Consider the following 72089-nt stretch of genomic DNA (forward strand, 5'->3'; position numbering starts at 1 on the left):
ACTTCTAACATATGAATTTTAGGGGAAAACAAATATACAGTCCATAGCAGGTATGTACCTCTTCATCTTTAGTAAGTGATACCAGAATGTCTTCCAAGTGTACTTATTTACGCTCACTCGGAATGCATGAGAATTTTCATTTTGCAATATTCTCTTTTGCCTTCCTCCTTAATTTTAGTCATTTTATGGATATATGGTTGCTGGTCAACAGAAAAAAAATGTTCCTCTTTATCTCTTACAATGCTTTTTGCCTTAAAATCTGCTCAGTTTGACATTAAGATGGCTATCTTTTTCTTGTTTAATGTTTGCAAATTCTATCTTTTTCATCCTTTAATTCTTTGTCTACATCTCTCATATATAGCAATAGCATTAAAAAATTCAATCTAATAAGCCACCTTTTAATTGGAGCATTTAACATTTATCTTTAATATAATTTCTGATCAACTTGGATTTAAATCTACCATTTTATTATGTTCATTTCTATTTGTCCTAATAGCCCTGCATTTCTTTTCTCTTTCTTTTGGGTTAATACTTTTTAAAGTTTTCCCATTTTACATATTCTTTAGTGTTATCCTAGGGGTTGCAACATGTATCCTTAACTTATCAAAGTATAATATTAATTGTTACTTTTAACCTATTCCCAGAAAGTAAAATAATCTTAGAGCATTTTAATGCCATTTACCTTTCCAACTAAATGCTACTTGTGTTGTTAGTTTTAATTATTATTTTATATAGTCAATATTCAAATATATTTACTCACACATTTACCATTTTATTTGCTATTTCTTCTTCTAATTTTCTTTTTGTTTGTTTTTTACATTTCATCTGGTTTCATTTTTTTTCCACCTAAAGAATGCTCGTGGATATTTCTTTTAATATTGGTCTGTTGGTAATGAATTCTCTCAATTCTTATCTAAAAATGTTTCTATTTCACCTTCATTAGAATTATAAATTAGCACTTGTTTTCTTTCAGCACTGTAAATATATCATTATCTCTCGCTTTTATTGTGGGTTTTTTTTTTTTATTGTTTGTTTGTTTTGAGAAGTCAACACTCAGTGTAATTGTTGCTCCTTTTAAGGTAATTTGTGTTTTTTCTCTCCTGTTTTGTTCTTGACCATAATCAGTTTTACTAAGAAGTGCTTAAACATGTATTTCTTTTTATTTAAACTTCTTGAGTTTTTTGGGTTTCTTGAATCTGTGTCTTAGAATATTCAGTTTTGGACTATTTTCTACCATTGCTCAAATGTTACTTCTGACCCATATTCTCCTCCCCCCCCACCCCCCTTTATCTGGGACTATGATTTACACCCAGTTTAGACCTTCTCATTCTATTCTCCAGTCCTCTTAACCTCTCTTCTGTATTTTTTCCTCTTTTTCTTCTCTTTGTCCTTCTTTCTAAATTGTTTCTTCTGATTTATATATCACTTAACTAATTCTCTCTTCATTACTTCTAAGCTTGTGTTAAACCCATCCTTGGGTTCTTAATGTTGTTGACTGTATTTTTGATTTCTAGAATTTCTGTGTGTGTTTAAGAATGTACCATGTCCTTTTTTATGGTTTCCAGCTATATTGAAATTCTCAATTGTATCTTTATAGCCTTAATTATAGTAATCATAGTTATTTTAAAGTCTGTGTTTGATGACACCAACATCTGCAGCCCCTGTAGGCCTTTTAAATTGCCTGTTGTTTCTGCTGGTTCTCATTTATTTTATCTTGCACTGTCACATGTGTGAATGTATTTGATTTCAACACAGACATTGTACTTAAAAATTGTAGAAATTGAGACCTAGTATAGCGTCTTTCTCTAGAGATTATTTCTTTTCCTTCAACAGTGGCCTCTGGACACTAGCCATCTGGGATCACCTCCATTTAATTTCTGGGACTGACAGGATTGAAAGCTTGGCTAGAGTTTCAATGAAGGACCACTTTTGGTTCACTCTTACTCCTAAGGGACAACTCTTCAGAGTCCTAACCCAAAGTACGTGGAATAGATCAGCACCTCCCTGTACTCCCACGTAGGTCCTGGAGTCCAGCTGTTGTCCACCTATTCCTGGGATGTTGTCCAGAACACTGTTCAGCCTCTTGGTCCCTTAGCAGCCCCAGGGGAAAAGTGAGCCAAATCCTGACCTTGTATCTCTTGATTTCTCTCTTCTTCTGGATGATGGATTGGTAATTACTTACTATCTTGTTGAGTCTCCAGTGCCTTAAAGCGAATGCTTGTTTACATCTTGTACAAGGTTGTCTGAATTATGGACTCTCGTTACTACAAATGTCAGTCTGGAGCTCTTTTAGCATCTAACTCTGCATTACATACAATTGAAGAAGTATCTATCCTTGAAAAGCTCCCAGTATGTTTAGGAGTACAAAGTGTGTGATGTAGATTTAAAGGAAGAATACATATGGAAAATCTCTAAAGCTAAAGTGAAGGGAATTAAGGGTGGGCTGGAGTCACTAAGGACCTGATCCTGCTTTTTCGGTGTGACTGTGGTCTTCTCCTTTCATTCCACGTTCTATATTTGCCTGGTCTCATTCACTAGTCATGGCTTTAGCCTTATTGCTAAACATGCAGTCTGACCGCTTTACCTCTTTTGAGCTTAACAGGTACAACCCTCACTGTCTATGTATATATTACCACAAGATTTTCACAGGTACCTCACGTGCAATGTGTTTAAACCTATAGTCTTTCTAGATTTTTGCCACCCCATTTAATAGTAAGGTATTGTTTTTCTTATCTATATGAGAAACTTAATTTTCTTTATTAAGAAACTTTTAGTGTAAAAAACTTTATTAAAAAACTTCATAAATTTTATTAACTTCACTAGATTCTGATTACTTTGCACATTTTCTAAACCACTTTATATGATCATAGCTTTAAAGTACTGAACATTTCTGTCAACTGTTTTACCTGAAAACTGGATAAGAAATGTTTAATGATACTAACCTTACTTCATATTAAACGATTATTTGGGTTATAAGCATATACAAGTGCTTTGGATTAATTTTTGTATTATACAGTATTGTGGTAGACATTTAATAATTTTTTCTTTCATTTGGTGGCTTATAATTTATTAAAATATTTTATTAAATATTCTGGAAATAACCTTAATAATAAATGATTACATTTCTATTTTATGAAATACCTATTTGATGAACTGTAAGCAATTATGAAAAGTTATCCTTCTGAGGAATTTTAACAAAATAGGTAAATATCCTTTATTGTAATACTAAGTGAAAAAGGACAAAACTCTATATCACTATAATTGTATCCCTCTGTATGTATATGTGTGTGTGTATGCATGTGCACATTTATCTTTCTTAGAGAAACCTTTCACTCTTAAATTTACTTGAAAGTGAGGATATATTCTTCCCTTTTTTTTTTTTTTCGTCGCGGTACGCAGGCCTCTCACTGTTGCGGCCCCTCCCGTTGCGGAGCACAGGCTCCGGATGCGCAGGCTCAGCGGCCATGGCTCACGGGCCCAGCCGCTCCGCGGCATGTGGGATCTTCCCGGACCGGGGCATGAACCCGCGCCCTCTACATTGGCAGGCGGACTCTCAACCACTGCGCCACCAGGGAGGCCCTATTTTTCCCTTTAGCATTCAGAGATTAATTGAGAAAACTGTAAAATACTTGGCACAATTATTTCACTTGGGACATTTTTGTAAAGAAACAAAAAAGCTGAGTGGTAGGCCAGAAAAGCAAATAATTCTGTAATGAATTTCATTGACTGTACACTAATGGATTCCAGGGTACAATCTGAAAATTGGATGTAGAGCAAAATGGATTTAAACTGCAGGATGAGACCCATTATTAGATCAACTAATCAGTTTATGAAAATTAGCATTAAAAATAAAATAGCAAATATCAAAATACATCATATGTGTTAGGGTATGTATTATGTGTCAAACATTTGTTCAGTTATACTCACGCATGTGTAGTTTTATTACGTCATGGTAAAATGTACATCATGTGCTGACTATAAAAATTAAACCTTGTTCATCGTGTACGTGTGTGTGTGTTTGTAACCCATTGGAGTTCAACAGTAATCCAGTGGATGATGTAGCAGAACAGTAAAGACCTGGAGTGTGAATTAAGTGTACAGAAGGCTGGACTTGAAGATGAGACAGAATGAACTGAAATACATAGAGTGTATGTGAATTATACTTTATTGCATTTAGCTTAAAGTGTATAGCTCTCAATGAAGGCTACAAGATAACATCAATGAGTCTGTTTCTGTTTCATAAACAAGTTCATTTGTGTCATATTTTAGATTCCACATATAAGTGATATCATATGGTATTTGTCTTTCTGACTTACTTCACTTAATATGATAATCTCTAGGTCCATCGATGTTGCTGCAAATGGCATTATTTTGTTCTTTTTTATGGCTGAGTAGTATTTCATTGTATCTATGTACCACATCTTTATCCATTCACCTATTGATGGACATTTAGGTTACTTCCATGTCTTGGCTATTGTGAATAGTGCTGCTATGAATGTAGGGGTGCATGTATCTTTTGAATTATAGTTGTTTTTTTTTTTTTTGTAATTTTATTTATTTATTTATTTTTGGGTCTTCGTTTCTGCATGTGGGCTTTCTCTAGTTGCGGCGAGTGGGGGCCACTCTTCATCGCGGTGCGCGGGCCTCTCACTGTTACAGCCTCTCTTGTTGTGGAGCACAAGCTCCAGACACGCAGGCTCAGTTGTTGTGGTTCATGGGCCTAGTTGTTCTGCGGCATGTGGGATCTTCCCAGACCAGGGCTCGAACCCGTGTCCCCTGCATTGGCAGGCAGATTCTCAACCACTGTGCCACCAGGGAAGCCCCTGAATTATAGTTTTGTCTGGATACATGCCCGGCAGTGGGATTGCTGGATCATATCGCAACTCTATTTTTAGTTTTTTGAGGAACCTCCATATTGTTTTCCATAGTGGCTGCACCAACTTACTTTCCCACCAGTAATCATTACACTATCTTTGATATGCCATGTCAAAAGTCCTAGAAGCCTGGTAAGCTTGACCATGGCCCACCTCAGAGGATAAACCTTACATTGAACTGAAGCCTTCTACCTGTTGTCCTTGTATTATTCTATTCAGCATAGCTCAGACTTTGGAAATGTCTAGGATATTGTATTCTATGGATTGCCTAGGAAAGGAGAGAGATGGAGTCTAACACACATCTCCAGATAAGGAAGGATAGCATTTAAAATTGTACTTCAAATCTCTGAAGTACAAGAGTTGGGGCAAGTCCTTGCTGGCCTGGATTGAGGACAGTATTGCTCTAGCCCTGCCTTCATTAATCCCATTCTCAGTTGTAGGAAAGAGGTCTTTGCAACAGATATGTTGTATAACAATCTTAAAATAGCTTTGCCTAAAGCATGGAGCCATGGATATACAATGATCCAAAGCAAGGTGGGAAAATATGATACAAAATTATCGAAAGAGATACTTAAAAACTGGGTTTGTGATATTGAATTCCTTACCATATTAGAGGGTTACTGATGTGTCAGATTTGACCTGTTTGGACTGAATGCTTCTCTTCTCACCAAATTCATATATTGAAGCCCTAACCTCCCAATGTTATGGCATTTGAAGGTGGGGTCTTTGGGAGGTAATTAGGTTTAGATGAGATCATACGGGTGGAACCCCCATAACGGAATTAGTAGCTTTTTCAGAAGAGAAAGAGATCAGAGTGCAGTTTCTCTCTCTCTCTCTCTCTCTCTCTCTCTCTCTCTCCATCTCCCATGTGAGGATATAGCAAGAAATCAGCTATTTGCAAGTCAGAAAGAAGGCCCTCACCAACAACCAAATCTGCTGGCACCCTCTTAGACTTCCTAGCTTCCAGAAAAGTGAGAAATAAATGTCTGTTGTTGAAGTCACCCAGCCCATGGTATTTTGTTGTAGCAGTTCAAGCTGAGCTGCTTAGTATTCCATTGTATATATGTACCACATCTTTATCCATTCATCTGTTGATGGACATTTAGGTTACTTCCATGTCTTGGCTATTATGGATAGTGCTGCTATGAGCATAGGGATGCATGTATCTTTTGAATTATAGTTTTGTCTTATAAGAAGTAAGGAATGTTTTCTCTTCTCTGTCTGTTGGAGAGCTGGAGTATGAGCTGAACTAGCCTGAGTCTGACCTGAAATGGGAGGACACGGTACACTGTAATTGTTCCTGGCATTTGTTTAGCTAGTGCTCATTAAATTCTGCGGTTTCTCCAGCAGCTGTTACCATAGCTATTGGAACAGGGTTAGAGCAGAGTGACAGACACTGAGTAGTATCTATGAAGCTAATATTAAACATATTTAAAATAATCTCTGGGGACTTCTGGAATTTGTTAGGAGGAATTTTAAGAAATGCTCTACATTTTATAACAGTTGATAAAATAAATGCTATGATGCTGATGATAACAATGATGACCCTGATATAACCTGGGAAATTTGGCTTTTCTTGTTTATTCTTTTATATCTAGTCCTGAATTCCTACTTAGATGTCCTTTTTAAAATTTTATTTTTAATTTTAGCACAATTTACACATTTTTATTCTTGGGACCTGGAACATTCATTATATGTCTGATGGTGGTATTGGTGATGATCAAACCAGATAGCAGAGAGGTAGGCATCTTTTCAGGTAGGAAAAACAAATGGCCTGCCTTCTTTTAGAACTTTTCATGATGCTCAAAGCTGAAGTTTTCCCCTTGTATAGCTAATTATAAACTTCCTGTTACATGAGTTTCTAAGGGGTGGACCATCTTGACCTTTTAATTATTGTCTTTTCTCAAATTACAATTATATTCTTTTTTTTTTTTTTTTTTTTTTTTTGCGGTAGGCGGGCCTCTCACTGTTGTGGCCTCTCCCGTTGCGGAGCGCAGGCTCTGGACGCGCAGGCTCAGCGGCCATGGCTCACGGGCGCAGCCGCTCCGCGGCATGTGGGATCTTCCCGAACCAGGGCACGAACCCGTGTCCCCTGCATCGACAGGTGGACTCTCAACCACTGCGCCACCAGGGAAGCCCTAGAATTACATCCTTAATCCTCGTCCTGCTAACTGGCAAATTTCTGATAGACTGAGTTTTCATTATTCCTTATTTCATTAATTGCAACTTGTATAATAATAGAATCTTCAGAACAGCATTTTACCAACTGCAAAAGTTATCAAGTGCTAATGAGCCCTTTTAAATGGCTTGTTAATTCACTGCAAGGCTTTCTAAGGTTCCATATTTCCTTTATTATTTCCCTATTTTTCTACACATTCTTTTTTAACAAGTATTCTTTGAGATAATTTTAAATGTTCTTGGAAAAATTAATATATTAGATGGCCTTCAAGAGGGAGGGGATATGGGGACATATGGCTGCATATGGGTGATTCACTTTGTTGTACAACAGAGACTAACAGTACTGTGAAGCAGTTATACTCCAATAAAGATCTATTTAAAAAAAATATATATATATATATATATATTTGGTGACTGTCCAGGTCACCAAATATATATTTGATGGTCTTCTATATGTCAAGTATGCTCACATGGTCATCTTAGTTATTCTTTCAACAAGACCTGTGAGTAAGTGCTTCTTACTCCTCTCTAGCAAAGGGAAACGAGGACAAAAAATGCTAAGTGATGTGCTCAGCGTGGGGTAAGGATTTGAGTTCAAGTTTTCTGTCTTCAAATCTTGTGTTCTTCATTCTAGAGAACTCAAGGTGCTATGTTAAATGTTTACTGTAAAGACAAAATAAATGTGGAAAAAAGAAGTGGCCCCTAAATAAATAACAATGGAAGGACTTTCCCCCATCAGATGCCCTCATTGGCTTTCCTCATCTGACTTCACTTTTCTTCATTATTCTACTCATTTCTTGCCTTTAATCTGACATAACTTTTCTTTTTTTCATCTTTTTCTTTTCCAGTTTTCCAACTAATATCCTGGAGTTATGTAGGAATAATTCAATTACCCAGATAATTGATCCATGTCCATATTTACCTATTAGCATTCTATTTCCACTAGATTTCATAAAATTTGAATTTAAGATAATGAAAAATACCACTTTAGAATGGTTTTTGTGTAACTGGTATAAACCTGACCACCTACCTGGGGTACAAATATAATCATGCCTTATTTTTTTAATTAATTGCTCAAGACGCTGCTTCTGCCCTTCAGGAGAATATCTTATGCCTTTGTATTGAGACCTCCATTACACTCCTCCTTGAAATTGCCAAAGGATTCTGGGGTTTCCTGAATTCTTAGGGATTGTGTCTATAAATGGAAGGCAGAATGAGAACTAAAGTCTAATCTGGCAACTAAAGGCCACAGCATTTGCCTCTGTCTCAGTTGTTGTAAACTGTTTCCACAAATGAGGTGGACTTTTGTCCACTGCTATGGACTGGTGCTGCTCACCCAGATCTTGGATCTTCTACATTTAGATTACAGTCCTTTCAGTGCACTTTCTCATGCTTGACTGTTGCTACTTAAGTGGACCATTCATGTAAGAGGGGTTGGGTGGGGATGAGCTTGCAGCCTCAGTTGTCTATTCTGTTAGAATCTGCTTTCTGTATAAGTCTCCAGATGAGAAACTGTCCAGGTCACCAACTAGACCTTCCCTTCTCACCTCTGATGCCTTTGGTGATCTTTTCTGCCATTGAGATTAATAGGAGAGTTTCTATGAATAAATGTGGTTTAAAACCTTAGAATATTATTTTTCATGATTTTTTATTAGAAAGGCTAGTTGTTTCACATTGTTAAGAATTTTATAGAGTACTTTTTGAAATAGGTTTTTAATTCCTTGGTTCACTCTTTGGAGCAAGATTGTGGATTTGCCCATAATTAGAATCCATCATCCAGAAAACAGGTATAATTTAGGGTCATAAACGTTTCCTCTAGTTTAGCTGTGATACCTTGGTCATGTCTTACAGCCTGTTTATGTGTAGGACCCTCATTCGTGAAATGAAGGGATTGGATTAAAATAGAATCTACCTTAGATATCCATTTTTTGGCTCATAAACTCCTTCTATAGTAATGTATGATCTCACTAACTTCGTTAGGTTTTTAAAAATCATTTCATCATCTTTTGTGTTATATGATAAATAAATAAATATAAATTTTAAAATTAATATATTATTACAGATTATAAGCTTAGCATTATTACTTGAAGTCCTGGTTTCTTCAGGATAGCCCTAGATTTTTTTTTTTTTTTTTTGCGGTACGCGGGCCTCTCACTCTGTGGCCTCTCCCGTTGCGGAGCACAGGCTCCAGATGCGCAGGTTCAGCGGCCATGGCTCACGGGCCCAGCCGTTCCACAGCATGTGGGATCTTCCCGGACTGGGGCACGAACCTGTGTCCCCTGCATCAGCAGGCGGACTCTCAACCACTGCGCCACCAGGGAAGCCCCTAGCCCTAGATTTTATATATTATCCTGGTGATTATTAGTAGCACTTACCATTCTCAAACTTTTCCAATTTGTATGACAAACTCTTTGGTTGTTTAAATGCAATCTTAATAATAGTTATAAAAAAATACATTTAAGCTTTTTCTAATTTAACAAGTAATACCAGCTATTCAATTTTTAAAAGTTAATTATGTGGGTTTCCCTGGTGGCGCAGTGGTTGAGAGTCCGCCTGCCGATGCAGGGGACATGGGTTCGTGCCCCGGTCTGGGAAGATCCCACATGCCGCGGAGCGGCTGGGCCCGTGAGCCATGGCCGCTGAGCCTGCGCGTCCGGAGCCTGTGCTCCGCAACAGGAGAGGCCACAACAGTGAGAGGCCCACGTACCTCAAAAAAAAAAAAAAAAAAAAAAAAAAAAATTAATTATGTAACTGAACACATTATTAAGGGGCCAGAAATGTTCAATGATATCTATCATGTTTAGTTGGGAACCAATTGTTCATTAAAATGAAGATATAAATTTAACTCTACGCGGCAACATCAACAAAACTGCTTATTTTATAAGATTGAACTTCTTGTATTTTGCTCTTAAAATTGTGAAGTGTTTTATTTACAAAATTATATTTTGCTCCTAATAGATGAATTGAGAGAAAGGATCTGTGTTGCTATTTGCCAGCCTTTGTTCTCAAATGAGACATTTTGTTATGGATAATCTTTAACTGCAATAAAAAAAAAAAAACAGCTCCGTATTATTGGTAAACTGTTTTCTTTTTTAACAGTTTTGTGTGTGTGTGTGTGTGTGTGTGTGTGTGTGTAACTAGAGACACCTTGATGTGCTGTATAAATATTTTGGTCAGTTAACAACCTGTGGATTTGGTAAAGAGAATCTTAAGGAAACGTATAGAATATCATTATTTCATTTTATTTTTTTAACATCTTTCTTGGAGTATAATGGCTTTACAATGTTGTACTAGTTTCTGCTGTATAACAAAGTGAATCAGCTATACGTATACTTATATCCCCGTATCTCTTCCCTCTTGCGTCTCCCTCCCACCCTCCCTATCCCACCCCTCTAGGTGGTCACAGAGCGCCGAGCTGATCTCCCTGTGCTATGCGGCTGCTTCCCACTAGCTAGCTATTTTACGTTTGGTAGTGTATATATGTCCATGCCACTCTCTCACTTCATCCCAGCTTACCCTTCCCACTCCCCGTGTCCTCAAGTCCATTCTGTAGTAGGTCTGTGTCTTTATTCCCGTCTTGCCCCTAGGTTCTTCAGAACCACTTTTTTTTTTTCTTGTGGAACTAGAGACACCTTGATGTGCTGTATAAATATTTTAGTCAGTTAACAACCCGTGGATTTGGTAAAGAAAATCTGAAGGAAACATATGGAATATCTCTTTTTTTTTTTTTTTTTTTTTTTGCAGTATGCGGGCCTCTCACTGTTGTGGCCTTTCCTGTTGCAGAGCACAGGCTCCGGACGCGCAGGCTCAGTGGCCATGGCTCACGGGCCGAGCCGCTCCGTGGCATGTGGGTTCTTCCCGGACCGGGGCACGAACCTGTATCCCCTGCATTGGCAGGCAGACTCTCAACCACTGTGCCACCAGGGAAGCCCTGGAATATCTTTTTAATATTCCTTGTGAATTTGTATTTCAACATCGGTCTTCTTTAGCTGTCTGTCTTTAACTGATGATACAACATAGATACAAATTAAACAATGAATATGAACAAAAACTATTGAGAACTGCATAATGGTCAAAACTGCCTGTGGATGGTATTCTGAGGGTGATACACTGGGTGAGGTCTGGCTTGTGAACCATTACACGTGCTCACTTAACATTCTCAACAAGGCATCCAGCTTGTTCGTGCCGCTGGTGGAGCAGGGGCCCTCTGCAGGCCCTCGTGGCAGGGCAACCACAGTCACGGCTCACATGCCGGTTGCTCTGGAATCTACAGCTGGTCTTTGCTGCTGCACTACCTCTGTGAGAGCATCACTCTGTGGGCATAGCTTTCTTCCACCGTGATTACTACTGCCATTGCCATTGGTCTTGGGAAAAGCTTGACTACTCTATTGGACCAGCGCACTCCAAGTGTGAGTGCTATTCTTTGTCTTAATTTCCCTTAGTAAAACGTAGGCCAGGAAGTACATTTCATCATTTTAAGATTTTTGAGCATTTTTTTAAAAATTAACTTATTTTATTTATTTATCTTTGGTTGCATTGGGTCTTTGTTGCTGTGCACGGGCTTTCTCTAGTTGCAGCGAGCAGGGGCTACTCTTTGTTGCAGTGCGTGGGCTTCTCGTTGCGGTGGCCTCTCTTGTTGTGGAGCACGGGCTCTAGGCGTGCGGGCTCAGTAGTTGTGGCACACAGGCTCAGTAGTTGTGGCTCATGGCCTTAGTTGCTCCATGGCATGTGGGATCTTCCCGGACCAGGACTCGAATCCGTGTCCCCTGCCTTGGCAGGTGGATTCTTAGCCACTGAGCCACCAGGGAAGCCCGGATTTTGAGCATTTTAAGGATTTAGTTTGAGGATAAAGAAAGGGAAGTACAGCCTATATAGAACATTTTGAAGTTACTGCCTCTCTTGTTCTTGGAGTTTCTTATGTGAGCAGGTTCTTGTTTCATTCCTGGTAGCCAGGAACAGCTCAGCCCCTACCCAGTCACTAGAATTGTTGTTAATGTATTTAGGCTTCGGTGTTTGCTAAGGTGAGTCCCAAATCTAAAAAATGGAAAGGTTTCCTGTGTTCTTGGGGACTGTGATATTATGTCCCAAGCCCTCCTTTCTTGTTTTAGGATTGACTTCTTTGTGGAATGATTGACAGTGGGCACATCAATTGTCTTTTTCCCCCAGGGAAACGTCACTGTCACCCATTGCAGTGTATTAAGACCCTGAGACTGTGTTCAGCACATGCATTTCCCAATGTCAGAGTAATGTCATAAATAACACCATTTGGGGATGCTAAAAGTTCAGTCCAGGTGGGACTTGTTCAGACTTAGTTTTTTTTCAGTTTCTCTTCATCAAAGAGTCAAGGTGTATTGGGATCTAGTTTTAACCACAAAACCTTTAACAATACCCAGAACATGAGTTAATCAGCCCCAAACACTGCAGTTTTTTTCCATTGTTATATTGCTAAAAATCATTCTGATTATCAAAAGTAAAAAGCTATTTTCATATCCTTTATGGTAGAATGTGAATTTGGTTAAAATCAGGCAAATTTCCATTCATAATCTTCAAAGTAGGATGACTTTTACTGTGGAATGTGTGGTCTGATGGATTTTTAGGAAACAACGCTCCAGTGGAGAGCACAGGATCTTAGAGCTCATCCACTTCATTTTCCTTCTGACACTTAACTTCCTTCTAGAATATTCCTGCCAACATGAGCTCTGAGACCAGCTGTGCTGCTCAAGGCTGTTGCTATGTGGATACAGAGCAAGAGACTCTCCAGGGGGCACAGAGGGTACCTGTGAGTCCAAGAGAAGAGAATAAACTTGCAGACCTAAGTTCAAGGAGCAATTTTAAATATATTGCACCAAAAAGCTCGTGATCAGTAACTCCTTTGTTAATGAAGAGAATGCACGTCTCTGTCAAGCTTCCTTTTCAGAAAGCAGAGGTCAAAATAATGAGTCCAGTGGAAAAGGGCCCTATGTCAAGAAATGGGCAGAAAACAGGGCTGAAAGTGAAGAAAACTCCCCCAGCACATCATCTTCAGGCTAATGGCATTCAAGGGAGTGGGCTTCTGCCCCTTAAACACCTCTGCATTTGCTTGATTATGTCTTAAATTTTTCAACAGGGAGTAAATCCTCCACAACAGGAGATAAATAATGTAAAATCAAAGTGTGGAATTGAAGCTACTGAGTTCTGAGCTACTAGTCAAACTGTTTGTACAGCTATTTTTAGGGCATGGTTATCTCTCACCTGGGTTACAGTAACAACCTCCTAACTGTCCCCTAACTGGCCTGAGTGATTTTTTTCTGAAACTCATATCTATTCACGTCTTCCCTAATTAAACCCTTTCATTGTCCTCCAGTTGCCTTTAAGCCTTTGACACTCAGAGAGCCTCCCAATCTAATCCCATCTGTTGTTACTATTTCCCCTGCTCCTCTTTCACCATCTTCTTTCAGTTCTTTTAACAGGAAACCCTTTGTTCCCACCCCTTTATACCTCTTGCCCCTTCAAACAAGCTTTCCCCTCATTCCCCACCCTGCTTGATTTTAGGTTTCAGCTTAGAGTAATTTTCTCCAGGGGCTTTTTTGCTGACCTCCCCAATAGGGGTTAGAGACAGCCTAGGCCTGCTGGGTTCTCATCACAGCCCTTAGTGCCCTGTATTGTACAAGCTGTTTTGTTGTCTATGTCTTCCACTGGGTTGGAGTTTCTGGGCATGTCTTGTTGTCCATGGTATCCCCCACCCCTCCCATAGTACTAGCTTGGAATAGATGCTCAATAAACAGCTGTGAATGGATGATCAGATGGACAGATGAATGAATGAATGAAACCTTTCCTTTTCTAATAAGAGAAAATGATGAAGAGAATAGTTGGAAAAAAGTGTGCTGGCTGAAGATGAAGGGAGCAATCTTTTCCTTACTTGAATCACTGTACTTTCCTTAAAATAGTCAGGACAGGGCTTCCCTGGTGGCGCAGTGGTTGAGAGTCCACCTGCCGATGCAGGGGACATGGGTTCGTGCCCCGGTCCGGGAAGATCCCACATGCCGCGGAGCGGCTGGGCCCGTGAGCCATGGCCGCTGAGCCTGCGCGTCCGGAGCCTGTGCTCCGCAACAGGAGAGGCCACAACAGTGAGAGGCCCACGTACCGCAAAAAAAAAAAAAAAAAAAAAAAAAAAAAACAGTCAGGACAAAAAAAATTAAGTTGTTGGTTGGTTGGTTTTAAATCTTGCTACCTGTGAAATCTTGCTGCTGTGCGCCTCTGTCTTGTTTTCTATCATGGCCTTCTTTACAAGGAATTTGTTATAAAAGAACATTATTCCAAGGTATCACTGTACAGAATTCAGTGTCACAAATATTTGTACTTGGTAATGTTCAGTGGGCACAGTCATTTAATCTCCAGTGTAGCACTCACATGAATGTTATAAGTATTTCTGTCTACCTGGGACATCTGAACTGGTAGGAAGAATATAGGACCGGAAAGCTGGAGGCTTGGGGTTCGTTCTTATTTGAATCATCACCTATGTGTCTAATATTAGGACACTAAACTTTCTATAACTAATTGCATTTAAGTAAATGCATCATCTTTGAAATGCACTGGTGCTTTTTCTGACATCTTACCTTGTGTGAAGATATAATGAAATAGCATATATGACAGTACTGTAAGCTACTCTACAAAATATGCATGCTGGGCTTCCCTGGTGGCGCAGTGGTTGAGAATCTGCCTGCCAATGCAGGGGACACGGGTTCAAGCCCTGGTCTGGGAAGATCCCACATGCCGCGGAGCAACTGGGCCCGTGACCCACAACTACTGCGCCTGCGCGTCTGGAGCCTGTGCTCCGCAACAAGAGAGGCCGCGACAGTGAGAGGCTCGTGCACTGCGATGAAGAGTGGCCCCCGCTTGCCACAACTAGAGAAAGCCCTTGCACAGAAACGAAGACCCAACACAACCAAAAATAAATATACATACATAAATAAATTTATATTAAAAAATATATGCATGCTAAGAAATATGATAGGAAGGGTAATAGCCAAGGAGTTTGGAGACCTGTAGCTAGCCTTATTTGTACTATTCATTATCCACTGTTTCTCTACTGCTCTCTTATCAAACAAAATAAAGCATAAAATAGGAAAGTTAGGCAGAGTGTTCTTTTGAGATTCCTTTTAGCACTTATGTTCAATCTAAGAAACTTGAGTATCTTTTACTCATTAAATTTCTTGAAGATTCCCATTGCTCTTTAATCCTTTCTTCAGTTTCATGGGTTGCTGTAGTTCAGTGGCTGTCACAGGCAGTGTTGTCTTTTCTTTTTGTTCCATTGCAGTTATTTTCTGAATGTTCCAGATGTGCACCTTCTACTTTGATATATCTACACATTTCCTTAGAATGGAATGTTTAAAATCTACCCAGGAACCAGTATTTGCTAAAAGCTCTTTGCGTTTCCCTCCACAGCTATCCAAGATGACTTCAGTAATTGTATTCTGTAGAGCCCGGCAGGGATTATGTTACCCGAAATATTTTTCTTGCTTCTTGGCTTTTAAATTGATGTTCAGAACACCTATTCCCCAGTGTTCAGCCTGAAGGAAAGACAGTTCTCTGTTTCCCTGCTAAACCAAAAAGGCCAATTCCAATTAAACAGTCTAGGAGATTCTAGTTGAATGGTGAATATTAGCATCTTTCAAAGCTAGACCACCTGCCTTTAGGTGGTTTGTGGCTTTCTATTCTTGTGCAATACAAGGGACAGATGCCTCACAAGTCAAAAAAGAATGTGGAAAATAGAGATGAAGCATGATTGATTTTCAGGGGAAAAATCACTTCATTCTAGTACCTGCTTAGTTTTGCTGTTACAAATGAGTAGCAGCTTATTCTCAATTGTACTCTCCATTATTAATTTAAGTGGGCTCTTCGTGCGTGTGTGCAATTTTCATTCAGACCCCTTAATCACTATGTGGAATATTTGTACTTGGTTTCTTACAAATTGATAAGCATAGCTACAGGGAAATCTGTGTGGAAATTCTATTTTCCAACCGTTTGGTGGTTTCTTCTTAATTAGGTCTTGGGGTATCTCGGGCTTCACTAATTTGTGTTTAATTGGATGGGAAAAATTCTGGCAGCAGCAGGAACCTTCCTCTGCCCCATAAATTAGAGAATGCCATCATTCAGGCACTCAGGTAAATCTTTTTGAAAAACCTGCAATAACCTGTAAATCTTTTTTAAAAACCTGAAAAATTCTGGTGGCAGCAGGAACCTTCCCCTGCCCCATAAATTAGAGAACGCCATCATTCAGGCACTCAGGTAAATCTTTTTTAAAAACCTGCAATAAGACTTTTACAGAGATGGTTATGAGAACCATACAGTATTATCCAAACATAGGAACAAAAGTTGTTCTTAATGGGATATTAGTTGCTATCTGTGGATTTGTTCTTACTTGCTGCTTTGCAGCTGCTATTGTAGGCAAGAACAAGGGAAGAAATGATGCTCTGAGCTGATGAAAACAGATGCTAGAAGCAATTATTACCAAGTTGTGGTTAGAGAAACAATCTGAGAAACAATTTTACAAAGTTCCCAGAAGGGTTTGTGGAAGCTACACACAACCAGGCACAATGTAACACACTAGAGGAGGATTCAGTGATAAAAGTGACACTCTTCAGACAGACTTTAGTATTGAGCTGCAGGGTTGAAAGGCTCTGAACCTTTGAGATGAACAATTTCCTATAAAGAGGTAGTACACCCTCAGGGTTAAGAAGCTGAACTCCAGAATCAGACAGACCTAGCTGATATCAGACCCTAGGCAAGTTACTTGACTCTTTGGGGCCGCAATTTTCTTGTTGGTATAAAGGGGGTAATGATAAGCTCTTTCTGTTGTTTTGGGAATGGAATTAGATAGTGCTTTCCAGGCACATAAGTATTTAATAGTATGTATCAATAAATGGTGTCTATTATTGCTGTTGTTACTAACAGGTTGTACCTTGGTGTGGACTTCATTGATCCAGAGTATTTGGTCACAGACTGAGCATATCCAAATACTGTGTAGTACATTATAGCCTAGGACTGACTCAGAAATTCCATTTTGCAAAGAATTTTAAAGACTGTAGGTTTCACATTCCAAATGGCTGCAACAATATTTCCCCAGCCCATTTGTTTGATAATATGACCTTGCCACTCCTCCCAAGAGATGGGGTCTATGTTTTCTTCCCTTGCTTTTGAATGGACTTGTGAGTGTTTTAACCAATAGAGTATGGAGGGAGGGACACCACGTGTCTTCAGAAACTAGATCAGAAGCAGCAATACAGCTTTCATGTGGTTGGCTGGTCACGCTGGGAGCCTGACTCCCCTGAGGCTGCCATGCTGTGAAGAAGCCAAATCACGTGGAGAAGACATAGATAGGTACTCTGGTTGGCAGGCTTAATCTCTGAGTCATTCTCACCCAGTCACCAGACGTGTAATTGAGGCTTCAAATGATTCCAGCCCCCAGTCATTGAATTATCCCCAGCCTTAGGGTCTTCCCAGCTGAGACCTCAGACATCATGGAACACAGAGAAGCCAGCCCCACTGTGCTCTTTCCAAATTCCTGACCAATAGAAATTTTGAGTGTAATAAAATGGTTGTTTAAGCCACTGAGTTTTGGGGTAATTTGTTACATAGCAAAGATAACTGTGATAGAAATGTATCCTAGTTTGGCCAGTTCTGCCGTCTGTGGATTTTTCCAACTTTTCTCAATCAATTAGTCATCATTTACCATGTCCCTTTTTATACAAGACACTGTGCTGGAACAGGAATAAGCCAACACATTCAAATAGAAAGTAAACACAGAATAAAGAGTGTTATAGGAATCATATAATTAGAGCTGCATAGCATAGAGTAATTCAGACATGGCCATAGTATAAATTCAAAAGAATAAGACTTTACCTTGGACTGAGGCAATCTTGGAAGGCTTCATGTAAAGAAAAGGCTTATATAGGGCCTTGAACTATAGGTGGGAATTGAATAAATAGAAAAGGGAGAAGAGAGAATTTCTGACAAAAATGTGAAGAAAAATTAAGATTTTGGAAGAAATGAGATGTGTGCACTGTATCTTAAAATTAATCTGCCAGAGCAGTATTTATTGTATTTACAAAATAATATTTACAAGGAGGAGTGCTTTTAGTTATGTTCCTAATTCTAAGAGAATTACTTAGCATTTTATATAGACTGAATTAACTAGAAATATATTGATATTAGTGATATCTTAGTTGGGCTAATTTCCGCAAGATTGATAAGCAAACTCTACCTCCTATAAAAATATAATTTACGAGTTACTAGAACACACTGAATTTTCTACAAACTGCAACAAATGTGTTATAACTGATGTAAAATCTCAAAGTTACATATCAATAGTCCTTAGAACTGTTAAATCAAATCATGTAATCTAACAGAACAGTGCTTTGCTCTTTTGGGGACACGTATTTAAATAGAACCTAAAATTTTGATGACAAGACATAGAATAGATATGGATATAACTTAAATTTTATGGTAACTAATATATAAGTATTCCCTAAACATCCTCATTTTTTTAAACAAAAAGGAATGGCTAACCCAGGCCTTTGCATTCTCAAGGCCCCTGTGACAACTTCTCATTAAGTTGTTTTGAGAGGTATGGACTCTACGTGAACTGTAATTTCAAATTTTGGAATTAAAAAGTTCCCAGAATCTGCTTCAACGTAATTAGTGGCTGGAGTGCATCACTTTGTAAATAGCAGATTCTCCTGCTGAACAGCTGAGCTTCCTGCTTTTGCTGATATTGGGGCCACCTGATCTCTCCTTAAATTCTTCTGTGTGACCTTAGTTCTACCCTGTGGAATAGAGCAGAGTGACATGAGGCCTCCTCCTACATGACAAGCATTCAATTGCTTGAGGGCGGCACCCATACAAGCTCGGCATCTTCTCTTTTCTTGCCTAATAACCCCATGTTCTCTCATATGACCAACTTTCCAGACCCTTCTTCATCCTGTTGTCCTCAGAATCGTTTTCACAATGTCTTTCTTAAAATGTTGCCCAGAATGATTATAATGTTCTAGCTGTTGGGAGAAATGCCTTGATTTTCAGACAGTAAATGTTTACATTGATCTGAGTCTAACCACTGGGAAGTGAGGGTTTATTTTTTCAATGCTGAGGAAAGTATTTTATGACAATCAATTTGGTGGTGTAAAAACATTCTTCAGCTTGAACATCCCCAAAGTTATAGAAACTTTTTAATCCAAAGGAACTTTTGAAGCTTCAGCATTATCTCAGACTTTAGGTAGATTTCATTGGGAGATTTTCTGGCTCAAATGAGTCACCTAGCTCTTCCTTGATCTAGAGCTTTCTCCTTCAGGTAACCTAGAGTCTCCATTATGGCCCATGATACATAGTATACCTGGCTCTGCCAATGACAGACAGGTCAAGATATGCCTGCAGTATTAATTTTGACCATTCCAATGTTGTGCCACTAGCCACATATGTCCATTTAAAATTGAAGTTATGTAATTAAAAACAAGGGCTTCCCTGGTGGCGCAGTGGTTGAGAGTCCACCTGCCGATGCAGGGGACGCAGGTTCGTGCGCCGGTCCAGGAGGATCCCACATGCCGCGGAGCAGCTGGGCCCATGAGCCATGACCGCTGAGCCTGCGCGTCCGGAGCCCCGCAACAGGAGAGGCCACAACAGTGAGGGGCCCGCGTACCGCAAAAAAATAAAAAACAAACAAACAAAAAAAACCCAAATTAAATTAAAAATTCTGTTCCTCAATTGCACTTAAGTCACACTTAAGTGCTTGACAGTCACGTGTGGCTGGTGACTACTGTATGGGACAGCACAGCTACAGAGCGTTTCTTTCATTGCAGAAAATTCTTTTGGACAGTGCTGCCTTTTAACTTCACTCATGCCACTTAGATAAAAACATGGAATATGTGAGAATTTTTTAATATATAAATGGAAAATAATATGATAAAATGGATCTGGGCATAGACATTTCTGACATTAACTATTTTGTTATATAATATCTAGTCCAGTGTTTTACCAGAGATGCCTAGTAATTAAGAATTTGGGCTTTGGAGACAAGCCGTCTGAGTTCAGGTCCCGCCTTCACCATTTTCTAGCTGTGTGATCTTGGGCAAGTTATTTAACTAAGGCCCTAGTTTCCTTAACTGTAAAACAGACTGAATGAGTTTCTTTCTTTTTTTTAATTTATTTATTTATTTTATATTTATTTTTGGCTGTGTTGGGTCTGCGTTTCTGTGCGAGGGCTTTCCCCAGCTGCAGCGAGCGGGGGCCACTCTTCATCGCGGTGCGCGGGCCTCTCACTGTCGCGGCCTCTCCCGTTGCAGAGCACAGGCTCCAGACGCGCAGGCTCAGTAGTTGTGGCTTACGGGCCTAGACGCTCCGCGGCATGTGGGATCTTCCTGGACCGGGGCACAAACCCGTGTCCCCTGCATCGGCAGGCGGATTCTTAACCACTGCGCCACCAGGGAAGCCCTGAATGAGTTTCTTAATGTGATTGCTAAGATCAAAGGAGATAAGGCTTGTAAAAATACTTGTATATTTTTATAGCACAATGTCTAACACTTATAAGCTATCAACATAAACATAAGGCATCATTGTTATTATTATTTATAGAAATGTAATTTTTAGCCCAAAGTACTCATCACAGAATGTGTGCATAAACAAGATGTAGCACTTTATTAAATGAATTGGATTTGATAGGAAGCAAGCGGAAAGCAAATGCATTCTTTCCCATTCCTGTCCCTTTAATCCCATTCTGCTGAATTGTTCTTCCCTTCCCTTGGGTGAAATTGAGGCTGATTCCATAGCTTTTCATGTGATGTAAGTATCATTCCCAGGGAATTAAACAGTCTCCTTCAGTTCAATACATAAGCTTTAATTTCTCATCTCATTCAGCTCATCTCAGTTCCGGCTAAAACTCTGAAATGGAAAGGTGGGTTTGGGTGCTCTCTTTCCCCCTTCTTCCCCGTTCTGGCACTCCTTCCTCATTTACTAGGCTGCTTCGGGATTCTCTGGAGTTGGGAAGGGATGGGTGGGAAAAATATGCGCACTGGAAAGGTCTTCCCGAGCTCTCTCGGCTCTCCACTATCTCTGCTGTGGCAGACATGCCAATACCGGCTCATGGTGAGGTTTTATGAGTAACTAGGAGTGCCCCACAGCTGTGGCTTGTCCATCTGCAGGTCCCTGACACAGTGGTGTCTCCAACAGTCAGTCATTTACAGTTTCCTCCCCAACCTCTGACTTCCAGAGGCTCCTCGGATTCTCCCTGGGGGTGTCACGGCACCCTTGCAGGCAAGCTTTATATTCAGGGTTCATATAAAGAGGATTAAAGCTCAGCTCTCTTCGACAGAATCCATATTTGGTCTTCAGAATACATACACTTTTGTCCCACCATTGAGGAGAGAACAGTTAACTCCATTATAGTCTTCTTTCCTCACGCTGCCCTCAGGGGAATCAAGAGTTCATGTTTAAATTTTTTCCAGTGTGAGTCAGATACAACAGCCCATGTCACCTAACTTTCAGGAGACACCGGGATAGCTCTCCTGGTGTGACTCTGAAGCCTCCTCATTTAGTCTGGTTGGTGGGGAGTAGAAGCACTTCCTTCCTCTACACCTTTGTGTGTTGGGCCAAAGGGATGCATAACCTGCTGACAAGCCCTTTTGAGGAAATCTTCACCACCCACATTCTTTAAGTAGAGGTGGTGAGCCAGACTCCACCACCACGTGTGTCGGGAGCTCACACACCAAGTTTTACAGTGTCTTAGCCTTGAGTTAATAGGAAAATTGATTGAACATTCTGTTCTAATTGTGCTCATGGAGGCTGTAAGATCGATACTTAGGCAAAGTAGAAAGCAGTCGGTTTTCAGGGATTCAGAAGTCGTCACTTAGTGCTCAGGATATAGCTGCTGATTAGTACTTCAGTGTATTTAGACAAGGAACCAGGGCAAAAACGATTTCAAGAGGGTCATACACATTGCATGGTGATCAATGGAAGGCTACAGGGTTTCTTGGTAAAGACCTTTTCTTCTTTATAACTTTTTTCTTTTTCTTTTTTTTTGTGGTACGCGGGCCTCTCACTGTTGTGGCCTCTCCTGTTGCAGAGCACAGGCTCCAGACGCGCAGGCTCAGCGGCCATGGCTCACGGGCCCAGCCGCTCCGTGGCATGTGGGATCTTCCCGGACCGGGGACGAACCCGTGTCCCCTGCATCAGCAGGCAGACTCTCAACCACTGCACCACCAGGGAAGCCCTATAACTTTTTTTCTTTACTGTGGCAATCTGTCTTTTAAAGAAGCTGCCCCTGAACTCTGGCTTTTCATTGTTAGATTGGTCTGGGCATTCATCTCTTTCACTGATCACACTGGATGGTAAAAGAAATGTTGATCTAGTGACAAAGAAAAATGACCTGTTCTATTCCTTGGCCATAACGTAGCTTCTGAATGTAGTAGTTCTGTTAGACTTGACTCCTTCTCTGTCTATGACAGGGATACCATGCTCCACTGTCCTTTATTAACCATTTTCTTATTTCCCAGAGATACAGCCTGGGAGTTAGGTGACCCTCCCAATTAATGATCATCCTGGTCACATAAAAAGAACATAAAAATGGTGACATAGTATATCATATAATGTATAAGATAATATTTATAATATATAAATAATATTTAAAGTGCAAAGTGACAGTGTTAGTAGTGACAGTCATATTAAGCCAGAGATATTTTAATATATATAGAATGAGTAAACAATAATAGTAAATCTCCACTGATTTGGATAAAATGAATATAGTAACCAAATTAATAAAACCAGTGATACCTTCTACTTACAGTATAGTTATGTTACTTTTATGTAAATTATTCTATGGTATTTAGAAACAGTTTGCTCTTTTAAATAGGTAACCATTTGCTTTGCGACATTCCACTATTTTGTTTAAAATGCCAGCATTTTTTCATAAGAAAAAAGATACATTTCAACTAATTTTCAAATTGTTTTGTTAAATCTGTGAAGATTTTCTGTACTTGATACTCATCATGGGGTTAAAAAATGCATTTAGGGACTTCCCTGGTGGCGCAGTGGTTCAGAATCTGCCTGCCTATGCAGGGGACATGAGTTCAAGCCCTGGCCCGGGAAGATCCCACATGCCGTGGAGCAACTAAGCCCATGCGCCACAGCTACTGAGTCTGCGCTCTAGAGCCCGCGAGCCACAACTACTGAGCCCTGTGCCACAACTACTGAAGCCCGCGCGCCTAGAGCCCATGCTCCGCAATGAGAGAAGCCACTGCAATGAGAAGCCCGCGCACCACAATGAAGAGTAGCCCCCACTCGCTGCAACTAGAGAAAGCCCACGGGCAGCAAAGGAGACCCAACACAGCCAAAAATAAATAAATAAATAAACGCATTTAAAATCATCTCATTAACTCTTAAGAAAATGAAATTGGATTTTTATTTATCCATTCTTTTTGGGTGTGTGGGGCGGTTCAGCTAAGCTCCATGGTTGTGCACAATTACGGAGACTCTCATCAGGGCTCAGTAATGTACTCCCCAAGCTTCCACTCCCTATGGCTGAACTTCAGCAGGGGGCACTTATGCCCCATGAGATCCTGTGCCAGAGCCCTAGAATTTCATCATTGCAAAGACTTTCAAATCTGGAACTAAATCCACATGAAACCAGGCTACTGGAACAATAACTGGTTTTGTGTGTCTTCTCTGTAGGGATTCCTGCTGACTTTGTAGGTCGTCACCTTCGGGGGCTTTCCTTCCTGACCAAACATATCATTTGTACAGAGTAATGTCAAGGCTTAGAAGCCATGGATATTTGGAAGCAACTAACTGATACTAGACTCTTGACTAACAGTACATAATGGATCATTATGCAATCTTCAACCCAACCTAGGGTATGAAAGATAATTTGAGCTTTTAAAATAAAAATTAGCTATACAGGTTTTCTAGAGAGAAAACTTAAGACTTAATGGCAGAGATGAATATCAGAGATGAATCCAACCGTCTGGTGAGTGTGCCGATCTCCGTTGTGTTTCTTTGGCATTTTTCTCACGTGTTTCTTCTGACGCGCAAACCAAGCAGTAAAAGCATAATATTGATCTCAATCTTTTATACCCTTAGGAGAGGACCCTTCCATTCTTTTATTGTTTTTGCAAGCCTGTGATTACAAGGCTTTGACATTTGGGTAAAAGTAAATGCTACAGAAGAAATTGTATGTTAATGATTTTCCAAGATCTAAATATTTAATATTCTGGCTATGTTTTCCATGCTTGAATGAGATTGTGTGAGAATATTATATTACTTTTTTAAAAATCTTCATATAATGGTGTAAAATTCTTTTCTTCTTTTTCTAGGCTGTTAGTTAATTTCTCATATATTTAACAGAGCCACATTTTAAAAATGGGACTTTTTTTTTCTAAATTTATTTACTTATTTATTTTTGGCTGCGTTGGGTCTTCATTGCTGCGAGTGGACTTTCTCTAGTTGCGGTGAGCGGGGAGCTAATCTTTGTTGTGGTGCCCGGGCTTTGTTGTGGCTTCTCATTGAGATGGCTTCTCTTGTTGCAGAGGATGGGCTCTAGGCACGTGGGCTTCAGTAGTTGTGGCTCGCGGGCTCTAGAGCCCAAGCTCAGTAGTTGTGGCGCACAGGCTTAGTTGCTCCGTGGCATGTGGGATCCTCCCAGACGAGGGATTGAAAGAATGGGACTTTTCAATGCCTATCTTCTATTGCTAAGAGAGGCAGAATTGCATAGTATTTAAGAATGTAAACTCCAGAGTTCTCCACTTGCCTTTAGATCTTGGCTTTCCGACTTAGTAATGATGTGATCTCATCAGTAAAATGAGGAAAATGATAGTATTCACTTTCCAGAATTCATTCATTCTACAAATACTTGCTGAACGTCATCTATGTGCCAGAAAGTTTGCTAACCACCCAGAATACAAAAGTTAGCAACACCACAGGGTTATTGCCTTTCTGGAATTTACAATTTCGTATAGAAACGTTGTCTTCTGATGATCAGTCCACTTGGTTTTATTCTAAATTTAGTAATGAGTTTAGATTTGCTTAATTGTTTAGACTCTGGTTATTGATAACAGATTAAACTGTTTAGAGTGAATGGATATGAATACACTAACTCATTTAGCAATAGGTTGGGTGGAATAATATATAAAAACTTAAACTTTCAGCTGTAAAATAAGTCACAGGGATGTAATGTACACATAAGAAATATAGTCAATAATATTGTAGCGTTGTATGGTGACGGATGGTAACTGGACTTATTGTGGTGATTATTTCATAATGTATAAAAATATTGAATCACTGTGTTGTACACCTGAAACTAGTATAACATTGTATGTTAAGTATAACTTTATAAAAAAGATTACTGGGGCTTCCCTGGTGGCACAGTGGTTAAGAATCCACCTGCCAATGCAGGGGACACAGGTTCGAACCCTGGTCCAGGAAGATCCCACATGCCACGGAGCAGCTGAGACCCGTGTGCCACAACTACTGAGCCCATGCACCACAACTACTGAAGCCTGTGCACCTAGAGTCCGAGCTTCGCAACAAGAGAAGCCACCACAATGAGAAGCCCGCACACCACAATGAAGAGTAGCCCCCACTCGCTGCAACTAGAGAAAGCCCGCTCGCAGCAACAAAGACCCAACACAGCCAAAAATAGATAAATAAATAAATTTTAAAAAAGATTACTTACACCTACATCTGACACCTACTAGTTGACATCTAGTAGGATGTCAACTAAAGAGTAAATATGGGTGTATAATCTAAAACAAAACAAAAAAACCCCAGTATACTCCTGAGCCTTATTACACGTTTTGGTTTGAGCATTACCAGGTTGCAAACTGTTTTTTGGTGTGTGCACGATAAACGTTTACTAATCACTAAAACAAAACTGAAACCAAACCAATACCACCCCCCACCAGAAAAAAAAACAAGGAAAAAAAGGATAGAAAGTGAGTGTTACGGGTAGAAGAGTAAATAAGATATTAGGAGGAACTCATATGGATATTATGAGTGAATTTTCAATTTATTATACAGAGAAGTTATGAGGGAAGCATTCGAGAGATATGAGGTCTACATTGTCATGGCAAAAATGAAAACAAATATTCTTTTGATCTTCGCAGGCTGAAATTAAAAGAGAATTGCAGTAGTCAAGATCACAGAGTGTCTAGAAGAATATTTTTTATTTTAAGCAGTACATTTGGAAACAAAAAATAGAAATATGTGTAAAGAAGGAGAAGATAATAAAAAAAGTAGGCTTTTCATGAAATCAACTGCTCGATAAGTTGGAAAAAATTAAAGAATATTAGTGATTTCTTAAAAATTCATATAATTCTGAGTTATATTACATTTCACATTCAAAAACTTCTTTCTGGGGCTTCCCTGGTGGCGCAGTGGTTGAGAGTCCGCCTGCCGATGCAGGGGACGCGGGTTCGCGCCCCGGTCCGGGAGGATCCCATGTGCCGCGGAGCGGCTGGGCCCGTGGGCCATGGCCGCTGGGCCTGCGCGTCCGGAGCCTGTGCTCCGCAGTGGGAGAGGCCACAATAGTGAGAGGCCCGCGTATTGCAAAAAAAAAAAAAAAAAAAAAAAAACTTCTTTCTGCTTCTTTCCCAAGCCAGGTCTCCACCAAATAACTTAAATGATATAAAGCTATTCCCTGAACCATTCAGACATTGTATCATAATTATTAAGCATGTGCAAAATTTAAAATATAGGAGTATAAATCATAATTTTAAAAATCAAATTACACTCCTTAAAGTAACTTATTATTAAAAATAATTCCAATATATTTTAAAGTAATTTTAAGAGAATCAAGGAACTTACTATTTAAACATAAAACGAACCCTACTAGAGATTCAAAATAATTTTAAGTGAATAAATTTGTTTTATATACTCAATATTTAGAGGAGTAAACCACTAGTATTCTTTTGAACAGTAATTGGAGAATTGTAAACGTACTTGACTGCAAATACTGTGTTTGAAGAGCTTTTCTTTTCTAGAAGCGCTCTGCTTCTGTTGCTTCTATGGAACTATTTTGCTGGGGAAAGAGCCCTGCAATTCCAAGCTCCCTCCCCTCCCCTTCTTTTCCCTTCCCCTCCCCCTCCTCCCTTACACAAACAGGCAGCCCTGGCTAATTACACTGCCTCTCAAGAAGGAAAAGGCTACAGCCTCCCAGATATCAATTACAAACCCTGGTTAGGACCGTGGCCTCTGCTGAACCCCATTAATTCTCCAGACTGCTTAAACATCATCAATCCAAAAAAAAATCAAATTGTGACACTGAACAGTAAACTGTTCTTAGCTGGGAAAGTATAGGGATGGTAATATGGTCGTTGGACAGTTGCTGCTGTAGGATTATGTGTGCTACGATGCATAATTGAGAGACAGGGTCCGAATCACTATTTGTTGGTACTTTGAAAGCCTGGGGAATACTTGGTTATGTGTTGTTTGGGACATTTAAATATATATTGGCGTATGAATACAGAGGATTGCAAGAAACTTTTACTGTTGGGGGGCAAGGTGGTAAGTGTGTGCTATTTTCTAAAATAATATATGAAAGATTATAAAATGAGCCACATCCTGCCGTGTAAGAGGAAAGCTTTTGAAACACCTTGGGGACCTCTACAAAGAATTTTGCAGCTAGCAGAGATGATGTAGAGAGAGCCTCCAGTGAGGATTTAGGATGGGTTTTCTGGGATGGATTTTCGAAGTGATTACATGCTGGTGAATGTACAAGTAAAATTTGGCTGTTCAAGCACCATTTCAGCTACCTTCAATTAAATTACGAGCAAAAGCTGTGTATAAAGTAGACATAAATACATATTTTGCAACCATGTGGCCTGCCTCCAAACCCTGATGAATAAATGAGAATACTTAAAATAAGTGACATTGGAGGGAAAAAATAGTTGGAAGAGTTTTTTCTGTACTATAAACAAATAAAGACATTGACCAAAAACATTCATATATAGTAAAAATGCATACAACACTTTATAGATGATGATAATTTCTCAATTTCAATGATACTCAGGTCTTCAAATTGTATCATAAAATGCAGTGAGCCATTCATTTCAGAGAGACTCAATGGATAAAGAATCTTCAGTGAGATGGGACATGATAAAATACAAGGAAGTTTTTACTTTTGGCCCAATATTTAAAAGTATTAGCTGTGGAACGAGGAAGGTTTCATAAAGGATATTGGAACTGTATTGTTCTTGGCAATGGAGTTTGAACAAATGTTCCAAAAAAGGTACCAATTTTTAGCCCTTCACTCAGTGTTCAAGGAACTTCACAATATGGTCCTAGCCTGCTTCTCCAGTGCTGTTTACATGCATGTCCCTGTAGCCTAAATGTGTCCTATTCTGTGACCAAGAGGAATTGTTTATTGTCTGTTGTACATACCCCATAATCCTCACCTTGATGTATTTGCTTATATGCAGTCCATTGCCTTTCCCTGCATGCCCAACCTGCTATTTAAGATCCAGCTCAAATGTTCCTCCACCAGGAGTCCTTGATGGATCTCTCCAGCTATTCCTGGTGACTTAGCACTTTCCACATTGTTTTACAGTTATTTGTGAGCACACCTTACCTACCTGCACTAGACTTCTTGAGGGTAGGATCTCTCTCTGATTCATCTTTCTGGGCTTTATAGGAACTGTAACAGTAATTGCATAAAAAAGACTCCTCATAAATATGTATCCAGTGAATGCTTAAATTAAAAGATCTGTTACAAATAAGATTTGGGGGAAAATGCAGATGTTTTATTTGTCCTTCATGGAACTAGTTATTTGTTGCTGTATAACAAATTACCCCAAAATTTAGCAGCTTAAGGCAACACACATTTATTATTTCTCAGTTTCTGTGGATAAGGAACTCTGGCATGGCATAGCAGGGCTCTCTGAGTGAGGGAATTAAAGTGTCACTGAGGACTGAGACCTCATCTGAAGGCTTGACTGGGGAATGCTGTTGGATGAGACCCTCAGGTCCTTGCTGTCTGTTGGCTGGATGCTCCTGCAGTTTCCTGCCACATTGGCTCCTCCAGCATGAAAGCATTTTTTATGGAAGCATATAAGCTGAGAAGTCAAGAGAGAGAATCTACTAGTAAGGCAGAAGTCACAATCTCATGTAACCTAATTACAAAACTGACACCCACTCGCTTTTGCCATATTCTATTGGCTAGAAGTGAGTCATTGGTCCCATTCACATTCAAGTGGAGAGGATTACACAATGGCATAAATACCAGGAGGTAGGGGTTCCAGGGGTCATCTTAGAAGCTGCCTACCACATTTACTGAAATGTGTACTATGCACTTTAAGAGTTCTTTGCCCTTCCTTATACTATAACTTGCCTTACAGTAAGTAAACTCAGACTTCTGAGTTTACAAAGCTTGTCAATTCTTTGAGGTCCAGATCAAATACTACCTTCTTACTAATGTCTTCTTGGATTCCTCCTTTCGTTATAAACCCATAATAGTTTGTGTCCTTTCTCATGGCTCACATTTAATTCTGAATTCACCAGGTTAAGTATGGTCAGTCCACCTTTGCCTGCCATGATTATTTTCCTATCGACAAGGGGAAAAGCATAAAACATCAAGATCAGAAGACTTATTTTCTAAAGGCTATGTCTCTTGCAGGAAAATAGTACTATACCTGAGTGAAAAGATAATAGATAATGGGAGATAAGTTTTGGAGGACCTATTAGAGCTGAGTGAATATTGTCATGTGTCTTACAAAATTTAGGATTAAAAGTAATAACCCAGAAGAGACATCTAACACAGTGCTTGGCATAGAAAGGGAGTTCAATCAATGGTTGGTGCCTTCCTTTTTTCTTTTCCCCCTTCCCAATATTCCCCCTCCCAACACATACACTATTTGAAAATGCTGCTTGAATTATAATATCAGGATGTGTTAAGTCATTTATTGAATCATTCAAGAAGTTTTCAAACAATTATTGAGCATCTCCTAGTACCAGGCAGTACTCTAGACATTAGGGATACATAAGTGAGCAAATGGAAAAAAAAATCTTTTCTTGCAGTGGAGCTCGCGTTTTAGTAAAGGGAGCCAGGCATTAACCAATTGTGGCAGATGGTGACAAGTCCTATAAAGAAAAATAAAGTGAGGAAGGAGATAGAATGATGAGGTGGATACTATTTTATACAGGATGATGCAGTGATTTTTAAGTATAAACCCTAAGGAAGTGAGGGGATTAAACCATGTGAATATTTGGTGGAAGACAGTTCCAGGAGGAGGGAAGAGCAATTACAAAAACCTTACAGTAGGAGCATGATTGCTGCTGGTGGAACAGGAAGGAAGCCAGCAGAGCTAGAATAGAATAAACCAGGGGAAACGATAAGAGATAAGGTTAGATAGGTAGCTTGGGGGTAAAGAGTTAGGTAATGTAGCAGGTCACATATGATCCTGTACCTCATAGCAAGACTAGGGCTTTTAGCCTCAGTAAGATAGGGAATCATTGGAGGGTTCTCAGTGGAATATTATGGTCTGACGAATATTTCTAAAGGATCTCTCTAGCTGTCATATAATGAGTACAATTTAGGAGGCGGGGATGGAAAGAGAGAGACCAGTAAGCAAGTAGGCTATTGCAACACCCCAGCGAAAGGTGATGAAAGTTTGAAGTAGAACCAACAGGATTTTCTGATTGATTTGATATGAGCTATAAGAGAACAGGAGTAGTAAAAGATGACCCTGAGATTTTTGGCCTAGATGACTAGAAGAATGGTGTCACCACTGTCTGAGACGGAGAAGACTTTGGGAGGATCTGGTTCAGCAGCAGGAAGAATCAGTAGTTTAATGTTGGACATGCTAAGGTTGAGGTGTCTACTGAACATTTAAAATGAGATTTCAAATGGGAGTTTAGCTTTACGGAGTTCAGGAGAGAAGTTGTGTTCTAAAGATGTAGATTTGGGAGTCATCAGCATGTAGATGGTATTTAAGAGGTCAAGCAGGGACTAGATGTAGACAGAGAGGAGAAGAGGTCGTAGGGCTCAGTCCTGGAGCTATCCAGTGCCAAGAAGGCCTCGTGTATCCAGAATGGTGTGTCCTGTTTCATCGATTCCTTGGCAGAGCTTCAAGCTTTTGGTTCTCCAGAGGAAAAGGGATCACTGCCCACTCAGTCTGCGGACGGGAGGTCCTTTCTCATGGGAGAGTGGAATCAGAGTATGGTGAGAAAGAGCCGGAGGTAAAACCCTCAGCCGAGGGAACCAGTAAAGGGGAATTATGCTGGGTCACTGTAAGATTTGTGTAAAGATCAGCTTCAGGGGCTGAAGTGAAAACAAATACCCATCAGCCTCTTAGGGAGAAAGGGCCATCTTCCCAACTGAACCCCTACACCTACATTTTATTCTGGCAGTATTCCAGAGAACTAAAAGTTGTAGACAATAAAAAGGTTAAAAATTAGTAATAAAACAGAAAAAAAAATAAGATTGGGCAGTTCAGTAAAGACTAAATGATATTGGAAACTAGGTTAAATAATTGACCCCTTTTCTGCAGACCACCTTCCCCCACCCCCGCCCACCAAAGAACATAAGATAAAAGAAAGGGGAAGGCAGGGAGCAAACCATGAGGTAAGAACAATTAAGATAAAATAAAATTTAAAACTAAGAGTCAGAGAGAATAAAAGAATAGCCCAAACAAGCTAAAGTGATAAAAAAAGAAAGTAAACAATGATTTCAAAGCCCAAGAGGTTAGCCAAGTTCAGCTAACCAGCTGAATTCACTAAGCAGTAACACAAGTTCCAAAGATCAACCCGATTTCCTTAAGCTACAGCCGAAAAGCCTGTAACACATTTCTTCTTTAATGGCCTGGCCTCCACAGGCAGCTGCCCGCTGGGCAGAAGAGGGGCCCTGACTTTTTTCCTCATACCTCTTCTCTCTAATTCCTGGCAATTTTTTTCTTTGATTCTGTAGCTCCTTGTCTCCCTGCTCTTCCACAGGAATGTGTATCGGGTAGCCATCTCTCTCTATTGTGACTCTACCCTCTGGCTCTAACTGGTGGAGTAGAGGTAAGCACCTGACCCAAGTTGGATCATTCAGAGTCTCTTTCCTAGAAATCTGGATTTGTGACTGAGACCCACTCAGTCAGGGCTGGCTTCTTTAATAATAATAATAATGACAGTAGTAATAAATAATATTTATTGAAGATATATATGCTAGACATTGATCTTTAAATATGGTTTCTTGGTTAAATTTCTTAATAACCTTATGAGGTAAGTGCTATTTTTGAAGAAACTGAGATCAGAGAGGTTGACTTTTCCGATGTCACACAGCCTAAATGTCAGAATTAGGATTTAGACTCACATCTGTCTGACCCTGGAGCTCATGATCTTAACTTTCATGCAGTACGGTCTCTTTTAAACAGAGAAGATAGAAACTTGGGAACCACGGGATGGCTGTGTTTTGCCCGCGTGAGCAGAGAGCAAAGAATGAACTGATGCTTAAGTGCACATAGGAGCCAACATGAGAGAGGGAGATCCCTGAGCTTCTCTTTTGAGTCTAGGCTCTATTCTATGACCACGTGTCACAAACCACCCCTGCTTCCCCATAATAAATGTTTCTTTTGGGGGCTTAAGCTATCAGTTGAATTTCTGGAACTTGCAACCAAGAATTCTAACTAATTCTAGTGCCATTCCTTGATGTGGGCAAGGGAGGACCTCAAAGGTCCAAGCTTCCCCTGTTTGCCGTGCTTCTCCGGCTTGCTAAGGAGAAGTGGCCTCTCCTCTTTGGCTCTCAGTCCCCTTTCTCTGTCACTCTTTTCCCAAACTGTGGGCCTTTGAGTAAGACGATTAATAGTCGTGTGTGTGTGTGTGTGTGTGTGTGTGTGTGTGTGTACGTGCGCGCGCGCGCACGCACGCGCACACTTGCTCCTAAAGCACTTTACATATTTTGCAAATGATGGATCTTAATAAACTGCTTGTTTAGGTAAATTGATATGATAATGTTTATATATTTCCTTATATAAATGTGCTTTCTTCCTAAAGTATGTACTTGGGAATGATTAAAAGTGTATCTTCCCAGAATCAAAAGGTCATATATTACATGATTTTATTTATATGAAATATCCAGAACAGGTAAAACTATAGAGACAGAAAACAGACTGGTAGTTCCCAGGGTCTGGGGGAAGCGGCAGAATGGTGAATGTACTAAATTCCCTCAATTGTTCACTTTGTCATGGTTAATTTTATGTTATGTGAATTTCAACTCTATAGTTTAAAAAAATAACAATAAAAAATCCTAAGTTCTGGAAGGAAAAAAAAAAAGGCTATCTTCCATTTAGACAGTACCTATTTGAGCCTGAAGTCATCATGTTGAGAACTCTTTCTGGGCGTGGAGGCAGGGGCTTCCTGACCACTGTCTTTTACGATGCTTTCTTCATCTGAAATAAAGGAGTCAGAACTCTCATCAGGAGAGCATGGCACAGCAAGACTTACTTTGTCCCATTCCCACGAGATAATCTACGTGAATTATAACCAAAGACTTGAAGAGAATGGGGCTGGTCTCTAGTCTTTATAAATGTATCTCACATGTTGTCTTGAGAAGTTCTGTGGGGTCTCCACTTTGTCATCTCTATTGCCTAATAGAGGAGCGCATCTCTTAGTTCACTAAGTGGAAAAGGAAAAGTACATGTTTTTGCCCCCGCTGTAAATAATCTGAGATATAAAATGGAAGGTATGTAGACCTCAAGGGAGGGTCAGATAGTGTCATCCCTGCTTGAAAATGGTAATCTTTCTATTGGTCCTTCTAGGGTAAAGGCAGTCTGCAATCTCTGCCTAGAACTTGAACAACAGTGAAGAAGAGCACCTTTATCAGCAAAGGTAAGAAGCCAATGCTGGCGACTACTTAATGTCATCTTATGTATAAAACAAAGAAATGTTACTAGAAAACCCTACTTCTGGGTGCCTGTCTCTTAGAGTTCAATTTTGTACCCATTAAATTATAAAAGGAACGATTTACTACTTTTTGACCCTGGCAGGGAAAAAGAATCTTCCTTTATTTTTGTATAAACATACTCCTGAAGTTATTCCTTTGTCAGTGTTCTTGGAAGTTCCTTATTTACACAGTTCAGGTGCCTTCTAATTCTTGGCCAAGTTCATGTTTATCAAAATAATCAAGATGAATCACAGACTTTCAGAACCAGAAAGGTTGCAACTTCCTCCTTTTTAGGGAAGGATCCAGAAAATGAGATTCAGAGAGATTGACAGGCTTTTGCTGGCACAGGAGAAATAGTGGCAAGAAACATCCACTACCTGATGCTACGATGTCCCCATTAGATGATGGAGCCCAGCACTTTGGGGGTCTTGAGATTAGATTTTTTTTTCCTACTTTAATTGGGAGGAAATGAAGATATTTGTGTGACCTAATGTCCTCTTTACTTCTTAAAAAGAAGCACTGTCTTGTATTACCACAATCCAACAATATATTTAGAGGGTCATAGACCCATGGAACTTTCAAATATTTTCAGAGTTCTCCCTGCCCACCCCTTTCCCTGACACATCACTTCTTGAATGCCATTCCTTCTAAGAGGTTGTCTAGTCTCTGCTTCAACATTTGAAGTGACAGGAAACACTACTTCATGAAGCAACAGATTTCATTTTTGTGTGCCTGTACTTATATGCTCTTCCCTCATAAATAGAGTTGGGATCACAGCGTATATGCACATATTTTGTAATCTCCTTTTTGCAATTGACATGCCACAGATATTTTTCATATTGATACAAAGCTCCCATTATGGCAATTATAAATAGCTTCATATACTGTATACTTTCCTTAACCAAAATGTATATAACCATGCCTTAAATTTTTACTTTTTAAAATAGAATTCAATCCTATTTTGCCTTGGACAGTTTGGTTATTAGACCATAAAGAGGTCAAGATTAAATTTTCACTCCTTGGTTCTAATTGTATCTTCTAGAACAGCACTGGAGAAATCTAATCCCTCTTCCGTGGGACAGGTTCTTTTCAGTGTCTTTTAAAAAACTATCACGTTCCTCTTAAAATTTGTCTTTTCCAAAGTAAACATCCTTAGCAATTTCAATCGTTCCTCACAAGTTGTGGTTTCCAGACCCTTCACAAGATTGTTTGTTCTCCTCTGGATAAGCTCCAATTTGTTCATGTCCTTAGTAAAGCACGGTGCCGGAATTAGCTGCCGTAATAGCGATACCATAATAATAATAGCCACCATTTAGTAAGTGTGCACAGTGTTCTAGAAACTGGGCTAAAGGCTTAGCTCATTCAATCTTTACAAAACCCTCTAAGGTATGTGTTATTATCCTTATTTTTTTAATGAGGAAACCAGTTTTAGTATGTTAACTAGCGTGTCCAAGGTCACACAGATATGAAGTGCACAGCTAAGATTAAAATATGCTCTGCATTCTGAACCACTTTATAATGCTCCAGAATTTTCTGGCCTTGTAAAATTGAGGAGCTAGATATTAAACTTTTGTAAGAACATCTTAAGACTTCATTATCTTGTTTGATGATTTCATGTTTACGGAAAGTATGGCAGAGCTCGCTTCTTCCAGGATAGGCTTAAAAAGACTAATTCGTTCATTTGTCAAACACTGATTGAGTGCCTACTTCCTGCCAGACCCTGTTTTAGAAGGCGGCAGTACAGAGATAAGCAAGATAGACAAGTGTCCTTCTTTCATGGGGCTGACATTCTGTTGGGGAGACATTCTATAAGTAAACAAATAAATAAGCGTGGTAACTTCAGATGGTGATAAGCGATATAAAGAAAATAAGGCAAAGTAATGTGCTAGAGAGTAACTGTGTTGGGACCTGGGGGGAAGACAGGATGAGGTTTGGCGATCAGAGGAGGCCTCTTGGTGACGTCTGGCCTTAGACCTGAATGATGAGAAGGAACCAGCCATGTGAAGAGCTGAGGATCTGGGGGAAGAACATTCAAGCCTCAAGAAATGGCAAGGGCAAAGGTCCTGGGATCAAACTAAGCTTAGTGAATTCCAGAAACATAAAAAGGCCCATGTGGCTAAAAGCAGAGTGAACAATGGAAGAGCAGAGGGGGATAACTTCAGAGCCAGGCGGGGGTAGATCTCATAAGGTCCTACAGGCCATGTGAAGGATTTTGGATTTTTTCTAAGTGTAATGGGAAACCCATGTTGAGTTTTATGTCAAGAGGACTGACCTAATTCATCTTTTAAAAAGATGACATCTCTACTGTGTAGAGAACGGATTTTAAGGGGCAAAAATGAAAGCGGGGAGATGAGTCAGGAGGCAGGCTATAACCCTGTCTTGGTAAGAAAACACTGTGGTTCAGATCAGGTGGTAGCTGATCCAACTGTGACTCAAATCACTGGAGAGAAATGGATGAGTTCAGAAAAAACGGAGGAAGAGTAGGCAGAAATTTCTGGTAAATTGAATGTGGTAAGAGAGAGAAATTGATTTAACTCTTAGATCTGGAGGCTGGTGGGAGTGTTGCACATACTTGTACCAGATGTAGTATATACAGGTATCTAGAGGTGTGTATATAGACCTCTGTATACTTTGTACAGGCCATTGACACATTAATTATTTCTCACCAGAGTCCTATGATGTAGCTAATATTTCCCAAAGCTATTTCTGACAAAGAAACTGAGATTTAGAGAGGCTAAATAACTTTGCCTCAGGTCATGTAGGTAGTAAATTGGGAAGCCAAGATTTGCACCCAGGTGTGCCAGACATCAAAAGCAGTGCACTTTCTCCTATGCGACAGCGCCACCCCTGGAGCTCTGATCAAGATTGCAGCTTTGCCCGTAAGGGGAGAGGTAAAGAATACATACATACAGAGTCACACGTGAGGGGCTCTATATTGCCACAAGGCAATACCAAGGGGCTCCATATTGCCACAATTCCCTCTGGTTCCTTGAAGGGCTATTTTCCATGTTTGGCATCTTATGTCTAAGAGATGTGAGCACATTGGATGGAGTCAGAAGTAAATGAAATGATTAAGCAGATGGAGAAAATGACTTCTGAGAAATGAAAAGATTGCAGCTCTGCTTGGTGATGACTAAAGAGGACATCAGACTGTAACTATCTCATTGGTGGAAGCAGCAGGAAGAGGGGAATAGTTTTGTTTTTTTTTCTTCAGAAAGTAGAGAGGAATTGCATGAAGGGACAGGCAAAGAATAGAGTTCCTGAATCTGCTCTTAACTTTATGACGTTGGTGGCTTATCATGACTTTGTGTCTGAATATTCTCATCTCAAAGGAATGAGCTATGATTGAGGTAGTCTCTCTAGAAAGGCATCAGAATCCAAGAAAACATTTCTTCTTCCTTGTATTTATTCACTGATCACTATTTATTAGTTCTCTACTTTGCAAGAAGAGGATTTGGGGCCAAAATATGGATGTCCGTTTTGAATATTCTTATTTTACAATGAAACCTTCTTTTAAACGAGGCAGATATTATCATGACAATTCGTCCAAGTAATCGTCTCTCTGCGATCAGAATTAATCACACACTGAAAAATATTACCTATCATCATGTGACAGAGTCTTAAAGGAGTCTGGAGAGAAAGGATGATGCTGGTACCATGGATCCCTATTGTCTAAATCATGCTACACTCTAAAGAATGGAGAGGCTAAAGTTTCAAACACAGGCTAGTGATTTCCTTGCATTTGCCATAATGTACGTTTATCTGCACATTTGTTAGTGAAATGAGAGAACACGGCTGCTTGATAACAGGGACAACTATCTGATACATTGCATGAATTATCTCCTGATATACAGTATGAAAATTATATCTATCAGGCTGCAAAGTTGGAGAACTTCAGTATATCAGTTACTTCTGGGCTGCTTGCAAAAGCTAAAGCCACTGAGGGAAAGGCTTCTTGAAAAACACACCTGTCCTTTTCAGACATTTTTGAAATATATTCTTCTTCTGATGTTTTTGGCCCTCTGCCCTTGCTTCTAAATCATGGTTGGGAGGCCATCCTGCGACCCGAAGGTTAAAGAGAAATCCAAGTGGATGTACTGTCTTAATGGGTTTTGAATAAGCTCCGAAATGACACTTTTTTCAGGGTTGCTTATACAAGTTACACCTGCAAAAATGGGACTGAGTCCAGTAAGAAAGGACATGACATTTTCCTGAATATGCAAAAAATGAGTGGGGTGTAGTCTGTATTCCTGTAGGCACTTGGCAGCCTCATGGGTAAATGAGCATTTGTTTCCTGTGTACCATCTTTGAGTTGAAAATGAGTCACACACTCATGAAAAGAGTGGTGCTATCTTCTTTTGTCTAGCTCTGTATGCTTTTGCAGTTACTGAATTTGTCTTAATGGGAATCTTGATTGTTTCTCTTTTGAGACAAGTTATTAGAATTTATTTTTAATCTGGAACAGGATTCATTTAAATATATTGTCCTTGATTCATAACTTGATTCACGGCCAGTATATAAAATTACAGGAATTTTCTATGGGGGAACAATCTTTCAGGTTCATATAATCATCTAGAAGCATAGGTTGGTTTCCAAGTGTCTCAACTAGTTTGCTTTGAAAATAGTAAGTATAATGTGTTGACTGTCTACTGTGTACCAGCCACTGTGCTATGTTTTTTATAGATTATTTCTAATCCATGCAGCATGCCCATATGCAAGTAGCAAGAGCCTCTTCTTATAGCAAAGGAAAACAAGGGTTGGAGAGACGAAGTCACTTGCCGAAAGTCACAGAGCTGGTCATTGAATGAACTTGGATTTGTACCCATTTCTGTCCAACTTCAGGGTCTATACTGCCTCCATATGACACTTTGCCTCTTTGATAAGGTCATGTGATGACAAGTTTGCCCCAAATTCTTATTAGAAAAAGGTCAAAAAGTAAAAGAATGAACAATAATATCCCCCCATTTTTATATTTTGTTGATTAGAAATCACTTCTGGTCTTTCCCAGATGTGCAAAGAGGCTCCTTTGAGTACTGGAATAGCCTCCATGATTGAGGGGGACTCTGGCTCTAGTCTTGGTTCAGCCAGCTCTGCCTGGCTTTGGCCTTGAAACTCCCAGGCCTCAGATAACTGAGAGTATTCTGGGGTACACACAGGGATGAATTCTTGCCCCGTTCCAGGTTCTTGGTGAGGGGGGAGAATAGCATATGGATCAGATGCTGATGTAGGCTTGCAGGAGAATTTTCAGACTCCTGGAAGAAGGGGAAGAGACACCAGAGCAGTAAACTTAATAGGAAAAAAGGGAACTTATCACAAGGAAAACATCTGAAAAGTATCAGCAGAGGCTGTGGTACCTAAAATTACTGCTAGACTGTCTGCAATTGTAAATCATTATTTCAGGAAAACTAGCTGAACAGCTAGCACGTTAGGGCCAGGAACAAATAGTTGCACAGTTTGTAGTATTAAGGGCAGTTCCGACACTTTTCCTTTATTTCCTCTTGAAAATTGGACGGGGCATGCTTCTGAGGAGTTTACCATTTAAGTTCCCGATTTTTGCTGTGTATTCATTTTGCTTTTCCCTTTGCTCCATTAGCTCTATTTCTATGTACTCGCAACAGTGGAGCCACCGAGGGTGTGGGGCAAATGCCCGGTTGTGGAATTGTGGAAGAGTAACATCTCCAGTCTGAGGGTATCACACAGCTCTGATTTTGATTGGTTTCTTATGTACATTGACTTGGATTCTAGACATTTTTTAAACTGATTACAGAATGTCAGCCCCCCCCCAAATCACATTTGTTAGTCAAGGCAAATTTTCCAAAGAAGTTTGTTCATGGCTATGTAATAATCTATGCCTGCTGTGCGGATTACTTAGCACTTTGGCTTATTCACATCTATCTCCCCTGTATTTCTTCAGGTGCTCATTGGAGAGGACTTCCCATTACCCGTTTTCTGTTTTTACAACTTGGCATTCACTTCCTCTAGCTACCATATCTGATTACGAGTGCTGGGGACAGAGGGGGCAAAGAATGATCTATAGGACTAGACGCCGGGCTCTGTACAAATCGTATTGTTGCCTTTTTACAAAACGTTGCTGTACTGTGTGTTCTCTTTGAGGGCTTTTATATGCAACTGAATGAGGGCTGAAGTTTTCATTAGAACGCACTCACACTCCAATTGTACTTCTCGATGAAAACCCACTTTTGGATCATTAGACCCATCAAGGCTTCCTTTTCTGTTCACAGAATTATGCCGACTTTGTCAAGTTACCTTGGCAGGGATTCCCTGCAGTCAAAAAGACTGGTACCGGGGGGCTTCCCTGGTGGCACAGTGGTTGAGAGTCCGCCTGCCGATGCAGGCGACACGGGTTTGTGCCCCGGTCCGGGAGGATCCCACATGCCGCGGAGCGGCTGGGCCCGTGAGCCATAGCCGCTGGGCCTGCGCGTCCGGAGCCTGTGCTCCGCAGCAGGAGAGGCCACAACAGTGAGAGGCCCGCGTACCGCAAAAAAAAAAAAAAAAAAAAAAAAAAAAAAAAAAAGACTGGTAGCAATTTTTGGTTCAAAGGGGTTTTTTTAGGGGGGTTGGGGGGGGTACGCGGGCCTCTCACTGTTGTGGCCTCTCCGGTTGCGGAGCACAGGCTCCGGACGCGCAGGCTCAGCGGCCATGGCTCACGGGCCCAGCCGCTCGGCGGCATGTGGGATCTTACTGGACCGGGGCACGAACCCGTGTTCCCTGAATCGGCAGGAGGACTCTCAACCACCGCGCCACTAGGGAAGCCCCTGGTTCAAAGTTTTTAAATATTACGTAACCTATTAATTTTTTTTTTTTTTTTTTTGTAAATAACACTTCGTTATGAAGACCTTACAAACCTCTTCTTAAGACATTCTTACTCCAGATCCAGGCAAAAACACTTCAAGGTTTGTAAATGACTATTTCCTGACGTAAATTCTTTTTTATTAAGATGCAAAATGATCTTCAGGATAAAAAAAGAAAATTACGAGCAGACTCCAGGCTGGCACAGCAAGCTGATGCAACGGGCAGAGCCTCTGCCTCTGCTCACCAGGAAATGAATGAATTCCTTTCCATGACTGTCAGACGGGGGGAAAGGGCAGGGTCATGCTCAGCAGGTCCTAGCTCATTCCTCCCCAGCCAGCCACGTCTTCCTTGCAGATGACAAGGCCTATTCTTTTCCTCATTTATCACATCTACTTTTCCTTCAACGACACTTCTGCTGAAAGACACTTGTGTCATTTTTATCAGCTACTCCAGCCCTCTCTGAGTTTTCACTTCTTTGGTTTCTGTGGCATGTTTACCCAGGTTCCCCTCTCAATGAACACCTATTTTGATCAAACTGAACGTTGTCTCAGTTATAATGTATTCAGTCACTGATATCAGAAAACACAGTTCAAACTGGCTTAAGCCATAAAGTAGAGTTACTGGCTCACAGAACTGGAAGTCCAGAAGTATGTAGCTATCAGGATTGGTTTGATCCAGGCACACAACTGCATCACCAAGGACCTGTTTTGTTTCCTTGTCTCTAACATTCGATATTATCAGCTTCAGGTTGAGGAATGCTGAGCTGTTATGGTCCCGATACGGATGCTGATAACTCCTATTTCTACATACTTCCACTTCCCAAAGAGTAAATTACTATTTACTCCAAAGCTCCAGCAAACCCTCCCTGCTGTCTTGCTGGCCCAAACATGTATCGGGGGCCAGGTGGTAGGAGTAATCTGATTTTCTCAGCCCCTAAGAATATGCTGTATCCTTAGAGTCAGAATTGGTGTCAGCATCCCCAAAGCTTGTAGGCTGCTCCCAATGACAGAAATATGGGGAACAGGGGCTAGACGTTGGAGAGGCAAGCATTTCATCAGTCAAGTGCAACCATTTGCCTCCGCTGTCCTATAAGTTCAAAACTCTCCGTCTCCAGGCTTAATTTCAGCCCTCTCTAAATATATAAGATTTGTCTTTATATTGTCTTGGTCTACTTAAAGTGGTTGCTTTCTGTGGCCACATACTGATTCTCACACTAATATCTGCTTGCTGATGACCCTCGTGTCTCATCTGCTTATCTTAGTGTCCTAGACTTTTCCACAATGGGACTCTGATTACCTACTATCTGGATCTCTTGAAGGTCCTGGGGACAGAGTTTTAAAATACAGGATTCAGTCCTTGATTTAAAGAGACAAGATTTTTTACAATCCACCCTTTTCCAGGAATGGTTAGAAATTGTGAGTGCATTCCAAGTGACCGTGGGCCGACAGAGGTATGCTGGAGCCAGCTAGCTCACTGTCTCATCAAAGCTAATTATTAAATTTTCAGGAACTTTGTGAGCTGGTTGTTAAACATAGCCATTAAAAATTAAAGTTACAATTTAAGGAAGTAAATTTACAATTAAATAACGTTTAAAATAAAGTTAATAAACACTCCAAACTCGTCATTTCCTAATCATTTTACTATTTTGCTGTTACATATGCTCTTGAAGCTATTTCCATCTATTGTGCATGTAAATATTGTATATACTATACTAACTACATATGTATACTGTATATATACTGAATCATTCTACACAACAGTGTGCTATTTGCAGCTCTCCCCAACTCTGCATTCAGTGATGTAATGATGGTAGCTTAAAATTGGCCAATATGGGAGTATTTATACCATAGAAATTGGCAAACACTATAAATTAGGGATTTTTTTAGTTATTAAACATTTACCAGCACAATGGATGGTTTTCCAAATGTAAAACAAGAATGATAACAGAATCCACATTACTAGCTCGATAAGAGGTTGCAATGACGTAAGTTGTATAAATAATCGAGCTCACGGTAAACCAGCTGATGGATCTTGGCGATAACTATCTCTTTCCCTGCCTTGTTAATAACAGTATATTTAACATCATATGATATTTAAGGGCTGACTCAGGGCGATCCTTAGGAGTATGAAATAATACTACACTGTGAGATTGGTAGAGTTATAGGAAGAGATAAAGCCCTATGCGGTATGGGATAGAATGATGTTGCCATCTGACTCCTGTGGGATAAGTGGGTCCCACCCTTCAGCCCACACTCTGGTCCTGGTACCACATTAACTCCCTCAGGGGTTTCTTCATCTGCTTCCACCTCTCTGCTCTTTTCCTCTTCTGCTTGCTATACTTCCTAGAAATGGCCTGTGCCTTGGTCTTTGAAGGCCACTGAAGTACCACACTGGCTGTTAACATTCGTCTCTTATCTTACCTTCCTGAGAGTCAACGGCTACCTCTCTGTTACTACCGAGGTTGCTGCCATTCATCTCTGAAATATCCCTTTCTCTGATTCATTTTTTTCCTGTCTTTTCTGTCCTCTATTGACACCTCTTGGTTTTGGCACAAAATGAAAACAGTTTTGAGACACTAATTACCATTGTCCTTTTGCTTTGGTAATTCATTCATTTGAAAACTATTAACCCCCTACTCTGTGCAGAGCACATGTACTTGATACATAACCAGATTGAAAAAGTACTTTGTGCAAAGTTCTTGGCAAAAGTTACAAATATAGAGATGTAGGAGCTATAGAAGAAAGAGAAAAGAGGTCACATTTCACAAGGAGGTGGGAAGGGGGAGGCACAGAAAGTCGAGAATACCTTCCCCCTTACTTGTGGTTTTGGAAATTTTCTGGATACTTGGCAATGTTGATGGACAGATAGCTGAGATTTTAGTTCATATAATGCCTCATGTGTTCCTAATTATTTCTTGAATATCTTTTCTCAATACAACTGCATTGTATTGTAATTTCATTAAGGACAGAGGTGGTTTTTTTTTTGTTTTTTTTTTTGTTTTTTTTTTTTTTTGCGGTACACAGGCCTCACACTGTTGTGGCCTCTCTCGTTGCGGAGCACAGGCCCGTGGGTTACTGCTGCTGAGCCTTGCATCTGGAGCCTGTGTGAGATGCTATGGAGATATAGAGGGCAATAAGAATAACTAGGAAGACTTGACCTATTTCGAGACTTAAGAGCTGGCTTCCCTGAAGAAGTGATAATTAAGCTGAAAATTATTTAAGATTATAGCATGTGTCAAGGCCCTGTGGCAGGGACGGTGGGTACTAAAGAGAGACTTGTGTGTTGTACCTCGGAGAGAAAGTAGAAACGTGGCACATGATGAGGCTGTTGAGAAGAATGAGCCTGCAAATGAGACAGAGGATCTAGGAAACTGGAGACAGGGCTGCTGCATAGGAGCCAAGGGGGAGCAGAAGTCAAAAAAGAGGAGCTGATCAAATATATCACATGCCTGTGGGTCAAATAAAATGAGGTCTTACAAATACCTGCTGGATTTAGGGTTGTGAGGTCCTTGACAACCTACACATCTAGAGCTGTTTTGATGGTGTAGAGAAGATAAAAGTCAGACTGAAGTAGGCTACAGGATGAATGGGTAGGAGAACATAAAAAGAGAAAGAAAACGCTCTTTATATACTTAACTATATAAAGGAGAGGAGAAAAAGAAAGGGATAGTTGAGGGATTTTTTTTTATTGTGGTAAAACATAAATAACATAAAATTTACCATTCTAACCATTTTTAAGTTCTGTAGCATTAAGTATGTTCATATTGTTGTACAGCTATCAGCCTCATCTATCTCTAAGAACTTTTTAATCTTCTCAAACTGGAACCCTGTACCCATTAAACAATAACTCCCCATCCCCCTCTTCCCCTAGTCCCTGGTAGCCACCATTCTCTTTCCTGTCTCTATGAATTTGACTGCTTGAAGTACCTCAATATTTGTCCTTTTGTGTCTGGCTCATTTCACTTGGCATAATGTCTTCAACACATCCATGTTGTAGCATGTGTCAGAATTTCCTTCCCTCTTAAGACAATAATATTCCATTGTATATATATATACACCACATTTTGTTTATCCATTCATCCATCAGTGGACACATGGGTTGCTTCCAACTTTTAGCCATTGTGAATAATGCTGCTATGAACATGGATGTGTGTGCAAATATCTGTTTGAGTCCTGGATTTCAGTTCTTTTGGATATATATTCAGAAGTGGAATTGCAATAGAATGGTAATTCTATGTTTAATTTTTTGAGGAACCACCATGCTGTTTTCCACAACAGTTGTACCATTTTACATTCCCATCAGCAACGTGCAAATGTTCCAATTTTTCCAGATCTGCATCTCTCACTATTTGTTATTTTTGGTGTGAGGTGATATCTCACTCTGTTTTTCATTTTCCTGATGGTTAGTGATGTTGAGCATCTTTTGTGTGCTTATTAAACATTTGTATGTCTTGTTTGGTGAAATGCCTATTCAAGTTCTTTGCCCATTTTTTTTAAACAGGCTGTTTTTCCACTGTTGAGTTTTAGAAGTTCTTTATATATTCCGGTTATGGATCTCTTATCAGAAATATGATTTGCAAATATTTTCTCCCATCCCATAAGTTGCCTTTTCATCTGTTGCTTGCTTCCTTTGATATGCAGAAGTTTTTAAGTTTGATGTAGTCCCACTTGTCTATTTTTGCTTTTGTTGCCTTTGCTTTTGGTGTCATATCCAAGAAATCATTACCAAATCTAATGTCATTAAGCTTTTCCCCTATGTTTTATTCTAAGAGTTTCATAGTTTTAGCTCTTACTTTTAGGTCTTTGATCCATTTTGAGTTAATTTTTGTATGCCTATTCCCAAAAGGAAGAAACCTCTTCAATTCTGTTTTTTTTTTTTTTTTTTTTTTTATGCGTTACGCGGGCCTCTCACTGTTGTGGCCTCTCCCGTTGCGGAGGACAGGCTCCGGACGCGCAGGCTCAGCGGCCATGGCTCACGGGCCCAGCCGCTCCGCGGCATGTGGGATCTTCCCAGACCGGGGCACGAACCCGTGTCCCCTGCATCGGCAGGCGGACTCTCAACAACTGCGCCACCAGGGAAGCCCAATTCTGTTTATTTTAATACAATTTATCTTTCCTAGTTTACCCACCTTATAGAGTTGCTGTAGTGGTAAGACAAATATCTAAAATGATATCCATGGCATATCACTTCCAGTTTTAATGACATAATAAAATTATTTTGCCACATTATCCTCTCATAAATTACCCTGAAACAACAAGAAAAATGATAAAGAGAATCAAAAACTCCATTTTTAATAAAATTAAGAGATAGCTATTACCCTGAACCATAATATATAAAAGTAAAAAGCAGATAGAAAAGTGATGCTATAGTGTCTGATTCACTTTCATCACCTGCGTCTGGTAAGAAATGACCTCACAGTGCTTTTCTAGGCTATGGATCTGTATTTTATTTATATCAGCAAAACTGAAAGGCCCATTCAAATGGTTTTTCCAAAACAAGAGTTGGTCTGTCCAGATGTAAAGCTAAACTTTCATCTCGTAAGAGCTAGAAAATCTCTTGCTTATCTAGGGTTAGTCTCAAAAAGGATCTCATTTTCTCTAAATACACTGGATAATACCCACTGTAGAAAGTGTAATCCATAGATTAAAACCCATTCTCTGGTTTATCTCTTCCTGTGGAAATGGAGGAATTCCTGTTACCAAATATGGCATCCATAGACCTTCAAATACTACATGTTTACATTTTGGTTTAAGTGAAACAGAATTCAAAGAAAGCATGGCTTTGAAAACCCCCAAATTCTGCCTTACGTTTTCTTCATTGGTGCCATTAGGCATTTCCTCGAGCCCAGGTACATATTTTCATGGGGCTTCTCACTGCCCACACCGCAGTGGCGGAAGTGCCAAGTTGGCTTAGTCTATAGGACATTTGGGAATTGTCTTTACAGAAGGAATTTAATTGGTCTTCCCCTGGGTTGGTACAAGTCAGGGCAAGATGTACTTACTCCCATATAATGAATACTGATACAGCAAAATAAATGACAAGTGGTTTCAGCCCTCACCCTCAAGCCTAGTTCTTTCCATAAAAAGATAAACAGTTGGCCAGATACTCAGAACAGGGAAAGCCACGGAGTCAGCTCTTCTTTTGCTTTGTTTCTATATTAATAGTAACAAAAGAAGTTGAAGTTGAGGAATAGTTTCCCCTCACAGAGCTCCCTCCGGTGCAATAAACATGTAGGTGAATCCTTTCTGATCTGTACCAAGCCTCTCTGACTACCCTCGGAGGGAGTAACACATGGGAACATTGCAGACTATTTGATAACTCGCTGTGCTGTAGTTTGCAGATATGCGGTGCATATCCAAGAAAGAAAATTTAGCCTTTGCACTCTGGGAACTCACTGGCCTAATTATTCTATTCAGACCTTCTGTCATGAGAAAACAATTTAGTCCTCTCTCAGCCCCGCTCATGGTTAATGGAACAAATGACAAAAGAGGAAATTGCAGCAAAGAGGCCAAACGAATTGCACTGGGGTGTAAACTTCAGTCACCACTTGGGACTAATTAAGGGATAAGGCTGATTATAAAGCGTGAACATTCTGATTAAGGAACATTTTAAAAGAAATGTAACCTCACTTTTAAACATGAATGATTACCACCAGTAGTGGTTAGAAATAGGCAGAGGTAGATCCAGGCCTACTGGGAGGAACAGGAAAGACTGTTTGTCAATCTGCACCTTGCTTGCAGAAGCCATTGCTGAAGTGCTTGTACAGCTTTGCATCTTTATAAGGGTAATGCTCCTCTCTCCAAAAGCAATAATAGCAACATGGGCTCTCTCCCTGGCACCCAGAAGCCAGCTTCTTTATTCCACTCATTCATTCATTTATCTGACAGATATTTTTTGGGAACCTTCTATGTGTCAGGCACTGTTCTTGGCGATGAGGACTCAGCACTAAATAAAAAAGAAAAAAATCCCACCCCTCGTGGAGCTTTGGAGAAACAGGCAATAATCGAGTAAATAATTAAAGCATATAGTCTGTCAGATGTGTTGAGTGATTGAGAGGGAGAAGAGAAAGGAACTGAGTGAGAAGGGTAAAGAGAGGGCAGGGTTGCAGGTTTCAGTGAGGTGGCCAGAATAGGCCTCTTTGAGAAGGTGATAGGTGAACAAAGACCTGAAGATAGATGGTCAGGCAGAAAGCCATACGTACATCTGGGAGATGACTATTTCAAGCAGAGGGAAGAGCCAGTGCAATGGTCCTGAGGCATGAGCACGTTGGACCAGTTCCAGATTGCATAGGACCCCCTAGGTGATTGTAAAGACTCCACTGGTATCTTGGACCATGAGGTGTGTGCAGTAAGGAGTGGAGCTTTTGGAACTCTGTAAATTGAAAATTATATTTGGTCAAAATCTCTTGCCATAGGGTACTTAAGCATATATAATGACATGACAGTATGGCCAGAGATAGGTAGGTAACTCCTCAAATAATAAGCATCTAAATAGCATGTGGTGAGAATTGCCCTGGATGTTTAAAGTTGTAGATCTCACTGCCAGTTAAAATTACTAGTCAAGGGACTTCCCTGGTGGTGCAGTGGTTAATAGTATGCCTTCCAGTGCCGGGGACACAGGTTCAAGCCCTGGTCTGGGAAGATCCCACATGCCGCAGACCAACTAAGCCCGTGCGCCACAACTACTGAGCCTGTGCTCTAGAGCCCTCGAGGCACAACTACTGAGCCCGCATGACATGACTATGGAAGCCCGCACGCCCTAGAGCCCGTGCTCCGAAACAAGAGAAGCCACCACAAAGAGAAGCCCGCGCACTGCAACAAAGAGTAACCCCCGCTCGCTGCAACTAGAGAAAGCCCGTGTGTAACAACGAAGACCCAACGCAGCCAAAAAAGAAAAAATTACTAGTCAAAAGTTACCTAAGTTAACTGAGAATGCAGTGGTTTCCTGAGACAGAAGCATCTTTTAACTATGGGAATATTTAGGATTAGTATAAAAATGTTTAAGAGTCAGAACCATAGTATTAATCTTGTTATGTAGGAATGTGTGCATAATTTGACTTTTATATGTTTGAGGAAATCTGGAATCTTTGAGTGACAGTCTTATAGTTTCAGTTTCAAATGTGTATTGAATAATTGATTTTGGTATATATATATATATATATATATATATATATATATATATATAAAACCTTAGTAAGGTTATATACAGTATTTGAATATTAAGAGGACTCAAATTTCATCATAGTCATAAAGTTAATTTGATATATCTGAATTACTTAAGTATTTGGAAGGGTTTGCCAATCAGACATTTTTAACTTAAAAGAAAATAGAATATATTAAATTTATAAATAATGTTTACAATATTTGAAGGTGTTTAGGTTACCAAGGGTATAAGTGGCAATTAACCAGCATTATTCCAATCTCCTTAACAAGTGGTTGTAAATATTTGCTAGATTTTTAAATAGAATAATAAGCGGAAGGTAAAAGCTTAAGGAAGAATTAGGCTTCAGCATCTATAACTTTAATAAAAGGATATTAATGAATAATTTTTCTGTACTGACAAGTACCCTTAACTTTGCCAGGATGTTCATATTTATCAGCAGTTGTTTACCATATGGTTTCTAGAACTCCATTTTTAGCCACTTTTTACTACTCATTTTCCCACTCACATCTTCGTCTGCAGCATGTATTTTAATGAAATTACTACTTAGAAGGGAAAAAAAGAGACTTCTTGTGGGATCTTGACAAAATTCTGGGCTATGGGAGGGGGAGTGTAGCAGGATGTGAACTCTTTTTTTCCTGCCATTTGGTAGCTTTCCTTTGCTAATAATTATTCTAGAATACTGGAATGTAGCCCAGGCAGAATTAATTTACAAGATTATACGTTATGCACATCTCTTCTGGAACAATGAATTCTCCATTATGCACCGTATTTCCTAAAATTTATCATCTTATAGCGAGAAATGTACCTGGGTGACAAAGAACAGTGTGCTCCAGCTTGTGTCAGGCTAATGAGATATCCATTAAAGGATAATATTTATTCACCTGACATTTATTGAATAACTGTGTAGTTCCATGGTAGGGAGGAAAGGGGTTCTTAAATAGTCTTGAAAATTATACTACAATCTACACCTTGAATTTCTGTTTTTGGTGCATTTTAAAGTAAAGCTACTATGTGTGATAAATCACTTAGTCTGTATCCTTCTGGCTTCACAGCCATGATGAGGTCAAATTTAAGAGCTTCTCAGACCTGACTTTAAGAATGGGAACAGGCTCCTAGAGGTTTTTGTTTGTTTGTATATACATATTTATTTATTTCTGAATATATTAAGCAAGAGGAAAAATTGTGAAAATCTAAAAAGGTGAGTTTAATACTGCTTGAAGATTTATAAATTTAAGTCATATTCATCTTATATTTTGCTGTAGCTCCTTCTGAATTTTGATGTTACAGATTTTATAGCTTTTTGTTTTAGGGTGTGGGTGTGTGTGTGTGTGTGTGTGTGTGTGTGTGTGTGTGTATTTCCTAATAGAAGCATATGTTTTTGTTGACATTTGTGAAGGAAGTGACAGCAAATGGAAAAGGCCACCTTAATGCATGCCAGTGAAATAGAACTTGAGGGAACTACGTGTACAGTAATTATCAAGTACTGTCAAGAACTTGGGAGAGGTTTTTTTTTTTTTTAAAGAAAAAAGTGTTCGATAAAACTGAATGCATTTTGTAATTGGAGACAAAAACATTGGCCTTTCATAAGTTTTGACCTAGGTTTTTTTCAGGAGAGATTCGCCTGGGATAAGGGCATTTCTTTATCACAAAGCCCTCCTAACTCTGTCCCTGACCCCAGCCTCCTCTCCCAGCCCGGTATGAGTTGTTCTCTGTTTTATATTTCCATGGAAACTTGTGCCTATCTGTGTCACCCAGTATTGAAATATCTATGTAGGTTTCTTACTTCATTGTATCAGAGGATCCCTGATGTCAAGGTCTATTTAAACATATAGCAGGAAGAAAATTATCAACAAGGAGAGAAAATAATCAAGAGACCAAATGGCAGGGATTAGAGAGTAAGAATGAGAGAGGGATCTATTTGGGCAAAGTGTAAGATGTTCCCAGAAGCTTCAGAGTGCCTGAATATTGCAAAGGACCAAGAGTAATTAAAATTCTCCTCAGCAGGTTGCTCAGCATCATTAATCATTAGAGAAATGCAAATCAAAACTACAATGAGATATCATCTCACACCAGTCAGAATGGCCATCATCAAAAAATCTACAAACGATAAATGTTGGAGAGGGTGTGGAGAAAAGGGAACCCTCTTGCACTGTTGGTGGGAATGTAAATTGATACAGCCACTATGGAGAACAGTATGGAGGTTCCTTAAAAAACTAAAAATACAACTACCATATGACCCAGCAATCCCACTACTGGGCATATACCCTGAGAAAACCAGAATTCAAAAAGAGTCATGTACCACAATGTTCATTGCAGCTCTATTTACAGTAGCCAGGACATGGAAGCAACCTAAGTGTCCATCAACAGATGAATGGATAAACAAGATGTGGCACATATATACAATGGAATATTACTCAGACATAAAAAGAAACAAAATTGAGTTATTTATAGTGAGGTGGATGGACCTACAGTCTGTAATACAGAGTGAAGTAAGTCAGAAAGAGAAAAACAAATACTATATGCTAACATATATATATGGAATCTAAGGGGAAAAAAAAGGTCATGAAGAACCTAGGGGCAAGACGGGAATAAAGACACAGACCTACTAGAGAATGGACTTGAGGATATGGGGAGGGGGAAGTGTAAGCGGTGACAAAGTGAGAGAGTGGCATGGACATATATACACTACCGAACATAAAATAGATAGCTAGTGGGAAGCAGCCGCATAGCACAGGGAGATCAGCTCGGTGCTTTGTGACCACCTAGAGGGGTGGGATAGGGAGGGTGGGAGGGAGGGAGACGCAAGAGGGAAGAGATATGGGAACATATGTATATGTATAAGTGATTCACTTTGTTATACAGCAGAAACTAACATACCATTGTAAAGCAATTATACTCCAATAAGGAGGTTAAAAAAATAAAATAATAAAATAAAATAAAATTCTCCTGAATCACATATTACAACACTCAAGAACTTTTGTGAGTAACAGAAGAAAAGATCAAAGTTTAAATGCAACACAATCCCAAGACTAGACCACTAGGGAATTATATCTTTGTATGCCCCTTGGAGAGATTTTTGTTCCTACTGTGGGAATTCTTAGTGCCTCATGCAATGTGGTTTACAGTAGGTGCTCAATTCATACTACTGATTGAATGCTGAGCTGAACAGCTTTACGCGTGCCATTCTCTGCTTTGCATGGGCTTGTTTTCATCCCTTGGAATGAACGTTTTCAGATGATTCCCTCCGTTATATTTTGTATATTCTGGCTCCATAATAAATATTAGGTGCTGATTAACTCTTGTTAACTATCTGTTTGAGAAATTTGTACAAATAATACTGGAGTTGCTTAACAAGCAAATTTTTACTTGACATTTTTAAGAGGCATTGAATGTTTACATCTGTGTTAGTAGTCCTAAGAGTTAGAAGTAATTCAAAAACTTTTATTATTAGATTAAATGATTGATAATCAGGAGCCCATGTGGTGAATTTCTGGATGTTAATTTTATATTATTTTTCTTTTTCGTGTCTACACATAATCTTACATTTAGCTACATGATTCTCCTTCCTGTATGATAGCAAATATTTCAGTGCTAGGAGGCAGGAGGAAAATAAGTGATGCAGGCAGGTTGACTGAAGGTCCGTATAGTCCAGAGAGAATCTTTAGGGTTCCAGATAATTCGGAGGAGTGTGGACTCTCTGAAATCGTTTCTGGAGGTTTCCTTTAATTTGAGGCAAATAGGGTCATTCATCCTTCTTTACCAGCTCTGACTGTGTCAGCTACTCTGATATCTCAGCCAGAATAGTTCAGTGGGATAAGGGGGTAGTGATGAGGGCAGTGAAAGTGATACAGAAGGAAGAGATTGTGGCAGGGGGTGAGGATTGGGGACTGGGTTAGATGGAGGAGAGACAGGGAGAATAAACGTGACCCTCTAACCACGTGAGCCCTCAGCCCTATAATTATAAGCATTAGCATCAACACGAACACTCAACTCTGTATTTACCCACTACTGGTCTTCTGTAATGACCTCCAACCCTCCACTTTGGGAGTTGAGATTAGGCAGTTGACATTAGGGTAGAGCCAGATTGATTGCAGAGAATTTGTGTCAAAGGCAAGTGATTTGGGAATTTTCTTTTGCTTTATTAAATTTGCCTTTTTTCCTTCTTTAGGTATAGTTAATTAAACATTGGCTCCATGTTCCTGTAATAATAGTGAATTGTTTACCTACTATCGTTGCTTAGACTTCTCTAATTCACAATCTCTCTAATACTTAAAGCTGAGTCTTGCAAAAAGACCTCTGGCTTATTTTTTCCCTAGCAACTGCTGCCATATTGCATTTGGTAGTCCATCTTGAACTTGCAAATAATACTATAATAAAAATCTATTATAGGAGATGTTTGACTTTACTAACATTCATTTTGTGTTTGTACATAACTTTTTATATACAGTTATTTTGAAAAAAGTATTTCATGGCTTAAAAACTTGAAGAGCCCCTAATGTAAATGACTGGAATTTCTTGAATAATAATGTGCCGAATCTATTTTCTTGAGTTGTTCAATAAACTGTTCACATTCTCTGGTATTCTAATAGCTACAGGATCAAAATTGGACACATTTCGCTTTATGGGTTTGATTTTATTCTAAGTACTTGGAGACTGTGCTTTCTTTTCAAAATGTTCAAAATAATTTGTGTCTACAGGCTAATAGTAGCAACACCTAGAAGAGCTTTTCTTCCTAGATCCTTGTGGGGGTGATATGAATATGCTGTAAATATCTTAATAATTATATCAGATAGATATCTTAGATAATTATAGATATCTTAATAATTATATCAATTGGGATGTTTTCAATTGCAAATGGTTAAAACAATTGAACCTTAACTGGCCTAGGGGATTTATTGATTCACATTCCTAAACAGGCCAGAAGTAAAGCTAGTTTTCACATAAATTCAGGGCTTCAAATGACTTTGGTGATTCATCTAGTCAGTTGGCCCCATTCTCCAGTGGGTTCATCTCTAGTAATTAGACTATGGTTTTTGAAGGTTTCAGGTGTATATTCTAGCTTTCTCAACAACTCTGGTAGAAAAGAGAATTTCCCAACAGTTAGGAACAAATGCCAGTTCTAATTCTCATTGACCCTGAACATACATCTTTCTGAGGCAGCAAGAATGACGATATTCTAAAAAGAAACAGGTGAAATGAATTGTATTAATACAGCTGATCCTTGAACAACAGGGTTTGAACTGCGCAGGTCCACTTATACAGGGAGTTTTTTAAATAAGAGCAGTACTACACAGTGTGTGGTTGGTTAAATCCGTGGATGAGGAACCACGGATTCAGAGGGCTGACCTGGGACTTGATCTCATCACTGGATTTTGGTATCCACGGCGGGTCCTGGAATCAATGCTCCAGGATACTGAGGGAGGACTATATGTAGATTTTCTATTGTGCAGCAGGGGTAGGTGCCCCTAACCCCCGAGTTGTTCAAGGGCCGACTGTGTATTTTATTTAACTAATATGTAAAAAATATACAATTTCAGCACATAATTGATATAAAACTTATTAACGAGGGTTTTTTGGTTTTGTTTTTTCCTGTACCAAGTTTTCAAAGTCTGACGTGTCTTTTCACACTTAGAGCCAAGCTCATTTTGGTCCCCCCAGCCTTCAGGTACTCCATAGCCACATGTTGCCAATGGCAATGTTTAGTTTCTACTCTCAGACATTTATCCTAAAGAGAAAATACACAGATATTCATACATCTCAGATGCAGAAATCTTTAGCATGTCTTGCTTAGGAACAAAATGGTCATAAATTCTTCTGTTCTCAAAGAAGTCATTAAATGTCAGGTTGACGTTCAGGTCTCAAAGGTGGTGTGGGGAGAACAGATTTTCCCATAGCTCTCCCGTAATATCTCTCTAGACTTCGTTCATACATATTTTTTCTGGTTTTTCTTGTTTTCTTTTGAGCTTTAAACCATTTCATATCAAAACCACTACCTGTTTTCTTTTTTTAATGAGACAGACTGACCTGATTTCAACCAGTTTTAAAGCTGGACTCTATCTTTTTAAGACTTCTGCTCTCATTTTCTACATGTCATTAAAGAAACTACTAAGGGAGAAGAAAAAGAACATGTCTCTTCCTATTCTAGGATAACTTCTTCTTAACCTCAGGTAGGCTGTATAAAACCATGTGATTTGATACATTTATACCATTGTTCCTCAGTCAGAAAGTTGATTGGCCTCCTTATTAATTTGTTCATTTTCCCTCTTTTTCTTACACTCCTCCTTCAAAGTAAAAATTTTCATTGTGGGTTTTATAAAAACAAACTTGTGTAATTTTTACCATAATAATAAAATCTTAGTATATTGAAGATAATACATTCTAATACAAAAAAATATTGTTAAGTAACTGTTTTCTTTTATTCTAAATCTCAGTTTATACCAGAGAGTAACCTTTTAACAACAGCTAAACAGCATTTAACAATGGTTTTAAATCAAAATATAAATTAGGTTTACTACAATTATTTTGCCTTTTAGAAATGTGTAACAAGATTATTAAGAATCTACCACCCCGATGTTGATACATGATACCTGTGGGAGATACCTGTCATTTGTAGCTGCCTGTATTAATTTCATATGTGCATAACAAAATGCCAGAAAGCTGGTAGCTTAAAACAGCACCCATTTATTATCTCATAATTTTATCTGTCAGGAGTCTGGGCAGGTGTAACTGGGTTCTCAGGGTCAGGGTCTCACAAGGCTGAAATTAAAGTGTCGGCTGATGTCTGCATCTCATCTGAGGCTTAGGATCCTCTTCCAAGCTACTGTGGTCATTGGCAGAATTCATTTCCATGCAGATGTCAAACTCATGGACCCTATGTCTTCAAGAACAGCAGAAAAACCCCTCTCATGCTCCAAACCACCTCTCAGAAAGGACACATTTCCTTTTAAGGGTTCACCTGGTTAGGTCAGGCCCACCATTTTGGTTAACTCACAGTCAACTGTTTAGGACTCTTAATTACATCTGCAAATCCCTTTTGCTGTGTAAGCAATCATGGGTATAATGCCAGGGTGTGGCAATCATAAGGGCCATCTTAGAATTCTGCCTACCAGACTTCCCAGAGGGTCTTGAACACCCTCTGTCTGTTGATAGTTCTCCACATTGTGAACTCCATCTTCTCAGGGCAGTTTACAAAAAACTTGCATTCTCAGACTCCCCTGTGGTTAAGCTGAAGACATGTGACCTTGGTCTGAGGAGTCAGATGCCCGTAAGTAGGACTTAACTGGGAGATGAACTGCAGGAGGAAGCAGGTTGGGGATGCTGATGTGGAGGTGGTAGTGACCATGGTGACACGCTGCTCAGTCCGGTTCTGTGGCGTGGTTCTAGGATTTCTTCCTAGAGGCTAGTCCTGAGCCTGTTTCTCCATCCCGACCAACAAGTCTCTGAGCGATCTAAGAAATTTAAGATTTATTAGAATATATTAGCTCTCAATAAATTCATTTTCTACCTACACTAACTTCAGTAGATTGTGTTGCTTACAACTTATAGCCCCAATTGATACAATTCCTAATATTCTCTATGTGTACCCTGCGACTCTAGAGGAAATAATGTCTTTCTGATACAGTGAGATTCCATTAAGGTATTTTTCCCTGCTGGAAAAAAAGTCTCTGATTTACTAGAGAAGTATTTTATGTCTATTGTTTCTTTACTATTACCTTATTTACATTTTCTGGGACATGACTACTTTATTAGAAGGGACCTATGAGTTTTTATAAAACCAACATGAAAATAATTATGCCTGCATTATATGCATGACTTAAATCTCAGCTCGCTATCCCTTCATTTCATGTCACCCCCCTTCCCTCAAGCACACCAATACCTTTAAAAGATACAAATAAATCACTATCACTCAATTCTGTGCTATCTTCTCCAGGCATTAAAAAATAATCAATCAAACCGACTAGAATTTGCCTGGAAATGTTCCTCCTGTTAAAGTATTTGCATTTGTTTAATGTTGACTGGCAACGACCTAATTGTCCCTGCCGAATTCTTGCGTAAAACTTTTCTTTACAGTTTTCAAAATTCTAGATAAGTTGAATTTTTACTACACTCACAGTTTTTCTCTTCAGGTTTATGGTGTATGATTAATTACATTCTAAATACAGGAGAAGAGGTATGAATAGCTGCAGGTGTTTTGTAAACAAACTTGAATTAGGCAAAAATGCTGCATTTTCTTTCATATACTTTAAACCTGATTAGAATTTACTGGTCTATTTTATGTCTACCATAATAATATTTTTAATCAGTGTCATATGCTGAAACTTCAGTTTTATGAAAAGTGTCCTGTCCTTAATGATAAACAATCTCATCACTACACACACACACATACACACAGAGATACATACAAAAGACACATTCATTATTAAATATTTTGCACCTGAAATAATTTCAATTTGTTATTCAATTCTTATTCAAATCATTTAATAAATGATAAATAGTTTTGCAGATTGGCCTCAATGTAAGGTGAAAAATAATTTTCAATTTTTTTTTCTTTTGCTCAGATGTAGACCTCTTTCCTTCATAGCCCCAAACTCACACTTCTCGTCATACCTAGATGCTTACCTTGTTGATGTTCAGTTTTCTCATCTCTAAAATGAGGCAGTAGACTCTGTGATTCTAAAATTCACCTCTAGATGGCTATTATGTATCTAAAGTAGTATTCATAATATTATTAAAGACATCATTCTCATCATGCTATCATTTATCATCATCATTTTTGCAAATGTAATGTTTACTGAGAGTCTATGCTATTCTACTTTTTCTTCTGTCCCATTTTATATTCTGAAAACATTTTAGCTGGTAGATTTTTTTTTTTTTCTTTTTCTTTTTCAAGTGCTTTTCTCGTGGAGTTGTGTGGAAGAAATCAGCAAGAGGATCTTGGAGTTAATGACAATTGTTTCATGAAATTACTGTATTTAAATAGTGATGAGTTTCATTAACAAAATGCTAGTAATCCATTTGCACCATTTTTTAACCAGCTCCAATCACTAGCCAATCTGCGCAAGTAAGAGTGGATCTCAGAAATGGAAAGAGAAAAACTCATTTTAGCTAAATGTTCCGTTGGGTGAATATTTCCATTTCGAATAAATGTATTTTGGATACTTCAACAAAACTGCGAAATATTCTCTTAAAATTTCTGTTCCAAATTGTTGCTGGGATACTTCATGCACAGGGCTAAGTGCCCGATGGATTCTGAACTGTAAAAAGAGTAATATTCCTAAGCTTGATTCTTCCTGGACCTTTAAACACCAGAATCCTTTATTAGGTGATATCAGTTAGGGTTTGTTGGTGGCAAACAACATAAATTAACTCTTAAAGAGTAAGATAGTAAAGGGAATTTATTGGAAAAATAACAGCTCAGAGAAGTAAAAGAGAAGCTTTAAGAGCCAAGTTGAAGAAATAACAACAGAACAGCTCAGGATCCCTGGGTGTTATAGGTTCAGGAACAAACACCTTTAAGAGTTAAAGATTTATAGGGGATGAATCAGCTCCAAAGATTCCAGTTGTGCAAACAGACAGGTGTTGACTCAGCACCCATTCCAATCCCTTCTCCTTTCTTCCACCATTGGAAGTTAGGAAATGAAAGTACGTAATTTCTTGGTCTCCCAGTTAGGCGGGTCTATGTGACACAATTCAAGCCCTGGGCAGAATTTTTCAACCCTCTACTTCTTTCTGTCTGGAAGGTAAGCGTGATGCCTGAAAGTGGAGTAGCCAATCTATAACCATGAGAATCTCCACTGCATACTAAGGATGGTGGTGCAAGAAAATAAAAGAGGCTTGGCTTCCTGATCCTTTCAGTGAGCTGGCATACCTGCCATGGCCTGCCATCCCCAAACTTCTTATTTTGAATCTAAGATCCCTTACTCAGTTATGCCGCTGAATTGTGGGTTTTGGCTCCTGTAACTGAATACATTTTAGCTGAGAGTCATTCAGGATTTATTTTCTGATTGACTTAACTTAGGTCGCAAGCATAGTCCTTGGCCGTGAGAGTCCCGGGCACTGTTATTTAATATTCTCACTGTGGCTGAAATGGCTAGATGATTTTCTTACCCATTTCCTTGTCTTCCTGGGCATGGCTGGACCACAATTCCAGTCTCCTTTCTCATTAGGGTTAGTCACAAGACTGACATCTAGTCCTTAGAATGTGAGCAGATGTGATGTATGCCACTTCCTGATGTGGCCTGTAGAAACCTCTCCTGAGTGCTCAAGCTCATTTCCATTTCCAGCTGAATGGATTGAAGAGGATTCCTGCATGATATTGGCACTTATGAGTTGCAGATGGTGAAGTCACAAGATGGAAGGAATCCGGGTCTCTGAGTCCTCTGAACCACTTGAAAGACAGAAGTCAAACCAGAAATATTCACTGGACATTTATGTGAGCAAGAAATAATTATTTTTTTGAGGCAACTAAAACTTGGGGCATTCTGTGTTACAGCAACTAGCATTACTTTAACTCATATACCCGCTAAGACAGTATGAAATGGGAGGAAGAGGAAGGAGCTGCCCTGGAAATATGAAGGTGCCATTGCCAGAAGAAAGAGAACAAACGCTGGGCAGGCAAGAACAATAGTCATCCACTACAGCAACCGCCGTAAGGATCCACTGGACACCTTATCTGTGTATCCATTTATGAACCATTTACTGCAGGCTGTGGTAGGCTGAATAATAGCCCCTTCACCCTGCCCTCAAGGTGTCCATATCCTAATCCCTGAAACCTATGAATATGTTACCTTACATGACAAAGAGGAATTAACGTTTGCAGATGGAATTAAGGTTGCTAACCTTAAAATCAGGAAGTTGTCCCAGATTATCCAGGCGTTTTGTAATTATAAATGTCCTTAGAAGTGGAAGAGGGAGGCAGAAGAGGAGGTGAGAAGGACCTCCCTTGCCTTTTCTAGCTTTGAGGATAGAAGGAAAGGACCACAAGGCAGGGAATGTGGATGGTCTTTAGAAGTTGGAAAAGATAAGGAAACAGATCCTATTAAGGGCTTACAGAAAGGAATGCAGCCCTGCTGGCATCATAATTTTAGCCTAATGAAACCTGTCAGACTTCTGACCTACAGAACTGTAAGATAATAAATTTGGATTGTTTTAAGCCACTGTGTTTGTGATAATTTGTTACAACAGCTGTAGGAAACAAATATGGAGGCCTCCTATGTGCTAGGCATTTCATTTTAGTTACTGGGAATATAACAATGAATAAAGATATGTCCCCTTCCTTCAAGGGGAGAGAATAAAAAAATTAATTTCAAAGTGTACTCAATTGACAGGTGGAAGTTTGGGGGGAAAATGTGAGAAGTGAGAAATGCAAGGGCAGCAAAAATCTTTCCAGGAGGAGAGTGGCCCCTGTAAAAGCCCAGAAGTGACAGAGAGTGCTAAAAGTATTGAAAACTGCAAGTTGTTCTGACTGAAAGGAAGAGAGTATTTGAGAGATGAGGACAAGATCACAAAGGTCCTGGTAAATCTCACTGGGAGCTTAGACTTTCTATAGATGGCAATGGGGAGTCATGAAAGGGTAAGAAAGTAAAGGGATGTGATCAGAATCCATTCTAGAAGTAGTCTGTGGTTTCAGAGTAAAGTATGTATTAAAAGGGGATGGATTTATACATAGGAAGGCCAATCAGTAGATTACCACAGATTATTCATGTGTTCACTGCTTTTCAAGGGGAAGGACATTGCTCTGGACTGAATGTCTGTGTCCCCCCAAATTCATATGTTGAAACCTAGTCCCCCGAGTGATGGTGTTTGGAGGTGGTGACTTTGGGAGGTGATTAGGTCATGAGGGTGGAGCCTTCATGAATGGGATTAGTGCCCTTATAAAAAAGGCCCCAGAGAGATCCTTTGTCCCTTCTGCCATGTGAGGACACAGTGAGAAGACAACCATCTCTGAATCAGAAAGCAGACTCTCACCAGAAACTGAATATGCTGGTACCTTGATCTTGGACTTCCTAGCCTCCAGAACTGTGAGAAATAATGTCTGTTGTACATAAGCCACCCAGTCTATGTACTTTGTTATAGCAGCCCTAATGGACTAAGACAGACATCATCTTATTCACCAGAACTTGTGGAACATACACCCAAGTTCCTCAACACAGCAACATTACAGATTCTTTTCTATATCCCAGTACAACTAAGACCTCTCTGAGAACTGCCTCCTGGTCAGCAGGGGCAGGGAGAGTCTCATGACACTCTGGAGGGAGGAGAAGGTCATCCTTGTGGTCATAAGTTAGTAATCCTCAAAAAGGTGATTTGAAAAGGGTACTGATAAATTACATTATGAAAGGATTACAGTATGTATCCAGTAAACACTAAAGAGATGCTTTGTTGATTTAATTTCCTTTCTTGAACTACTGAAAAGCAGCACTATCTTATTACGGAAGGGCTAACTCATCAATCTCTAGTGCCCAGAACAATGCCTATGATTGGTATTCAAGCAGTATTTATTTATTTTTGTACATGCCAGGCACTGTTGTAAGGATAAATTCTTATAACAGCCCTATTCAGACAGTTCAGTTATCCTGATTTTAAGGATGAGAAAACAGGGTAACAAATCTTAAGATTCAAACTGAGATCGGTCTGACTACAAAGCCCATTATTTCAATCATTCTATTAGATTGCATTTGTGGGACCTGTGAATTACCTATTGATAATATCCAGCAGATAATTGAAAGTAAGTGACTGAAGTTTAAGAGAAAAATCTGGCATACAGATAAACATTTCACAATAATTGGCATTTAAGTTACAATTGAAGATAAAGGATTGGAACAGCATAACTAAGCAGTGACTTTCAAACCTTTTGACGACAGTTAGAAATTGATTTTTTAATAGTGACCCACTACACACACACACACACACACACACACACACACACACTCTTTCTCTCTCTCTCTCACACAGATGCATGTGCGTCTCCTGTAATAACACCTATCTTTATTAAATGTGATATATTCTCTTATTTTTGGTTTTCCTCAGTGCAATTCAATTTCATTTAAAAATGCTACTTGCGATCCATTAGGCTGATTACATGATCTACTAGTGGGCTGTGCTCTACAGTTTGAAAACGACTGCCTGTAGTAATCTGTAGTGAAGAAGCTGACGACTGCCGACGACTGGCGACCCACTGATCATACCTGCCACGGAGATGTGTTCTCTTTGGCCCACTGTTTCTGGCAGACAGATGTGTTAGGCTCGAGCAAAATTTTACTTTTTTTATTTTTTTATTATTTTTAATTTAATTTAATTATTTTAAAATTTATTTTTATTATTTTTAAATTTTATTTATTTATTATTATTTACTTTTATTTATTATTATTTAATTTTTAATATTTTTAAATTTTATATTGGAGTATAGTTGATTAACAATGTTGTATTAGTTTCAGGTGTACAGCAAAGTGATTCAGTTATACATATACATGTATCTATTCTTTTTTAAATATTGGAGATTTCATATAAAAGTCTGAATTTCCAGATTCTTTTGAAAAATGAAAAATTTTGCTAATGGTTATTTTACCTAGTGGAAGACATTGACTGAAGCTGAGAAATAGCTGCTTCCTGGTTCCCCGCAGACTCAGCCATTCCACTGACTCATTACCTCACTGACACTGAATATCAGCTGCCATTTAAGATTGTGCTTGTGATGGATTTTTGTTTTCTTATATGAGAAAAGATAGTTCTTTGCTGTATCAAAAAATAAGAGAGCATTATTTGTCTCCCATACAACCTGCTTCATTTATTTATGTTCAGAGCCCTGTATGCACTTGGGTTTGTGATCCGTAGTCCTGTAGAGTGTTCAGGGCAGAGCACCAAGATGGAAGTCTGGGCAATACCCACAATAAAAGAAAGAGGACAAAGAGCCCTAGAGAGATACTGAAAAGGAATAACCAGAGGGTTTGGAGCAAACCCACAAGAATAGGTTATTAAGGACATTGGGGGTCAAGAGCGTCCAATTCAACCTGTAAGGTCTTTTTAAACTTTTTAAAAATTTATTATTATTGTTTTTTTGGCCATGCTGCATACCTTGTGGGATCTCAGTTCCCCAACCAGGGATTGAACCTGTGCCCTTGACAGTGAAAGTGAGGAGTCCTAACCACTGGACCTCCAGAGAATTCCCTATAAGGTCTTTTTTAAGTCAAAGACATTTGTGAATTTAATTGGCAAAAACTGCCAAAGAAGATTCTGCTCTCTTTAGGTGATTCATCTCAGTATCTGAGCATCACTGTCAGGAAGAAACATAAATAAAGGATTTCATAGAGGACCTGTCTTAACATGCCAGGATTTAGGGGGATGAGGATACTGAATGCAGTAGTCAGGGATTATTTTGGTGGTGGTGCTTTTTGGATTCAACAAGAATGTGGCTCCCACATGTGTCCTGCTATTTAGAATAAGGTTCCATGAGAAAGAGATGGTAATGGAAGCCCCATGTCTCAGTGTGGATTGGAATTGAGCACGCTGGCATAACTTTACCCAACCATTGGAGAGTCTCACATCACCTCCCACTGATGGGTCTAACAGCCTGGGACAATTATAATGTCAGAAGCATGGCATGATAATATTCTTATTAAGCTTTGAGTCCATCCCAGTGGCAGCTTACCATCATGGCACAACATTGGGATGAACATATAAGATGAGTTGAAGTCCTAGGAATAAGGCTTTGAGAGGGTTTTAGGTCACATGAGGAAGTCATTTACAATCAGCATTAACTGAGGGTACTCCCTATAGTGCCTGGAATAATAGATCATTTGAAAAAAATCAGAGGTCTTAAATTTCAATTATATCAGGAAACAATCAGAAGTCCCTTGGAAATTAACAACTGGATATTGCATTAGACAATTGGAAGGAGGGAAACAAAATAAGTTCTGCTGTAATTTTCAAAAGAAGTACTAAACTCTTACCCCCAAACAAAAATAATTTTTAAAAGGATTTCTACCTTACCACTTATCTTTTTGTTTAATAGTAAGGGAAGAAGGAGAAACAAAAAGAAAAGATAGACTATTCTTGCCTAAATGTCATTCTTGGAAACAGAGGAGTGTTTACTTTTCTTTTGTTCTTTCAAATCCCAGGGGAGCAATGCAGGCTGGAGCTTCTCTTTGCCTTTTTATCTGCAGGAAAACAGCACACAAAGGCAAGGCTTCTCTGTGCAGGACAGAGACATTTGTGTTTTCTTTTTTTCTATTCCCTGTTGAGCTGAGCCTTTTAAAAATCTGCCCACTGTGCTTTTCTTGTGTTGTAGGCACTGTGACTTGTGTTTATTCTTTATGTATCACATTGTGTTTACAAGTGGCAAGTCTATATGTCTTTGATTATGCATAAAGGCAGAGCTGCCAAAATACTGTAAGGGTAAATTTGCCTAGAATTAATATACATAAAATACTCCAAGTGTTATATAGCCGGCCATAGCATAAACTAATCAAATTTCCAAGACCTAAGATTTTACAATGAGTGAAATAGTGCATATAGATAGTAAACATTATAAAGAGAATTTCATTCCCTGCATAGGTATTGTCAAGTATAAGACAAAATGGCCAATATGATTATAAGGCAAAAATGACTTATTAGTACTTATTAGTCTAAGGAAGGTCACTTTCTTACCTTAAACTCTTTAATCAAATAAACACCTTCTCCCTGGGGAGGGAGACCATGAGTATAGATGGTTTAGCTGAAATCTCTCCATATGAAGCATGAGTCCAAGAGGGAAGGAAAGGGCCCTTGAGAGGATCTGTTAGATCTGGTAGATATCTAATAGAGATGCTTGTACTCAGGCAGGTGGCAGGAGAGAAGAGAATGAGAGAATAAGGGGTTAGGCATGCTTGGAGGACATAGCAAGAGCTAAATAAATGGTAGTTCTTGTGACTAGGATAGACATGGTCTCCAATTGCAATAGAGTCTTGCTACTTATATAAGAATAATATTGATACTTTACATGTATTGTGTATATCTTTTATTCTTTGAGGCATACTCATGTATTGTCCTATGTGATACTCAGAAAAACTTGGTGAGGCAGTAATAGAAGACTATTATATTTTATTAATATTTTCATTTTGTAAGTAAAGAAACCAAGGCTCAGAGACCTGCCCATAGTCACTCAGGGAGGGTGTGCAGCATCTGGATCTAGAGTCCAAATCTTCTACCTCTATTGTGACAGCACATGGTTATGTACTCTTGGCCTTGCAGTGGAGGTATGTCTTTTCATCAGCCTTTCAAAGCTCCCTAAAGATACATGAGATCATTAAGATTGTGTAGGGCTCTTTATATTTTATAGGGTTAATTATAAACAATCTTGAAATTGTAGCCATTCATTGAGTCAGTCACTATTTATTACAAAAGGAAATAGAAGATACTTGATATATGACTACTGAATAAATTGAAAGATCTACCATGGGCATAGTGAGATCAATGAATTTCCATGTCATGTCTAATCGTAAACTATAAAAAGCAATGATTTGCTTTTCACATTTTATGATTTTATGGTGACAAAATCTACCCTCTACTACAAAAGCTATAAAGGCCAGAAATTGTTCTTCTCATAACTTAACCTTACCTAGGGTTATAGACATGTGGCTAAGATTACTGCTGCAAGGAAACGTAAGCGTGGAGGTAGAAGGAAGTAAAGAACCTTGGGCAGTGAGAGTTTAGTCTGATGATGCTGAGAGAGCAGCCACCAGCATCCAGTAGCAGTGATGGCAGGGGCACCAGTCGTAGAGTGTCCAGTGGCCACACCTAGCAGGACTGAGGGCAGTATCCTTCTGGTCAGATTGTTTCTTGGTTTCATTGCAGTTATGATTCTGACCCTGTAGCCTTGGCTCCTGCCTATTTTCTAAGCCTATTCCTCCAGCTATCCTGGCTCTTCTGTGAGCTACTTGATATCTTTCCAACAAATACCTTTCTGCTTACATTGGTTACAGTTAGTTTCTGTTGCTTGCAAATAAAAAATCCCAATTGATGAGTTGCACAGCTGAATTTATTTGTTCATGTTACAAATCCCCCTGAACTGAGTAATGTGTGCTAGTCACTGTCCTGGATGTTAAGGATACAGCAGTGAACACGATCAACAAGATACTTGCTTTTATAGAGGTCAGATTTTAGTTAGGAGTAAAAAGACAATAAACAAGAAAATAAATACATGAATAAAATAATGCCAGCCAGTGATAAGTGCTAAGGAAGAAAACAAAGCAGGCTTATGGGGAAGCAGCCACGAAGCAGGGCTGTTCCACTTTGGATTGAGAGGTTAGCAGGTCTCTCTGAAGAGGTAATATTTGGGCTGAGACCTGAGGGCAAAAAAAGAAGGCAGTCATGGTAAATTCTCAGGGCGAGACATTCCAGGAGGAGGGAATGGAAGGAGCAAGGATTCTAAGGTGGGAATGCACTTGGTGTGAACAACAGTAAAAATAACAATATGGGTAGAGCCCAGGGAGGAAGGGGGGGGTAGTGCAAGATGAAATCAGACAGAGGCCAGAGCTTGTAGAGTCTTGTATAAACCATGGTAAGGGGTACAGATTATATTCTAAGCACAGTAAGCAGTCATTTGAGAGTTTTAGGTAAGGAAGTGAGAGAAATTGATTCACATTTTTAAAAGATGGTTTTGATGCTCAGTGGAGAATGGATCATTAAAAAGACAAGGGTAGAAGCCAGAAAACACCTGTTGAGCCCCTGTTGCAGGAGTCCAGGTGAGTTAGGATGGGTCCAAAGGATTTTTCCTTGAGGACCTCTAAGTTGTAGATGGAGGAGATGGAGAATTTTGGCAGAGACAAAGTAGAGAAACCATATGCCTCTAGCTGCTTATCTTACACCTCTGGAAAATAGTTTATATTAATCAAGGCCACCAGGAGCCAGGGCCAACATGTAAATGCTTGAATAAACACTTCCATTTCCAAGCAATTGAGAAGGACAAGGCAGTTTCTTTTTTCACTTTTTGTGTAATTTTCCATGTCATTCATCTGAAAAGAGCAGGCAGGCAAACATCACTGCTCAATTCTTCGGCTTTGTGATAGAAAGAAATAGAATATAATGCCCCCCAAACCAAAATTCATTTTCCTCACATTGAGGTGTTTCCTTGGTTAATTCAAGATTTCATGACAAAGAATGTTTGCTTGAGATTGTAAAAATATAGGCCAAAGTCCTTGTACAAACAGTTGTCTTAATCTGGAATATTTATATACAAACGTATAATACTGTTTTGTGTATGTTTAAATAAGCCAGGTATTTTAGAAACATGACACCTGGTGTACCCTCGAGTTCTTTATCAACTGAGTAAAACCAATTTAAAAAATTATCAACAGCAAATATTGATTATATATCACTATTTATTGATTCTATTAATGTTTCTCTGAAACTATTCATAATCTTAAACAAAATAAGGACATACAAGGCCAGTTTATGAAATAATTCAACAAAATATGTTCTTATTTTTCTCTTCACAAAAGTATGGAGTTTTCTGGTCCTTTTAGAAATTCCTGATAGAGAAGAAAACAGGTAATTAGGGTATTATCTAATTAATAAATTGACTCACTTTATTCGTCTCCATGTACAACTGGTTTGACTTCTGAATAAAATTAGTAAGATCAGTGAAATAATTGTCAATTCAAGTAACATATATTTTAGTCCCCTTTGAATGAACTATGTCCTCCCTTAATTAGCTCTGCCTGAAGGAGATGTATTTTTGTATTCGGCTGTGCCATATGTCATTTTAAATTTACCTAACACGGATAGGGCCTTACTGAACCAAGTTTTAGTTGGTCATGGCGGAAATAGTGACAACATCAAATTGATCTTAGGCAAAAGATCAAAACTAAGAGATCAAAAGATAAGATTCAGGTATTAGTAAGGGAACAGAATCTAACTTTTATGGAAAACCTACTCGGTATTAAACTTCATGCTAGGCACATCGAATATGTAAGCTCATCTATTTCAGACCAGGAAGAGTTTGTAGCCTATAGATAAGGAAGCTCCAAATAGGACACATCTAAAGAGTGGCTGAACCAAGATTAAAATCTATGTCTATCCAGCTCCATTTTGTGCTGTCTACGTATTCTTGTTAATTCTCCTGCAACCTTTCCTAAAGTGGTAAGTCCGTGTTTTTCCATTAGTTTTACTCATCCTTATTCTAATTAGAACCTTTCACACCCTAAATAAGTTCATCTGATCCCTTAAAATTCTTTTGTTTTTCTTCTGGTTGTGAAAGTTGATGTATAGTTGCAGAAGACTTGGGAACCTCAGAGGAATTAAAAAATAAATAGCATATATTCTTAGCAACATAAAACTAACCTCTGTAAATATTTTGATGTCTTTAACGTCTTTCTCTTCAGTATTTTTCACATGAAGTTGAGATTGTTTTATCTCCAGTTTTGTACTCTGCTGTGGTAATATATTATTGAATTATCTTTTTCTATTTCACTAAGTATTCTTTGAAAAGGTATTATTTGTATGGTGCAAACCACATTTTTGAATGGATGTACTAGAATATATTTAATCATTCTCTTATATCTGAATATTATAATGTTAATCGACTTTCCCTCTTTTTAGTCATATAATAAGCATACCTCTTTGCCCACATTTCTGATTATTTGCTAGAAATACATTCCTATAAGTAGAATCATTGTATTAAAAACACACAGCACACAGTTTTAAAAGGCTTTTGATACATCTTGCCAAATTTTGCTGGTTGCTCTCCATAAAAGTTGTAACAATTTGTTCTCTTACCAGTCTTCAACGCCCTACATCCACAAAATAACTGCAAATTTGAGAAGCAAAAATGGCATCTAATTACGGTTTTAATTTGAATTTTAGCTTACTAGTGTAATTGGATCTTTTTTAATATGTTGGTTTGTTCTTTGCATGTAGTCTGTAACTTGGCCCCCCATATTCTTTGGCTTTTTCCTACTGATTTGTGTTGGGCAATGTTTGTTCCCTCTTTATTTTCTTGAAGGCTTTTTGTAAGATTGGAATGATCTGGGTTTTGAATGTTTGCTAGAACTCACTTGTAAATCCACTTCAGCTGATTTATGTTTTGTGAGTAGATTTTAAACTGTTTATTCAATTTGTTTAATGGCTAGAACACAGAAAATATTTTTTGAGTTAGTTTTGGTAAGTTATGTTTTTCTAGGACTATATTAATTTCATCTAAAGTTTACATTTTTGGGGCACAAACTTGATTTTTAAGATTTATTTACAGGGGACTTCCCTGGTGGTCCAGTGGTTAAGACTCAACACTCCGACTTCATTGGGCATGGGTTAGATCCCTGGTCAGGGAACTAAGATCCCACATGCTGCGCGGCAGGGCACGGCCAAAAGTAAATAAATAAATAAATACATAAATAAGATTTATTTGGAGATTAAATAATTTTCCTATTTTATTTGGCTTTTAGTTTTGCTTAGAATTTTTTATAATAGACATTAGATTTTTGGTGGTTGTTTTGTTTTAGGTAGTTAAGCTTACCAATCTTTTTTTTTCTTTTAACAACATAAAAATAAAAGATATTCTAATCAAGTTTCTCTTAAGGTTTTCTCTTCTTTTTTCTTTCTTTTTCTTTTTTATGTAATACATATTCTACAAGCCTGCTGTGGAATTTGAGGAAAGAGCCTGTTCCATGCATTGATAGAGTATACTGAGGCAAGCAGCTCCCCATCTGTGATGGTTTCCTGGAGCTACCATAACAAAATACCATAGACTGGGGGGCTTACACAGCAGACTTTTTTTTATTGCAGTTCTGGATGCTGGAAGTCCAAAATCAAGATGTCAGCAGGTTTGGTTTCTTCTGAGACATCTCTCCTCTCCTTGCGGATGACTGCACAAGGTCATCCTTCTTTGCACATGCACCTGTGATGTCTCTGTGTGTGTCTTAATTTATTCTTATGAGGACACCAGTCAGATTGGATAAGGGCCCGCCCAAATAGCCTCGTTTTAACTTAATCACCCCCTTTAAAGTCCCTGTCTCCAAATACAGTCACTTCTGTGGTTAGAGCTTCAACATATGAATGGAAGGGGCACAATACGGCCCATAATACCATCTTTGAGGGACCTGGTCCTGAGGACTTGTGGACTATTACCCTGGAACCCTCTCAGAAAAAGCTCCAAGACAGGTTAAAAACTTGGGACCTTAAATGGAAGTGCAAAAAAACAAAACAAAAAAAATATTTTCATCATTATATTATTCAAAACCTCTATGTTAAAACAAACAACCCAATCAAAAAATGGGCAGAAGACCTAAGTAGACATTACTCCAGAGAAGACATACAGATGGCCAAGAGGCTCAACCTCACTTATTATTAGAGAAATGCAAATCAAAACTACAATGAGGTATCATCTCACACCAGTTAGAATGGGCATCATCAGAAAATCTACAAACAACAAACGCTTGAGAGGGTGTGGAGAAAAGGGAACCCTCTTGCACTGTTGGTAGGAATGTAAATTGATACAGCCACTATGGAGAACAGTATGGAGGTTCCTTAAAAAACTAAAAATAGAATTACCATATGACCCCACAATCCCACTACTGGGCCTATACCCAGAGAAAACCATAATTTAAAAAGACACATGCACCACAGTGTTCATTGCAGCACTATTTACAATAGCCAGGACATGGAAGCAACCTAAATGTCCATCGACAGACAAATGGATAAAGAAGAATGGATAAAGTAATATGGAATATTACTCAGCCATAAAAAGGAACGAAATTGGGTCATTTGTAGAGACGTGGATGGACCTAGAGACTGTCATACAGAGTGAAATAAGTCAGAAAGAGAAAAACAAATATGTATATTAATGCATATATGTGGAATCTAGAAAAATGGTACAGATGAATTGGTTTGCAAGGCAGAAATAGAGACACAGATGTAGAGAACAAACGTATGGACACCAATGGGGGAAGCGGGGGGGCGGTTGGTGTGATGAACTGGGAGATTAGGATTGACATATATACACTAACATGTATAAAATAGATAACTAATAAGAACCTGCTGTATAAAAAATAAATTAAATTAAATTTAAAAAAAAACCTCTATGTTGTCTGTTTTTACTACTCCCTCTAAAATGGACCAATAATAGAATGAAGTCTCTCACTACAGTTATTTTTTGGTTTCTGTACGAATTCCTAATTGTTTCATTTATCTCTAATAGGAGGATGCTATATGAATAAGCTCTTAAAAGTGCGTGATGACTAATTTCAGTTTAGGGGTAAGAATATATTGTGAAATGCAAGGACTTACCTTTTGATCCAACAGTGATACAATTAAAAGAAATTCTCTTGAACTTTGATTCATCGTCTTCTCATATCTTTGCTCTTCACTGTTCTTGCCAGTTTTAAACTCTTATTGCATTTTTTTCATAGGAATTTTAGTGGATAGCTTGTAGGCATAGTCAGGCATGCCTGGTCTGCTTCTTCGTTTAGCCACAAATCCTTTTTCTGATACCTATTAAAGTGATCAATGCCATCTGGATATACACTGAGTACTTTTGCTATCTCGTTACCCATCACCATATTATCCCCTGATTTTTATTGTAACTATTCTCTCCTTTTTTCCCTGACTCAGAGGATTACTAAAACTAAACTCTCTACCTATGTTCTTTTTGCTGTTTCCTCCCTTCTCCCAGGGCACTATTCTCCTCTGTAGGGTTTAGGTTTTCTAGGAGGTGCCAGTGAACATTCTTTTGGGGGGCAGAGAAAAATTAGAACTACTAATTATATTTATTTTTATGTCACCTTAAATTGTTTTTGTTTATGTTCTATAATTATATTCTATGATAATCTTATAATGTATAATTACTTAGTACAGGTATTATTTACCAATAAATAAACACATGTGTAAATGGTTTATTGAATGAATGGAAGTCATCAGGGTGTGAAAGATTTGATGATTTGCGTGCGGGAAGTTTTATCAGGGAATGCTTTCAGGCTCAACCCCTGTGGAGGTTGAAGGGGACAGGATTGCACCATGGTTCTCCCCTGGGGAAGATTTTGCACCCCAGGATATATTTCGCAGCATCTGGAGATGTGTGGGCATCTAGTGGGTAGAGACCAAGGATGCTGCTAAATATTCTGTAATAGAGAGGGTAGCCCTCAAAACAAAGAATTGTCCAGCTCAAAACGTCAGTAGTGCTGAGTTTGAGAAGCCCTGAGGTAGAAGAAGCTGGGTGG

Source organism: Phocoena sinus, chromosome 10, assembly GCF_008692025.1.
Source record: "Phocoena sinus isolate mPhoSin1 chromosome 10, mPhoSin1.pri, whole genome shotgun sequence".
NCBI lineage: Eukaryota > Metazoa > Chordata > Mammalia > Artiodactyla > Phocoenidae > Phocoena > Phocoena sinus.